The sequence below is a fragment of the Cicer arietinum genome, chromosome 1 (assembly GCF_000331145.2).
Source record: "Cicer arietinum cultivar CDC Frontier isolate Library 1 chromosome 1, Cicar.CDCFrontier_v2.0, whole genome shotgun sequence".
NCBI lineage: Eukaryota > Viridiplantae > Streptophyta > Magnoliopsida > Fabales > Fabaceae > Cicer > Cicer arietinum.
In genome coordinates, this window is record NC_021160.2 from 39215642 (window position 1) to 39287730 (window position 72089).

At 31.0% G+C, this 72089-nt stretch overlaps 2 protein-coding genes across 5 annotated transcripts; both read right to left on the reverse strand.

Moving 5' to 3' along the window:
• Positions 1 to 2325: 2325 nt before the first annotated feature.
• Positions 2326 to 6409, reverse strand: LOC101499310 (serine/threonine-protein kinase RHS3). 3 transcript variants are annotated; one of them, XM_073368069.1, is made up of 4 exons: positions 6072 to 6409; positions 5118 to 5192; positions 4050 to 4837; positions 2326 to 3306 (listed from the first exon to the last, which is right to left on the reverse strand). In XM_073368069.1, exons 2-4 carry the CDS (start codon positions 5133 to 5135, stop codon positions 2427 to 2429), a joined length of 1686 nt encoding a protein of 561 aa, XP_073224170.1. In that variant the 5' UTR covers positions 5136 to 5192; positions 6072 to 6409; the 3' UTR covers positions 2326 to 2426. The 3 variants fall into 3 exon arrangements, with proteins under 3 accessions (XP_073224170.1, XP_004488602.1, XP_073224168.1); XM_004488545.4 differs by having other exon boundaries at positions 5831 to 6409; XM_073368067.1 differs by lacking the exon at positions 6072 to 6409 and adding an exon at positions 5331 to 5776.
• Positions 6410 to 16209: 9800 nt separating this feature from the next.
• On the reverse strand, positions 16210 to 20235 carry LOC101499624 (mediator of RNA polymerase II transcription subunit 22a). Of its 2 annotated transcripts, none has more exons than XM_004488547.4 (4): positions 20076 to 20235; positions 18633 to 18807; positions 17444 to 17509; positions 16210 to 16898 (listed from the first exon to the last, which is right to left on the reverse strand). In XM_004488547.4, exons 2-4 carry the CDS (start codon positions 18777 to 18779, stop codon positions 16659 to 16661), a joined length of 453 nt encoding a protein of 150 aa, XP_004488604.1. In that variant the 5' UTR covers positions 18780 to 18807; positions 20076 to 20235; the 3' UTR covers positions 16210 to 16658. The 2 variants fall into 2 exon arrangements, with proteins under 2 accessions (XP_004488604.1, XP_027190373.1); XM_027334572.2 differs by lacking the exon at positions 20076 to 20235 and adding an exon at positions 19903 to 20057.
• Positions 20236 to 72089: the final 51854 nt, after the last annotated feature.

Below are 72089 nucleotides of genomic sequence, written 5' to 3' on the forward strand. Positions count from 1 at the left end.
AAATAATTTTATAAGTAATATTTTATGTATTATAAATATAGTTAACTTATAATATTACTTTATTAATTTGTAATAATTGAATATGATTAGAAAAATTAAAATGAGGGAAAATCATGTTTATCACATTCATCTAATTTAATTTTTAAAATATTTTGTAAAATTCGTATGATAACGTATTATATAGGATAGTTGTTTGACTCATTGTACTTTGATTAACAATTTGTTTTTCTAACATATAATGGTACTTGTATTTATTTGATGAAATAAAATGTAAAATACATACCAAAAAATAAGATATAAAAATTTAAAAATATGATTGACTATTTAATATTTTTTATTTTAAAAAAATGTTAATGTACTAATAATATAAATTATTACCATTGGTAAATGACTAATAATATTATAAAATAATTTATAAATTTATTATAAAATAACTTATAAAATAATTTGATAATAATATAAATTATAAATTATTATCAAATTGTAAAATAATTTATAAATTATAAATTTATTATAAATAATTTTAAAATAATTTTATAATTTATAAATTTATTATAAATTATTACCATTGGTAAATGACTAATAATATTATAAAATAATTTATAAATTTATTATAAAATAACTTATAAAATAATTTGATAATAATATAAATTATAAATTATTATCAAATTGTAAAATAATTTATAAATTATAAATTTATTATAAATAATTGTAAAATAATTTTATAATTTATAAATTTATTATAAATTATTACCATTGGTAAATGACTAATAATATTATAAAATAATTTATAAATTTATTATAAAATAACTTATAAAATAATTTGATAATAATATAAATTATAAATTATTATCAAATTGTAAAGTAATTTATAAATTATAAATTTATTATAAATAATTGTAAAATAATTTTATAATTTATAAATTTATTATAAATTATTACCATTGGTAAATGACTAATAATATTATAAAATAATTTATAAATTTATTATAAAATAACTTATAAAATAATTTGATAATAATATAAATTATAAATTATTATCAAATTGTAAAGTAATTTATAAATTATAAATTTATTATAAATAATTGTAAAATAATTTTATAATTTATAAATTTATTATAAATTATTACCATTGGTAAATGACTAATAATATTATAAAATAATTTATAAATTTATTATAAAATAACATATAAAATAATTTGATAATAATATAAATTATAAATTATTATCAAATTGTAAAATAATTTATAAATTATAAATTTATTATAAATAATTGTAAAATAATTTTATAATTTATAAATTTATGAAATAATATTATTATTGAGAGGAGGATTGAAGGAGATTAGACATTGAGAACATGATTGAGAGGGGAGAAAGGAGAAGAGGTCCACATCAGCTAAAAGCTGATGTGAGAAATATTTGTATAGGTGGATGAAATAAAATGAAGTGGGTGAGGTGACATTCGGGGTCTGTTTTAAATATATATAATAGATAAGTATATCTATAACATTTAACAAAAAAGAGAGACAAAATCAAACATTAAATATTGCAACAAGAAAATATTAATATTTCACTCATAAAGATGTATTATATTTAAATAAAAATGTATATTTACACTATTTAAAAATATTAAAATTACATATTTGAGTATAAAATTTATGTTAAATACTACCGGTCGCACCATGGTTCAACTCCGGTCGAATTTTTAAACCTTGAATCTCTTCATATATTAGTCAATGTCCGAATCAATTTTGATTACCTTGGTCCTATTTGAGTACTATGCCCATTTGACATGTTGCAGTGTGGTCTTTATGGTTTGATAAGGAATGAGATTGTTTTCAAGAATAGAAAGTTAATATTGAGTACTATGCCCATTACCAATATTGTTTATTAAATATTAGGGAAGAAAAAATTATTATTAATAATGGTAATATTAATGATCAATCTTACAACTGTCTCATATGAGATTTGAATTTTGACATTTGAAATTACAATTACTATGGGAAACTCTTACACTGAGGTGACACCTAAAGGACAAATGAGATTGTTGTACTGATTTTCTTCATATGCCACATGATCTTCATTAACTTTTTCATCCTTGTGTAATAGCTCATTTCTCTGTATTTCTGTTGGTTGATTAAAATTTGAATTTTTTCTTGTGAAAGAGTAAAGAGTATTGCTTATACTCATAAAATAACATTCATTTTGTGTGTCAAAAGTATATAACAAATATTCAGAAAAAAAAAAAGATACTGCTTAGAACAATATTAAAGACACTGAAAACATACTTTAGAAGGAAAATAATTTTTTGAATGAATTTACATGTATGTGTTAACAATGATCATTAGTTCTCTGATATGCCTTCAAGGAGGAAGTGACACTTTTGTACAATAAATTTTGCTAAAACAAGTATATGCATTTTTCTGCTAAAAATACTCAAAATCTACATAAGAATCAGTAGCATTTTTGCTTTTTGTATCACTAGCAGCAACATCTGCTATCTTCTTATCAACTGGTGGTGGTGCTGTCTCTTTTTTAGCATACTTTGAAAAGTCTATGACATCTGGTATATGTGGTGGTGATGCACTTCTAACTAGAGCCCAATTCACTCCTTCAAAAAATGGATGTTGTTTTATTTCGGTTGCACCTCTTTTATAAGCAATTCTCTTCTGAGGTTCTTTCACAAGCAATCCTCTAATAAGATCGCGCGCCACGGTACTAATTTGAGGACTATCTGGAAACCTCAGTGGCTGTCCAACAACATTGAAAAGTGTTGCTTTGTATCCTGCACCTTTAAAAGGTGTTGCTCCATGTAACAATTCATACAAGAAGATTCCAAAAGTCCACCAATCTACTGCACTACCATGTCCTTCTCCTTTGACTATTTCAGGAGCTAGATACTCATGTGTTCCTACAAATGACATTGATCTCACATTTGTTGGTTCTGCCATTAGTTCTGGAAGGCGGTTTCCGTTAACCAATAGGCCAAAGTCTGATTTTGCCTTTCGATTCTTCTTCGAAGGCAAAATGCGAGGGAAAAAGCTTGATGATGTCTGAGCAGTTCCAACTGCTTGGTCATCATTAAACACACCTCCAGAATCACTACCGTTTCCGCTGTTTCCTACATTTGTAGAGGATGACTTGACAAGTGTAGGACTGACGGAGCAGCGAAGCGATAAATCGAAATCCGAGAGCATGATATGTCCTTCGTCCCTAACTAAAAGATTCTCTGGCTTTAAGTCTCTGTATACAATGCCAAGCATGTGCAGGTACTCAAGAGCTAACAAAACCTCTGAAGCATAGAACCTATCACAACAGATTTGAATGTAAGATTCTTGATCTACAAACTGTGTTCATAAAGGTTAAATCAAATGGCTAACAGAAGTCATGCCAGTGGTGAAAGTTAAAAACAAAACAAAACAAAACAAATCATTTGTAAATGGAAAAAGTTCGAATGTATTCGAATCAATCAACTTAGTCTTTGAAATTGTCAAGTAAGACAATTTAGTTCTTGAAATTGATATAACTCTAAATTGATCCATGAAAATGAAATATTCAATCATATTAGTTTACTTGAGATCACATTTTTTGGATAAACCAAGGTATTATCTACATGGAACTACATAGACTAATCCCTCAAGGTAGCTAAATCTATTTAAGAGATTGACTTCTCCCAACATGTGTTTTTCTATATGCATCGGTTATGTATCGAACACCAAGCCATCTAGTTAAGGGACTCAAAAGAACTAAATTGACCGACTCAAAAACTAATGCAATTGAGGATATTCAATTTTATAGATAATTTTGCAAATTCGTTAATATTTTGGACCAGGTTGCGTAAAGCCTAATTTTAAGTACTAAATTGACTATTCACTTATATGAAGTTAATCACAGGTTGTTAAAATCAATTCAGTCATGCAATATGAGGACAAACTTAATAGATCATCATCAACTTATATGAAGTTACAGTGACTTCTAAATGTCTTGTGAAGTATATGCAGAAAAATGGAAGAACAGAAGAGAAAATGCAACAAACAGATTCAACTAACCTTGCAGCTTCTTCAGTGAAACACTTATTCGGCTGTTTCTGTCGAAGCGAATGAAGATCGCCACCACTACAGTACTCCATTACAAGACAGTAAAACTTATCAGTTTCAAAGTAAGAATACAAAGTAGGCAAAAAAGGGTGATCAAGAAGTCCAAGAATCTCCCTTTCTGTCTGTGATCTAAGAAGCTTGTTTCTACTTATAAGAGCAGCCTTATCCATTACTTTCATAGCAAAATGAGCATCAGTTCCTTTAAGTTCCACAAGGTACACACTTCCAATGTCTCCGTAACCGATACGCTTAAGAAGCCTAAAATGGCTTAGATTAAGAGGACCAGCTTTGGAAACCATGTTAATTGCATCCCACCTTACATCACCACCAGTATGTGGCCTAATGTGTGAACAACTTGTGCTCTCTAAACTGTCGCTGCGTGAGCTTGTTCCGCTTCCTGTGCCGTGATTGTTCGCCTTTGTATGAGTAGGCATACCCTTTGAAACTCCTGTTGGTAATCCTGGTGATGGAGTTGCAGGTTCAGAATTTGAAGGCATCCTTGTTCTTGGACTTTGTCTTGAAGTATTGTAATCAGAAATGTTTTTGTTTGGTGGATTTAGTTTCTGTGGTTTATTTTTTTTTGCAAATTTTTCTTCACTTGCTGAATCTTCCAATGTGCATGCATATTTTTCTTCTGGATTCACATTTTTTGGATGAGTTGGTGAATTGTTTCCTGAATTTGGATAACTGTGAACATTATGATGTCTCTCAAGAGGTTCTTCTGTTATTTTGTGATTCATCTGCATTTATGATGAAACAAAAGTTTTGATCAAATTTTCACAATCATGACATTTGCACCAGGACCAGGACGAGTCCAAGTACCAGAGTTCAAACTGCGGTGAAAGAGAAAATAGTAACATAACATTTTGCTGATAAAAAAATGAATAATTTGAAGAAACTCATTCCAAAAGAATTATTTATTATCATTTTTTTTTCCTTAAGAAAACATGAATTTATTGTGTTTGATTATGATAAGCAATTATGCATGTGTAGAGTGACTAACAATGATGAAACTCTTACCTCTGGTAAATCAGGCATTTTGACAGGCTTTGACACAATGAATGTGCAACACAATGACACTCCTTAAGACAATTTCTGGAAGAAAAAAAAAAATTGGTTATGATGAAGAGATGAATTGTTTGTGCAAAACAACATGAGAATGATGATTTCATGATTTTAGCATGATTCAAAAAGAATCATATATATTTATTATAAGAAGCTAAAATTACTAACATCTTGCTTTGTGTCTCTTAATGTGAAACAACAATTGTATCAATAAACTTATACAAAATGTAATTTAATTTCTTCTTGTGAAAAAATATGTACAAATTAATAGAGAAAATTAGGCCTTATTGTTGAACATGCATGATGCCATGATATAAAAGTCAAGAGCATAAAGAACCAAAAACTAAATTCATGGTTTCCACGTTATGGAATCTAATGTAGACAAAGTCAGAATTCAAGTATGGTTATTACAAATCAAATTTTTTTAAGCAAATATTTTGACATGTAAAAGTATAGAGAAAAAATATTAATTATGTTGTCACCTTAGGCTCTACCAATCATTTGCAACACAAAGAAATTTATTAATAAAAACAAAAATAAAGAAAACAAAAACATGGAGAGATACACCAAATCATTATTGGTATATATAAAAATGATATGTTAACAATTTATATATTAGATATATGTTGAAGATTGATGTGACAAGAAAATGTATACAGCAAACAAACCTGAAAGTTAGAAATTGCATTAATTAATCCTGATAACTCTTGAGGCTATGTAATGTAAGAGCTAATAACAATAATGCTTGAGGTGCATGGTGAATGAATATAACAAATTAAATTTCTTTTCAAGTAAAAAAAAGAGAGAGAAATTATGTATAGGATGAAAAAGAAAAAAAGGGTTGTTTGAATTAGGAAAGAAATGACATGTGGATATTGAAAATGAGCTGGTTGTTAATTGGAACACAACCTATCAACAAAAAAACACTGGAGAGATGATGATATCTTGTGTGAGAGGAAATTGTGGAACAAGAGGTAGAAGATAGCCCCATAACCACAATTAGGAAAATCAAAATATTTATATATAGAAAATTGTAAATAAAAACTATATGAAAATTAATTTGTTTTTATTAAGTATAGAGTGATTTACAGATTAGCATGATGGATAATTTTGAGAGTGAGAGAGAGAGAGAGAAAAGAGGAAATGGTCACAGATATGAAAAAAGAATGGATAGGCGTCATATTCTCTTTGAAATGGAAATGGAGGTTTAATTGTCTCCCTCTCATATCTGCCTACTCCTAATGTGTCCTTAAATTGACAACATCATGTTATGTTGTCACCACCATAGCTTAGACCTATATCATGTATACAAGTCATTATTTTTTATGTATTTTTTGTTTGCATTATAAGTTTAATTTATATGTACTTAGAAGTCTAATGATAAAATTTTATTAATTTAATATATAAATATAAGTTATGATGATATTTTAAAAAAATTTAGCTCCGTCAAAATTGATGTCATTTAATAAAACAATATAATTTTTTAATAGAAGACATTAACTTGACATATTTCAATCACATGCTAAATGAATAAGTTGTCATTTTTTATTTTTAGTTCATTTCGATGTTTAGGATTCATTTTATATTATATTTTTTAGTCTAAATATTTCAATGACATACCAAACAATTAAGTTTGGTCCTCTTTTTTTTAGTTCACTGCAATGTTTAGGGTTCATTTTATACTAATTTTATTTTTGAGTCTAAATATTTTGTTGCATTTATCAATGTTTTTTTTTTCTTCCGGTGTACGTAGTTATTGTGAGTGAAAAATGGATTTGAAATATTCTCTATTTTTGAACAATATATTTTATAAGGAAATTAAAACTTAATTTAGTGTGTTCATTCGCACTTTGCAATGTGATAATGTTCATGAATATTTGTCTATCAATAAATTTTATGGTTTCTAACAACGTTCTTTACCAAACATCTTGTGCTCATACATTTCAACAAAATGGTATAACCGAATTGACACCTTATTGAAACCACTTGTACTTTTCTTATTCACGGTAATGTACCATCTTATTTGGGGGAATGTTATCATGACAACGTGTTATCTCATAAATCTCATGTCTTCATCTCTCCTTGATAAAAAAGTTTCTCACCAAGTCCTCTTTCTTCACACCCTTCTTCACTCACTTTCTCCTCGTGTCTTTTGGTCCACATATTTTATTCATATTCTCACTTCTGGTCTTGACAAACTTTCGGTTCAATCACTAAAATGTGTCTTTCTTGATTACCATCAATCCCAAAAAATTATTGTTGTTGTTCTTCTACTCTTTGACGATATCTCATATAAGCTCATATCACATTTTTTGAGCATGTCACGTACTACGAGTAGTTTCTTGACCCTATATTTGTAGTTATTTCTATGGACCCACCAAAATATGTTTCACCAGCTCATTTACCACTAGAGCCTATTACATATACCCCCTTGAGACACTTCTAGTGACCCCTCTCGTTGTCCCACTTGGACTCTCCTACTGTATAACTTCTTTAGACATATTGCTTTCGGCACCCACCATCTAATGTACATGTCTCGACTTCTATTCATGATACTGAGGCCATTCTAGACGTTCCTTCGATGTCACCTCATTTATCGGATCCGACCTTTGATCTTCCCATTGCTATTCTTAAAGGTATACATCTTACTCGTAACTTATCCCCTCATTACATTGTTTTGAGTTATCATTGTCTTTCTTCTTTGGATTACACTTTCTTGTCTCCCTTTTCTTTAGTTTCTATTCCTAAATCTCTAGCGAAACATTATTCCATCCAAAGTGGAGCCAAGTAATGATTGACTAGATGTGTGCACTTCAAAACAATGATACTTGAGAAATCTTCCTTTATCCTTTGGGAATTCTTTAGTAGATGGCCATGAGCTTTATACGGTGAAAGTTGGTTCTCATTGTAAGGTTGACAATTTTAATGTTGGTTTGGTGGTAAGTTGTTATGCTCAATATTTTTTCTCAATTACAGTGATATTTTCTCATTTGTTGCTAAGATGGCCTTTGTCATACTCCTCTTTATTGCAATCATTCATCCTTAGCCTATGCACCAACTTGACTTTAATTTTTTGCATAGTGATCTTAAAGAGAAACCACGTGGATTGCAGCATGGAGGGGGGAGTCCTCTAACATAATTCTAAATAGTCTCCTTAAGCTTGGTTTGATAGACTCATCACAATTGTACAACAACCTGGTATGACTCAAAGCGAAACCAATCATTCTATATTTTATTTCCACTCAGTCCAAGGGTTCATTTACTTGATTGTCTACATATATGATATTGTCATCTATGGTAGTGATTAGCATGACATACTTCAGTTTATACAACAACTATCTCATCAGTTTCAGACTAAAGATTTTTTGCAAGCTTCGTTAGTTCTTGGGTATTGAGGTAGCCCAATCCAATGATGACTTAGTAAAGAGGTATGCGATGGATATCCTTAAAGAGACAAATTTATTGAGTGTCAAGCCAGTTGATACTCCTATTGATCCAAATGTCAAAGTTCTACATAATAAATGGTAGTCACTTTCAAATTTAGGGAGATATAGAAGATTGAGTGGTAAATTAAATTACCTTACAATCATCCATCCAAATATTTCATTTGCATTTAGTGTGGTAAACCAATTCTTAAGCTCTCCTTGTCGAGAACATTAGAATGTTGATATCTTGAGATACATTAATGCTTTAGGAAAATGTCTAATTCATGAGAACACATGATACACTCAAATATTTGGTTATTTAAATGTCAATTAAGCAAGTTGCCAAGCTCGCATATTGATAGTTGATCCACTTTTGTTGTGTACTTGTTGGAGGAAATTTAATATCATGGAATTGTAAGAAACATGGTGTAGTTGCAAAATCCACTATTGAAGCTGAATTAAGGATCATGACATTAGTGACTTGTGAGTTATTTGGTTGAAACATTTACTCAAATAGTCAATTTGAAGAGGCAACATAAATGACATTAATTTGTGATAATCAATTTTTCACAATGACCAAACATATTGAGATAGATTGTCACTTTGCAAAAGAAAAGATTGAATCAAGCAAAATCACTACTAATTTTGTTAATTCAAATGATCAATTGACAAATGTCTTCACTAAATCCTTGAGAGGTCTTCAAATCAATTATATTTGTAACAAGCTGGATGCATATGATCTATCACTACAAGAAAAGAAGGAATTTGTGAGGGCCAAAAGCCCTCACAAAGGGCAAATAGCAGCCACAAATAAGCTGGTCACAAACTTTTGTGAGGGCTTTTGCAGCCACAAAGTTTGTAAAACACGTTGCCATTTGTGAGGGCCTTTGCAACCACAAAAGGCTGCCTTTGTGAGGGCCTTTGCAGCCACAAAAACTTGCATTTGTTAGGGCACATGCCGCCACAAAGGACAGACTGATTTTAAAAAATTCAGCCTTTGTGAGGGCCTAGGCTGCCACAAAATCCCTCCTTTGTGAGGGTTTAGGCCGCCACAAAGTACCATCCAGATTAAAAAATAAATATTTTGTGAGGGCTTAGGCCGCCACAAAATATTACGTATATTAAAAAATTAATTTTTCAAATTTAACATTAATATTGTATTATAATATTATATATAATAAATTAATATAAATATAAATTTAAAATTTAAATTAAAATTATAATTAAATTTAAATTTAAATTAAATTTAAAATATAATATCATTATAAATTAAATTTAATATATAATAAACTAATCTGAATATAATTAAAAATTAAATTTAAAATAAAATATTTAAATTATAATTATAATTAAAGATGAATTTAAATTACAAATAAAACAAAATTTAAATTAAAATTAAATTAAAATAAAATTAAAATTAAAATAAAAATAAAAATAAAATTAAAATTAAAATTAAAATTAAATATTAAAATTAAAATAAATATTATATATAAAAATATAATATTAATAATAATTAAAGTAATTACCACAAAATCAAATAAAACATGCATTCCAAAATTAACAAATAATGTCTTACAAACCCAAAATTTATAAATAATGTCTTACAAACCCAAAATTAAACACACAATAATTAACTAAGACAACATAATTAATATGTGTTCATACAACCCAAAAATAAATTATGAAATTATTCAAATGACATCAATCCTCATAATAATTCCTCTGATCAGCTCCACTCCCACCATCATTATTTCCTGCAATGTTACCCGACGAAAGAAGTCCCTCAAAAGTATTATTAATTTGTGTTGGAGGAGACATCATAGTTTGAAATTGAATTTCATCTTCAATGGCACCACCACTAGTCGAAGGAGGAGCCCTAGCTGATTGAGGTTGATTTAAATCTAGTCTGATCAACCCAGCTGTTGGCATAGTTGGTCGGTATGCAGTTTGATGATCTGGTTGAGGTTGAGGAAGTTGATGTGAAGAGGACAACACATACTGATAATTATGAAAATATTGTTGTTGCTGAAACATTGGTGGCTACTGCTGTTGCTGGAAGACAGAGTTCGGAGGATCCTGGTGTTGCTGTTGGAAATTTAGAGGCGGTTGCTGCTGCTGGGAGTATTGAGAGTAATTTTGTAGCTGCTGGAATAGTGGTTGTTGATGCAAGTATTGAGGCCGAGGCAGGAACTGCTGATGAAACACATGAGGAAATGAAAATTGTTGTTGTTGAAATTGCTGTTGCTGTTGAAACTGCTGCTGCTCTTGAAACTTTTGTTTTCCATTCCTCATTCAATTTATCAATTGCGGCTTGTATCAGCTGTTGTGTCTTTTCTTCTTGCTCACTTTCCCATTGCTTCTTTAACTGGTCAAGATTATATATCGACGGACGATGAGATCGATCCGTACTAGCATAAGAAGAAGACGTCTCAGTCTGAATATAGCCAGTTGGACCTTTCACAAAGGCTGATGATAAACTACCAGCACCCAGCACTGAAACTTTTGTTTCCACTCCTCATTCAATTTATCAATTGCGGCTTGTATCAGCTGTTGTGTCTTTTCTTCTTGCTCACTTGCCCATTGCTTCTTTAACTGGTCAAGATCATTATCTATCGACGGACGATGAGATCGATCCGTACTAGCATAAGAAGAAGACGTCTCAGTCTGAATATAGCCAGTTGGACCTTTCACAAAGGCTGATGATAAACTACCAGCACCCAGCACACGCCCTTTGTACTTGCCACCACTGATGTGCATAAAACTTGCGGTCTCATATTGTTTCCGCAACACTGGACCAGCTCGCAGAGCAGGAGGAAGAGTAGCTTGATGATCATCCCATTCTTTCATGATTTGCTGAAGTTGTTCCTATATTAAAAATAAAAAAATAAAAAATAAAAATAGTTAATAATTAATATATAATAATTTATAGATCTAATTAATATATAATAATTACCTAAATTATTTTTGATAATTCATCAGTATACTCATTTGTTTCAGGATTAACATGAAGATAGCGATGTATCTCAGCCTGAGTGACCTCCCTTCCAAGTTGCTTTTCCTAAAATATTAAATTAATGTCAAGTTTATAAGTTGGTGAAATGTGATGATTAATTGAATATAAATTAATAGATATATATTATAAATAATAATAAATTACCATATAATATTTAATTTCTCCAGCAGACATGGAACCTCCCTTATGAGTACTGGTACCCCTCTCAGATGCTCTATTAGTCTTTGCTTTTTCTCTCTTCTGTTTGTAAGCATCTGTGTTCCATTTCCTCCACAAAGCAGTCCAAACATTTTCACCAATCCAATTAGGCCGTTTTTCCTCCCCCTTATTACGTGCGTAAGCCAACATAGATGAGAGACGCTTTGAAAAGCGATGGTCAAATGAAGCCAAAACTGCGGCATCACACTCTCTTTTCCAAGTACATTTAGTTTGTTGTTTGTTTAAATTTAAAAAAATATTAAAAATATAATTAGTAATTCAATAAATTAATCAAATGTATATATAATTAGTAATTAAATATATTAATCTAATGACTTACTTTGAAACAATGTAAAAATTGATCAACTTCGCTAAATTGAAGTGTCTTATCCTCTTTTATCTCACCCAAGACAACCATGGTTTTTTATATTTCTCTTGTATAGCTTCAGCAATTGCCTTTGCAGATGATTTAAAAGGAAAATATCTTCAAAGTTTATATGCAAATTAAATATAAAATAAATTAATAAAATTAATAATGTAACATTGCAATAATAATGAAATATTTAATCAATCATAGTTTACATACCCATCTCCTTCTGGAATAATGACAATGCGGTTGTAGCAATCAACACATCCGGGATCTATTATTTCGTCTAAGGTATAAGGCTCTACTGGGACTCCGGATATAGAGGAATAACTCCACCACTAGTACCAATGGTCGGCATCAGCATGAGAGATGGGTCATTAGCAACACGTGGTTTAGCAACTTTTTTCTTACCACGTGATGTTTTGGATATTCCTCGTATTGCCATCATTCCTGTTCCTCCTGATCCATCCGAACCTCCTGATCCTCCTACTCCCGACACTAAAGCCATGTCTATATATATATATATATATATATATATATATATATATATATATAATGCGTAATTAATTAATTGTCTTCGTCTTCGTCGTCGTCGTCATTTGATGAGTGAATTAAGTCATTGCCTTCATCATTCTCTAATTCATCTATTTCTTGTTCATCAACTTCTTCTCCAATGTGTGACTCATGACAAAGTTGACTAATAGTCTCATATCCAATCACATGATCCAAATTTGACATTTCATCCATTTGAAATGCAACTTCTTCATGTTGACCTGCTTCAACTTCTTCTATGCCACTCGTTGGTCTTGTTTTGATTGCAACACACCAACCTTGTTTGCTTCTGACAGTTGATGTATAAGGAACATAATACACTTGTCTTACATTATGGGTCAGTGCAAATGGATCAAACTGTGGATATTTTTTGCTCATACGAGTGTCTACAGTATTGGATATCAAATTTATTTTAGTTCCTCTGCTAGATGTATCAAACCACTTACAGTAAAACAACACCATTTTTTATCGCATAATCTAGGAACGTGTAGTCAATTTCGTAAATATGCTCAATTATGCCATAGAAATCTTCTACTACACCACTATCAGAGACACTTTTCATACAAACTCCACTATTAATTGTTTCTTTTCCTTCAGTCCAAGATTTAGTGTGAAATTTGTATCCATTGACGTAATAGGTGTGCCATTCTTTGAAACTTCTACTCGGGCCCATAGATAAGTGCCTTAAGTGGATGTTGATAGGAGTTTGTTCTTCGAGATGCACTTGTTGTTGAAACCATAATGGGAAATTTGAATGTATATCATCAGATGATTGTCCCGTAGTTAAAAATGACCTGATCGATGACCATATATATGGTGAATATCAATTTAATCATATAATTAAATATAATTAATAAGAAGAGGAATTTGAAACGTACTAAATGTATGGTTTAACTTCAGTGCAGTTAATCAAAACGTGAACATGTGCCGCATTAAATACTTTGTCGTTTGGCTAGAAAATCTGAAAATCCCTACCAGCATGATGACCAGACAAGCAAAAAACTGTTAAAGCATGTGGATGACGTATAACACTATCAGTAGCGTTTCTTTCGTTAACTGGTAACAATGTTTTGTTGTTGAAATAATAAGAACAAAAGTGTGTTGTTTCACGGTGTAGGTAAGATGAACAAATTGAGCCCTCAACTCTAGCTTTGTTTTTCACCGACCGTTTTGAATACCCATGAAACCTATAATATACAAAGAGATGTACAATAAGCTCCATGTATATATAAGTTGAAGTATATATTGAAAATCAAGTATATGTATATATATATCACCTTTCAAATGGATACATCCATCTATACTGAACTGGTCCACCAAGCCTAGCTTCACTTGCAAGATGCACTGAGAGATGCTCCATGGAATCAAAAAACCCAGGAGGAAATACTTTCTCCAACTTACATAGAATGATCGGAATGTCATTTTCCATCTTGATGAGATCTTTATCAATGAGTGTTGAAGAACACAAATTCTTGAAATATTGACTCACTTCAATAAGTGGGTTCAATACATGTGTCGGTAAAGCACTAAAGGCAATAGGAAGTAAACACTCTAAAAATATATGACAATCATGACTTTTCATCCGATGCATCCTCCCATTTTCCACATCAGCACATCTTGCCAAATTAGAACAATAACCGTCAGGCGTCTTCAGCTCTTTCCGTTTTGTTCCACCAACAACAAACACACACACACACACACACACACACACACACACTAACTTGATGCCGAGTAGCGTCTGACTTGAAGCTTTTACTTACGGAGCTTACAAGTCTTCGAAGTAATTAACAACCACTGTAAAAAAAAAAATTCAATAATATTAATTACTTAAATCAAATCAAAAAATAAAATTAAAAAACTACATATATAATATAATATAAACTTACCAAAATTGAATCAAACTTGATGAATATTTTTTGTAGAGAGAATAGTTAGAGGGAGGTTTTAGAGAGAAGTTAGAAGTGAAAAAATGAAAGAGGAGTGGAGTAATATATATAGGATATGCTTGATCCTTTGTGGCGGCCAAAGCAGCCACAATGACCAACGGATATTAGACATTTGTGGCAGCCTGGGCGGCCAGAACTGCCAACGGTACTATTGTTGTTTGTGGCGGCCTTTGCTGCCACAAAATTTAACGGTCTTAACCTTTGTGGCGGCCTGGGCGGCCAGAAATTCCAACGTCAATTTTTGTCCTTTGTGGCGACCTTTGTAGCCATAAACAGTAACGTTCACTTGCTTTTGTGGCGGCCTATGCAGCCACAAATGGACATGTCACTTCAGTCTTTTGTGGCGGTCTTGCCCCTCACAAAATTTATATTTTGTGGCTGAAAAAGCCCTCACAAAATTCTTAAAAATTTAACTAGATTTTGTGGCTGCCTAAGCCCTCACAAAATCACAACGTTGTGATTTTGTGAGGGCTTAGGCAACCACAAAATCCAGTTAAATGTTTAAGAATTTGTGAGGGCTTTTTCAGCCACAAATAAAGACCAATTTCAATTTTTGTATTTGTGAGAGCTTTTTCGGTCACTAATTTGTGAGGGTTTTATTCGGCCACAAAATATTGTTTTTCTTGTAGTGTATATGCTTCAGTTTAAGGGGGAATGTTGAAATATATTATGATCTATGTATTTATCATCATATCATATAGGGATAACATCTCTTATATTTATTTTTGTATTTATTGCCTTAAACCTATATAAATATAAAATCAATTTTATTGTGTAGTTTAAACACACGGTTTTAATTTATGTCTCTCATTTAATAATATACCAAAGATGATTTTTTAGGACTTAGATAAATTCTTAAAATCATTTGGTTCTCTTTGTAATAATCTTAAAAATAAATAATATATTGGTTATATGTATTCCCTTCTCTTTACAAACACACTTAAATAAAATTGAAAATTTCTCTCTTTTTGGCTCTCCTCCCTCTTTCCAAAGTCTTCATCTCCCCTACCCTCCACTCCTAAATGGACCAACCGGTAATGGGTCTAACCATGGTCTTGTGCCGATCAATATCATGGTTTCAATATCATTAACAAATCTCTATAAAAGATAAATGAGTAAAGACCAAAGGAGAAAATACACAAGAATTTCTCCAAACTACTTACGTTTTTGTTAGTTTTATTCCTTGGTTACAGCAAATAGTAAGCAAGCACTGCTTTAGAGGGCGTTACATTAACAATACAGGTATCCTATAATTGCATTCTCATGAGAGGCAACTCTCTAAACATTATGTATGGTTAATGCATAGATCCTTGGAAAGTTTTAAAACACTTGAAATTCCCCATTTCACTATATTGTCAATTCCAAAACCCAACAAGAGAGTAATATTAGACAACAAAAACCACACCTGATGCCAAGCAACAATAGTGTCTCCAACAGTAGATAGTGTCGCAGAAATGGTTGAAGAATTAAGGTGGCAGTAACAATGACATTGGAACATTAATTGACAACAAAACTACCAAATGACAAAGATGAAGACAAAATGAGATGACGGAGAAAAATCACACGTTAAATGATTGCGTGCTTCTCATTTAATTCTACATTCTTCCATATGGCACAACTACGTCTAATATTCCATGCATTTATAATATGCAAGGCTATGTTGCTTTCTATTTTCTCTATAATGGGATAACAATTCCTAATAATGAGTTAAGTCATAACCATTCCTAATAAAAGAGATAAAGAAGTCCAAACAACAAAATTGTAGATCCATAAAAGGGTCAATCTCATTGCAGATCTATTGTAGACAACCTTGTCTTAAATTTGCAAGAGATTGATTCCATTATTCCACAACTTAGAACCTACAACCTCCTAGTCATACAACCCTAACCGTTGTGCCAAGACTCACTTTCGGAAAAACAATACAGTCTATTTTTATACTAAAGATATCATACATTAAGTGACAGGTGAAAGCAAAGCATTGATGTGGATTCTCAACTACGGATCCATATTTTGATTAGTCTTCTGTGCAGAAGATGAATAATGGGATTCAAGTTCTTTCAGGCTAGCTGCAGCGTCCTCTCCAATCCTAGATAATGTGCGGTCCGATTTTTCTGCCAGTTGGTTAAACTCAACCTTTCTTTGTTCTACATGGTCATTAAGGGAAGCAAATCCTGAGAATATTGCAGTCTGCTTCAGCTCCGACACCAATTTAAGTAGAGAATCAGCTCCTTGAACCTGTGTGTATATCAAAATATGAGCAAAAAGAAAATTAACTCAATAACCCTAAGAGTCTATTTGGTTTGACGGAAAGAAAAACAGGAGTTATTTTAATAGAAAGCATGGGGGAATCTTTTGGTAGCTGTGGTATTAGTGTTAAGTATCCACAAACTTTGCTGATGATTAATCTCCATCAGAGAACCTGGCTTACCACTTTTAGTGCAGTTGCCCCTCCAAATTACAATTTTCAGTCCACAAGACTTGAACTCAAGACCTTGGTTAAGGAGTTCGAGTCCAATTCCACTCAGACAAACGTGATGTGGAGGGCAGGATTTTAACTATACATTCTATGTTGTTGGAGAGGGGCAGGAGGAGAAGAGAGGGAAATGAACTCTTCCTGTTTTGTTTGGTTCACAGGGGGAGGAAAGGAATTATAAATTTATAATGGAGGAATACGACAAATAAAACCCACAGTAACACTGAGAACTTTGATGCATAAAAAACATAATGTCTGTGCAAGATACTAGCAGAGAAGCATAAGAATAACAGAGCTGTATTCTTACCATCCTAGCAGCACGCATCTCCATCATAAAAGCTTCCTGTGAATTTCTAACAGGAGGATCATTTACCTGCAAAAGTGTGCAAGCTTGTATGAAGTTAAGAAGTAACAACCGAACATTATGCACAAACAACATTATGCACAAACATTTAGCATGTCAGGAAATCCAAACAATTATTCGTGTTTGACAAGAAGAAAGAGCTAGTCAATTAGCAGAGACTACATATATCATTTTCTTGGAGTTTCTGAAACTAAGGACAGGATGTTAATATGTTATAACCAAAAAGTTAAAGATATGCATGTTTATATATGTTGAATCCCTGAACAAAATATAAGAGATGATGACAAACAACTCTTGACTCTTTTCCATTGATACACTCAGGGCAATTTATGTATCACAAAGTTGACAATGTTGATGAAACAAACACTATTTTCTTTTTCCAAGATAATGCCAACTCAATGATTAAATCCGACATTTTCATTCTCAAAAGTAAATAGACCATGTTTATCTTAATCTTTAAACTCCATCCCAACCTTCTACTATATTGTGTAAGCCAGCGGGAAACATCTCAAAATGTTAAATTGTAGCATATCTTTAATACAGATGGCATCTACCAAGTTATTTTCAGATAGATTATTATTGCATGGATTACTCTTCAACATGATGTTTTTTGTTGTGTCTTTAGCTGCTTCTTTTCATTGTTTCAGCCTCAATGGATAAGAGAAAAGTGAACAAACAAATTTTATTTGCTGTTTTCAGCATAATTAATTCTATAAGACAAATCATTAGGCAAGATGCAAATGTGCACTGTTCAAAAAAACATCATTGGGTTTGGGTTAAAAACAAAATTCCCAAATCCAATAGCTGACACTGCAATGAAATTTCAGAATAGTTGGATATCATCAACACCAGTAGGCAGGATCCAATTCCACAGTACATGGATCAGCACTTATGATTTATCAAATCAGTAAAATCCATATGGTATCAAGATGGGAATCAAAATTGTACTAAGAAAAACGAAAAATTCCATATTAAATAAATTCTGGAAGAATTATATACCAATAATCATATGTGCTTCTACTTGAAGACACAATTAAAATGGCAATTACAGAAAATGAAAATAGCAAAAATAATTGAAAGATGGAATTCTTAGTAGGAGATAATTGAAAGGACAGTGAAGATATATACATACCCTGGCCACATTGACGAGGTGGCTAAAATTGTCGACAATGTTAGCAATATCACCATCCACTCGCTGCAATAACGTCTTCTGCTTCTGGGCTGCAGCTGCCGCTGCTGCCGCGGTCGGCCCACCACCACCTGGTCCACCTTTGTTCATTCTCTCCTTCTTTCCTTGTGACGAAACTCTGAAGAACAAGAAAGAGAGACACTCACTGACTCAGCTCCTAGCACAATTAGGGTGAGTATTTATATGATAAAAAGAAATGTCTTGCTTAGAGGTAGAGCTATCAATGTTGCAAGCCCACTATTCTTGACCCCAAAACACATGCTGGAGGGCTAAGGTGGCCCATAGGCCCATTTTTCCAATTTTTTTTCTTCAAACTTTTACAGTCCACACGGAACTAGGGATTTGGAATGCATGTCCTGTATGCAACTTGCAATCGTAAAATATGATAAAATGCTATCAAATTTCAAATTCTAGGATTCATATTGTATGAACAACACTTCCCAATATTCTTCAAAACTTAAAAAAAATCAACCAATTAGGCTTGTTATTCTGCATAAACAAGAAAATGCTCAAAATGTATACATAAAAATGGATACCTTCAAAGCTGAGTGTTCACAATGAAACTCAAAACCAATCAAATAACAAGCCAAGTGATCTTGGTTCTGCTGACAGTTTAAAATCTACTTGCAATATGCAAAAATAAAATATAGAAACTTATCATCATTTGGTTACCTCAACAACCAAAAAAACCCTTTATTTTCTTATCCTAAATATGTCAACAAGTATCACTTAAGAAGCTCAATTATAAACAGAATTGAAGTTAGACACAATTGAACATCACACATCTTCACCAAATCTTCTAATCGACTAAGCCCCTTAATTCTTACTTTCAAAATTGAGCAATTAACACTTCAAGAGATACATATGCTCGTCAATGAAGGTAACATCCACAATCAATTAAGAAAAACAAAACTACAAGAAAAGGATGCTTAACAGCTTTAATGCTATAATACCCCACATGCTCTCTCATATATAAAGGTAAATTCTAAACACTCAACAAGCATAGAAGCTCATTACAAACTTCAACAATCTAAATCATAAAATAGTGACCCAAAATAAAAATACAACAAACCCAAAAACCATAACCCAAAACTATCTTGATTTTTGACCAAATATATCTAATAAAAGTCCCACCATTCTAACTAACAAAATGGGAGTTAATAAAGCAAAATTTAAGATATATTGGTGATCTAACAGAAAGTTAAAACAATACCATTTATAATAAAATGGGTGGTATAAGATAAATTTACAATCCAATAATGAGCCTCGTTGAGGCATTTCGACAAACACCTTGTAAGGGACTATGTTATTGCACCCATCAAATGAAATCAGAGAAAAAAAATAAAAAATTGAAAGTGAATGGGTTTGTGGGTTAGATAGGTTTACCAGTGACAAAGTGATGAAGCCTTCACAGGTGAAACGGCAGTAGCTTCTACTCGTTTCTACAGGTTGTGGTGTGGGTGTGTTTGGTTTGAGTGATTTAGAAGGGAACGAAATAGTGAAGAGAAAGAAAAGGAGAAATAGAGACGAAAGAATAAAATTGCTGGGTCCCACACGTTTATCATATGTGCTAAGAAAGTCAGAAAAGAACAGAAAAAAGCGACTATTTTTGTGGGTTTTTAGTTAAGGTTTAAATATAGTTTTTTTTTTCTTTCCAAAAAGTGTACCCACATTTTTTTTTGTTATTCATTCTTTGATGTATGATATTGAAAAGTATCATTTTTAATTTTTGTTTTAGTTTATATATATTTAATAAAAAAATATGGGTTTAGTTTATGCAATTATATTGTTTTTTAATTTTAGTTTTTGTAAGTATTTTTTGTTTGATTTCAATCCTTGTAAAATTATAAATTGACGTTTTTAGTCTTTGGCGTCATATGTCACCTAATAAAATCATGTCACGTGGTCACATAAGCTAACAACAAGAACTAAAAACAACAATTTCTAAATTTGTAGGGATTCGAACTTGACAAAAAAAATTATGAAGACTAAAACAAGTTGAAAATCTTCTAGTGAGATCTAGATTCGTATTTCACCTTATTTTGAGACAGTTGAGTTGATTCACCCAAAACTTGACTATTTTGATAGAAAACTCATTTTCAATTACATCACATGTAACTCTTGGATTAGTTAGATGAACAACACTTGTAATATAATGAAAGTGTATGATGCAATCATTCATATCATGATCCTATGTATTTCATATTATTTGGTACATTGAGAACCAAGATAAATTGAAATTCATATTGGTCAAGTGTTGACGGTTTACTTAGTTCAATAAGAGTTGTTGAATGGCTATAGTCACAAATGGAAGACTATGTTAATGGTCTATATAATAAAGGACTTGAAACCTACTTAAAGTGAGTAGCACATCGAAAAATAATTTAAAGCTATGCATTCTTGCATTTAAGATGGCAAAAAGGATTACAAAAGAAAATGTTACTTCGAATGTGGTTTGATCAAATATTGGAAGAAGAATTGTCTCATATACTAGAAATAGTGTAAGTTGAATAAAAAAAAGTTAAACTTTTTCTTTAAAATTTTATCATAGAAGTAAACTTCTTCTATAAAATGTGTATAAGATTCAATATATAAATGAGTAGAATGTGATTAAAGTCAAAATTCAATCTACATATTTGATATACAACAATTGGTTCTACATAAATATAGGGATCTTTGATTTTGACTTTTGGGCTTATTTGAACCTTAATAAGTGTTATTATTTTGAAAATCTTGTTATAAACATCACTTCCATTTCTTGAGATGATAAGAATTGATGTTTTGTTGTAATAAAAGGATACTTGTTATTTCATTTATTCAATTGATGTTTTCAATGTTAGAAATCTTGAAAAACACAAATCATGTGTCGTTGATCTCAAGTTTCCCATTTATGACATACAGGACAATAAGTTCAAATCTAGTTATTTGATTTTTATATACCTTGACATTATATTTTAGGTCATATAAGTCAGAAACGTATTTTAAGTGCCATGAAAATGAACCATTGGACTCATTCATTTGGAAATTGTTTGATGTTTATGATAATTACTTATCAGAAATGACGACTAAGCTTTGATCATCAGTCATGATAAAAAAGTTGGTGATCTTTTGGCATGATACATTTGAAGGTGATTAAACACGAGAAAGGGGGTTGAATTGTGTTTATCTAAATTCAATTGTTTTATGAATTCTTAGACTAATTTTGGTTCTGGTGACTTAACTCTTTTAAAGGATCAAAGGCAACAACAAAATAAGTAATGCATAAGCAAAATATAACACACTAGAGATCTACAAATTATTAGAGGCAAACTAAAGCCATTACTGAGTTGGGTTACAAGAGATTGAAACTGGTTCAGTTTTGCTTCTACTAAACATATTTGATACAATGATTTTTTCACACTACGACACTTAAAATATTTTTCTTTGAAAGAGTGCTTTGCTAGAACTTAATACACTTTGAAAGAAAATGTTTTAAAAACCTCATAGGATAGTGTCTATAATTATGTTAAGTATGAAAAATACTTTATAAAGAAATTCTTGCAAATGACATAGGCAGAAGCTAACAAGCCTTTTATTATCTAAGGTGTTAGCATAAACAATAAACGAGGTATTGCTTGCCTGATATTGGTTAAATAAATGTCACAATAAAAGAACTTGTCCTATGCAAAAAAAACCATGGAAAAACAAGATGTTAGAACTAAGATGGTTTTGAAGAGTAATGTATGACTAGTTTTGTTGATAACAAAAGGAAATTTATAAGAAAAATTTAATGTACTAATATTCTAAATTAAGTGTGTAGAAAAATAGAACAAATCAGAGGAAACGAAACTATGAGAGGAAACATAATGATCAGAGGAAATGCGCCCTAATGCGTGTGCAGTCAGTTGTCTCTGATGCGCTCACTCCAACGTTAACTCTGAAATGCTCAATCTAATAAATCAACTTTGACTTTTATATGCAACATGATTCTGATAAAGTTGCCTTTGCCTTTGAAAGTAATTCAACACATGTAGATTATTGATTATGCCTTCGATATTTTGACTCCATCTCTCATATTCAAACATTATAAACTAACTATGATTTTCATCCTTCTGACAAAATTCAATGCCTATAACAAAAGTCAACTCCTTTAACAGAAATTCAATGCCTATGACAAAAGTCAACGACTTTAAAAGATGCATTAGTTATGAAAAGACTTGAAAAATTCTTGAAAATGTGCCACTCTGTTACCTATTGATTGCACCGAATGAAATATATGGCTAAGTATTTTTTTAGTTGGGAGAAACGACTTACAAACAGACATCACCATTGACAACGGTGATAATTTTCAAATATGCAGAAACAATCATAATTGAAACACACTTCATCACACCAGTTCAAAACATCAATTTAGATGTGAGCAAAATTGAATCAAGGCAATGTTTCAATTTAATATTGAAGCAAGATAGATGTTCCATGATGGAATTTATAACAAGAATATTCTTTGGTTCAGGCAACATATAAATCTGCATTGAGCAAATCTTACAACAATTTTCATCAAACTACTTTGCAACAAATTGAGAAAATTTTCAACAACAAAGTTTGGACAGAGTTGACAACAACATTGACAAACTTCGAACAAAGTATGGACTTGGAATTTTGAATAACATTGATACAAACAATTGACCCTAATTTGAACATCATACACATTGATCAACATCAAATACTTAGAACAAATTCAAACATAATTATTGTTCGAATATTGAGCACATGTACAAACACATATTCATCTAAGTGTTAGATAATGTTAGACACATACATATCCTCTCATTTAGAGTCAAACATATACAAAATAAACTCTTATAATTTGGCCCCTTAATGGCTGTTGTTTTTGCTTTAACATGTTGCAGCAGCATCCAAAAGGTTGAGTAGACTTAACTGGGTGAGGTTAAGTGATTTTTGAAGATGAAAACACGAGACTGACGTTGAATTGTATTTGTATAAGTTGCATTATTTTTAATTATTTATTCAAGAATTGGTTAAGGTTTGGTGATTTTAACTAAAATAGAGGCAGTAGCAATTAAGCATAAGTAATTAGAGGCAACAATGAAGAAAATAGTGTAAGTAAAGTGACACAAGTTGATTTACCCTAGTTCACCACCAACTTGGTAGCTACATCTAGTCCCTTCACTTATAAGGATTTACCCACTAATTCGAATCCTTGAATTACACAACATCTTACCCTACAAGTCAGTCATCTCAAAGCAACCTAATGATGTAGCTAAATATCACTAGAAAGGGGGTTGAATAGGGATTTTGCTGTTTAAAAATAATTTTCTCGTGTTTTAAAAACTATCCTCTTAGAGAGCATGCAAACTCGAGGTTGGTCATTTAAACCTTTAAATAAGAGCTGAACAAAAGGAAGAGAAAATGTAAAGATTGACACACAACTTTTATACTGGTTCACCCAATGAAGGCTACGTTCAGTCCTCACACACTTATGAGATTTCACTAATATTCAAACTGGTCAACCTCTCACAGAGGATGCTTACACTTTGTGTATTCTTTAGCCTCACCAAGCTTACAATCAAGTTTCAACTATTTCCAAGTGTAACTCATGTGGAAATTATAGAGAGTGATATGAATGTGATTGTTTCTCTTTTCTTAAACACTTTCTAAAAAGATATTTCAAAGATCTAATGTAGGATTATAGAAAGTATAAAGAGGGGATGGATATTGTTCTTGATAGCTTTGAGATACTTGATCTTTTTATGCAATGTTGTTGTGTGTATGATAATGAAGAGCTCTTTGCCTTTTATAGAGACTTTGAGATGATATTTTTAAGTGGAAAAAGCTTTATGACCATTGGGGACTTCAATAAAAAAGTCCAAGGTCTTTCCTGATATTTACAAAATTGCCATCCAGCTTTCCTTTGACTAATGCAATCTATCCTCATGCACGAGGTTCAGTATACCTAGGAACTTGGACATGTGCAGTCCTTTTCTTTGTCCTTTCTTTAAGGCATGTAAGACCACATGTGACGTCCTTTTCTTTTTTCTTTTTTTAAGACATGTAAAAGCTTCACGTGATATCCTTTTCTCTTTCCTTTCTTTAAGACATGTGAAGGCTTCTATTTTTGGCTTGCTTGGTGTTGCCTTTACGAAGATTGACTCTATATTGTTTTCAATCATACAAGAATGATCTATAGGTCTGGTTTTAGCCTTTGCACATGATATGATGGTTTGCTTTCCAAGGTGTTGGGTTGCTTTCCAAGATATTGACCATAGACCCATCCTAGTATAATCCTTCCTCGTACTTTTCTTCTGCCATCTTACTTCTTTATTTCAAAAGCTTTATTTATTCATTCTTTAATACTGTTTTGCCTTTACTTAATGAATAAAATAATTTGTTTCATCAAAGATGAGTATTCTGCAGATTTGAAGAATCATCCTCTTACGAGGTCATCCTCTCGAATTCCAATCCTCCATATTTGAATCAGATTTTTCTCCTTTTTGTCTTAATGATTAATAACCTGTTTTCATATATGAATACACTCAAAAGCACATATTAGTCATTAACCATAACCATAATATTTTAAATAATTTTGTTATCATTAAAACCATTTGAGAGAGATGACGTCTCAACAATCTCCCCTTTTTTGATGATGACAAAATTCTTTAGATTATGATTTTTGTAATATGTGAGGAAGAAATAATTAAACTCCCCCTCAATTGTACATGTAATAATTTTGAAAAAATTTCCTTTTAACATTCAATTAAAAGAATTTTTTTGAAATTATGGAATATTGAGGTAAATAGAACTTTCATTAATACTAAGACATAATTGATGAAATAAGTTCCAGAAACTTAAACAATAATATCAAAAGGTTCAGAAGTTCCAACATAATATCAAAAAGTTAACAAAAGCATACGACCAACATATGACAAAAAGTTTCACATAATCTGACTCCCGCTGAATTAAGTCAGCAACAAAAAGTAGTAAAATTAAAGTAGAGTCATTCAGCGAAATATGAATCTTCAGATGATGATGATGATGAAGAGTTTGGGACATAGGATGACTGGGCCGAAAGCACAGAAGGAGGATCATCAGCAGCAACAGAAAGAACCAAATGTTTGGTGACCAATTCAAGAATGAGGCCAAACTGAGATTTCTTTTGATCCTTCCTAATGGTCGTTAGTAGCTTCAATTTCTTGTTGTTTAGATTCCCTGCTGATTTCTTGTTGGGCTTTGATTCATCACTCACACTTTTGTTGTGCGAGCTCCCAGCCTTATCTTTTGAAGAATTATCAAATTGTGTAGCCAAGAGGGAATTAAAAGAGCTAAAATGGGCTAGAATTAAATGGTGCATTTTTTTGGAGAAAGAGGAGAAGAGTTCAAACTTACTTGAGTTGGAAATGAGGATATTTCAGCAGGCATGTTCTCAGGAGGGCTCTTTGAAGAAGGGTGGTCATAAGATATGTTCAGATCAAAGAATAGGTCTTCACCATCCTTTGTACGTGGTAGAGGATTGTCTTCAAATGCATCCTCAACTGAAGGAGCGAAAATATGTGTTGAGGGAGTTTTATTGAGTTTTGGAGATTGAGGAAAAGTGGAGTCAACCGAGTCAAATGAATGAGTGGGAGTGCAAGCAGTAGGAAGAGATGGTGGAGAAGCAGTAACTTGAGGAGGTGGATCCTTGATAGGTTCAGATTGTGGATTTGGAGATGGAGAACAAGAAGTCTTCTTTTTCTTTGAAGCTGTTTGTGAGGTAGATGATGAGTTTTTGGGGGTTCTTGAAGTTGGGGTTTGTTCAGGAAGATCAATTCTCATTTGTTTGACATTTTTCATAGAGAATGAATTGTTAAATTGAACATATTGTTCATCAGCAAGAGGAACTTTAAAAAACTTAAAAACTTTGGTTAGGATCATCCCGTAGGGAGCTGATCGGCCTAAGACAACATTAAATGATATTTCCCAAATGGAGAGGTGTTCCAGTCATTAAATGATGGATAAGCAGAATATCAAGCTCGATTACCTTTTCAAAACTCCCAGCCCTTGGCACTATAGAATGAATACATATGTTGTGAAAGATACGACATAAAGGGAGAAGGTTTGAAGCCAAAAGAGGTTTATGGGGATTTATCAAAATATTTTGGATGACAGATGATCGAGTGATCTTACATAAAGTGATGGGATTTACTTCCAAGTGAACTCCTTTGAGTATGAAGCTAAAACCAGATGTTCCTTTAGAACCATTACAAGCATATAGAAAGCTTTCACGAGGCGTGGGTATTGAGGTTCATTTATCTGAAGGAAAGAAGTCCATCCTAGCTGATCAAAAACTTCTTCAACATTGAAACCACCTCATTTCAAGTGATCAAGTTCAATGAGTTTTCCATTGCCTACAGATTTATTTTGCCATTTGGAAATATAATTTGTCTACAAATCTGGAGAATCAATTAGAGGAACAGTAGAAGCTGTTTTGGATGAAGATTAACGTGATTTTTTGGAAGGAGGTTGACTCTTTTTAGTTGATTGATTTTTAGACCTTTTTGGAGTGGAATTTTCAGATGATGATTTAGGGATGGATGCCGCAGAAGTGATTTCCTCTGAATCATCTGAGTCAACTACATGGATAGTGTTGTCTTAAGGAACCTTTTTCTTTGAAGAGACAACCCCAGACAAAATTCTAGAGGATCTTCTAATCGGTGTAGAGGCAATGGTGTTTGAAGAGGAAAGGTTTTTGGATTTTGGAGTAAGAGGTTGAGAAGGTGCACGAGGAGGAGAGGCATCAATGTGATATACTCCTTGATCATTAGAATAAGTGCTTGAATAATTGTGAAAATTCTTTTCTGGATCAAGAGAAGAGATTTTACGCTTGGCCGTATGTTTAATGCGTGCCATTTGTGACTAGAAGATGAACAGGAAAAATGTTTGAGAAGAAGGTAGGTTTTTGAAATTGATAGAAGAGTAAAATGATTAAGTCGTGGAGAAGAGAGAGAAAAAAAATAAAGGAGAAGAAGGAGAGCCATTTGATGAGGCGTAATGATGATGACTAGGGTAGGTTATGGGAATCATGATAAATGTCATTTAATGCAGTTTGCGCATTAAATGTGAGATGGGAAGTATGGGAGGCGTGCCACCAGGCGGACCAATGGGAAACGTGAGACATGGGCATGCCTTATCTGACGTGACTAGAGGGAGTTTCACAAATGAAGACGTTGAGTTTACAGTTGGTTTACTTATCCTCTGATTCTTAGGCTTTATTCAAGTGATCAGATTTGATATTGCCTTAAGAATACTTTGACTAAAAATAAAAATTAAAAATAAAGAATAAAAAATAAAAATAAAAATAAAATAGAGATAAACAGAAATAAAACATTTAAAAAACATTGGAAATATTTATGATGGAGAGTTCTTCTAAGATATATTTGAACCGATCCTCCTGGAGAGGTTTGGTAAAAATATCAGCTAATTAATTTTCAATATCAACGAAAATTAATTCTATATCCCCTTTTTGAACATGATATCTTATAAAATGATGTTTAATTTCAATATGCTTAGATCTTGAATGTTGTATGAGATTTTTAGAAAGATTAATGGCACTTGTATTATCACAGAGGATGAGAATTTTTGCGTACCTTAGAGAGTAATCTTCTAGTTGATTCTTTATCCACAGTAATTGTGAGCAGCATTGTGCAACTGATACATATTCAGCCTCTCTAGTTGATAGAGCAATGGTACATTGTTTTTTGCATGGCCAACTTATTAGAGATTTACCAAGAAATTGGCAAGCTCCACTTGTGCTCTTCCTTTCAAATTCGTCTCCCGCATAGTCAGCATCACAATAAGCTGTGAGGTCAAGATATGAACATTTCTTGTACCAAATTCCCAGATTGATCGTGCCTACAAGATATCTAAAAATCCTTTTTACTGCAGTAAGATGAGATTCTTTAGGAGATGATTGAAATCTTGCACAAAGACCGACTGCAAAAACTATGTCCGGTCTACTAGCTGTTAAATACAGCAAGGATCCAATCATCCCTCTATACTCTTTTTCAGATATTGGAGTTCCTTCATTGTCCTTGAGTAGTACGGAGGATGGGTGCATAGGAGTTCCCATACTCTTGGCAGAACTCATATTTTATTTGTTAAGTAAATCCTTGGTGTATTTTTCTTGAGAGATGAAGATGCCAGTTTCCAGTTGTTTGATTTGCAAACACAGAAAGACTTATAGTTCTCCCATCATACTCATCTCAAACTCACTTTGCATGAGGTTAGAGAATTCTTCACACATGATTTCATTAGTGGACCCAAATATTATGTCATCAACATATATTTGTACAATTAACATATCATCTTTAAGAGTTTTCTTAAAAAGTGTAGTATCGATTTGTCCTCTTACAAATCTATTTTCTTTTAGAAAAGAACATAACCTCTCATACCAAGTTCGAGGAGCTTCCTTTAATCCATACAGAGCTTTTGAGAGTTTGAACACATGATTTGGCTTCTTTTCATCTTCAAACCCAGGAGGTTGGTGAACATATACCTCCTAATTTAAGAACCCATTCAAAAAGGCACTTTTGACATCCATTTGGAATAATTTGATACCTTTATGAATAGCATAAGCTAATAGGATTCTTATTGCTTCAAGTCTTGCTACGGGTGCAAAGGTTTCATCATAATCAATTCCTTCTTGTTGGTTGTAACCTTATGCCACTAGTCTTGCTTTATTTCTAATGACTTCTCCATCCTCATTCAGTTTGTTTCTGAATATCCATTTAGTTCCAATGATGGATTTTTCCAGAGGACGGGGCACAAGATTGCACACTTTGTTTCTTTCAAACTATGAAAGCTCCTCCATCATAGCTTCAACCCATGATTTGTCACCAATTGCTTGATCAATTGTTTTGGGTTCAACTTGAGATATCATGGCCATGTTGATAGTATTTTCCCTTAGAGAATTTCTGGTTCTAACACCATCGACAGTATTTCCAATGATTAGATCAGGAGGATGATGCGTGACAGTTTTCCATCCTCTTGGAGGTTGTTGAGAGGTTGGATCAGAATCATCCTCTTCATTTGGACTGGGTGCTTGAGAGGATGAATGTTCATCTTCTTCATATTTATCCATATTTTCTAGACACAACTCATCAAATTCATCAAAAGAAACATGCATGGATTCCTTCACAGTTTGAGTCCTAAGATTATATATTCTAATAACCTTTAGACGTTGTGGAGTATCCTAGAAAATTTATCAGATTTTGGGTCAAATTTTCCCAAATTTTCTTTATTATTTAGAATGTAGCATTTACATCCAAATATATGAAAATATGAAATATTTGGTTTTTGGCCCTTCTATAGTTCATATGGAGTTTTGTTTAAAATTTTTCTAATAGATGCATGATTTGAAATATAACAAGCAGTGTTAATAGCTTCGGCCGAAAAATATTTTTCATTGTTAGCCATTTATTGTAAAGCTCTATTTTTCCTTTCAACAACACCATTTTGTTGGGGTGTTCTTGGACAAGAAAAATTGTGAGAAATACCATTTTCTTCACAAAGATTTTTAAAGGATTCATTTTCGAATTCACCTCCATGGTCACTTCTCACCGAGACAATTTTTGAATCTTTTTCATTTTGAATCTTTCTACAAAAATGGTGGAAAGCCTCAAAATCTTCATCTTTGTGTTTTAAAAATAAAACCCATGTAAAACGAGAGAGATCATCAACAATAACAAAACAATATCTTTTTCCACTAAGACTTGGAGTTTTGATAGGACCAAAGAGGTCAATGTGAATAAGTTCAAGAGGATGATTTGTTGAAACAATATTTTTTGAGTGAAAGATACTTTTAACTTGTTTTCCTTTAACACAAGCTTCACAAACTTTGTCTTTCTCAAAATTAATTTTTGAAAGACCTTTAACTAATTCTAACTTTGATAAATTAGAAATAGTTTTTAAGCTTGTATGACCAACTCTTTTGTGTCAAATCCATTTATCTTTATCAATGGATACAAAATAAGATTCAGTAGGTAAATCATCTAGATATAGTTCATATAATTTTTTTTTTCTGAAACGAGAAAAGAAAACTCTACCCCAGGATGAATGTTTAACCTCGCATAGAGTAGGCTTAAAAATAACTTCAAATTCACTATCACATAATTGACTAATGCTTAGTAAGTTATGTTTTAAACCATCCACAAACTAAACATTTTCAATTTTGGCAGAATCATTTTTACCAATAATACATGTACCTTTTATTTGAGCTTTATCATTTTTTCCAAACGTGACCGATCCTCCATCTTTTATCTCCAAGGAAATAAAGTAGTTCTTATCCCCTGTCATATGCCTTGAGCAGCCACTGTCCAAGTACCAAGGCTTTCTTTTGTTGATCAGAGGATGATCTTGTGTTAGAGTTTAAAAGTAACTTAGGTACCCATATAGCATTGGATCCTTGTTGGTTAGTTTTTCCTATTGTGAGGATTTTCTTCTTGTGATAACAAATAGAATCATGGTGCCCATGTTTACCACATAATGAACATATTTTCTTTATGTTGTTAGCTTTATTCTTAGCATGACAGTCTTTGAAAGTTGCCCAAGTTTTTTTGCAAAAAGTGCATTTTGGCTTATCTCTTGTTTTTTAGGCAAGAAAACGTTTTCATACAATTTTTGTTTTTGAGAACTTTTAAAACCAATACCAGCTTTGTCAAAGATTCCTGATTGAGATCCCATTATCTTTTGAAATGTTTCAGTAGATTTAACAAAGTTGGTAATGTCATTTTTTAGTTCTTCAACCTCTACTTTTAAAATTTCTTTTTCTGTGTCCTCTTCTGGAGGATGAATTCTGACATTCTTTTTATTTAAAACTATTTGTTGCTCAAATAGTTTCTCATGAGACAATTGCAAATCTAGAATGATTTTTTTTTTTTCATATTTTTCATTCTTAGCTTGAAGTTCCTCATTGAGTTTCTTTATTTCATAAAGTTGATTTTTGAGGAAACCACATTTATGAGATAAAGTGTTTGAGTCATTTAAAAGATTTTCAAATTCAATTTCTAACTGTTCACAAGAAGGACATAGTTATGAAATGCTTACTTTTTCAGTTTCTAATTTTGCCATGAGACAGAGGTTGGCCTCTTCTTCCTTTTCTTGCTCAAATGATGACTCGTCACTGTTATCCCACGTAATCATAATGGATTTGTTTTTGTGATCTTGCCATAAGACATAAGTTGGCTTCTTCATCCTTTTCTTGCTCAGAGGATGACTCATCACTGTCATCCCAAGTAATCATCATGGATTTGTTTTTGTATGGAAATCTTCTTGAGTTCCTTTTGTTGAGAGGACTCTCAGTTTTATAGTGTCTCATCTTGTTGCATCCAAAACAAGTTATCTGACTTTTGTTAGTTTTTTCTTTTTGAGGAGATCTTCTATCTTGTCCTCTTCGATTTATCATCATCTTCCTCAGATAGAGGATACTCTGAGCTATCCTTTTTCATGACATCATCAGTCTTCTTAGAGGATGAACTTTCTCTTTGACTTGTTTTTAGGGCAATCATTTTTCCTTTTCTGCTTGGTTTGTCAGCCAACAATAATGGTTCATGAGCTCTTAGAGTTCCAACTAAATCTTCCAATTTCATGTTGGACAAGTCTCTTGGTTCTGTAATGGCAGTCACCATTGGCCTCCATTCCTTTGGTAAACTCCTTAGGATTTTTCTTATCCTTTCTTGAACAGAGTATACCTTTCCAAAAGATCTCAAGTTGTTTAATATGATTGTTAACCTTGAGAACATTTCATCAATGGTTTCCTCCTCCTTCATTTTGAATAGTTCGAAATCTCTTACTCCCATGTCAATTCTTGCTTCTTTTACGTGACTTGATCCTTCATGATGGATCATTATAGTGTCCCAAAGTTCCTTAGCATTTTTGCACTCTTCGACTCTATCATACTCTTCCCTGCTCAAAGCACATGTTAGAAATAAATGAGCTTTAGAGTTTAGGAGTACCTTTGCATTTTCATCTGCCGTCCATTGTGCTTGAGGTTTCTCATCAGAGGTTGCATCTATGTTGTTGGTTCTGATGACGTGATCCCCATTTTGAACTACAGACCACATGTTGTTGTCTTGTGATATGAGAAATAGTCTCATCTTACCTTTCCAGTGGTAGTAAAATGTGCCATCAAAATAGGGAGGTCGACTGGATGATCCTCCTTAAGGAATATACTTAGCTTTTGACATTTTTCCTTTTTGGATATTTTTCTCTTACACTGTTAGATGTAGTTTTCTAGAGAACAATGCTCTAATGTCAATTGATGTAGCTAAATATCACTAGAAGGGGGGTTGAATAGGGATTTTGCTGTTTAAAAATAATTTTCTCGTGTTTTAAAAACTATCCTCTCAGAGAGGATGCAAACTCGAAGATGGTTATTTAAACCTTTAAATAAGAGCTGAGCAAAAGGAAGAGAAAATGTAAAGAATGACACACATAACTTTTATACTGGTTCACCCAATGAAGGTTACGTCCAGTCCTCACATACTTGTGAGATTTCACTAATGTTCAAACTGATCAACCTCTAATAGAGGATGATTACACTTTGTGTATTCTTTAGCCTCACCAAGCTTACAATCAAGTTTCAACTATTTCCAAGTGTAACTCACGTGGAAATTACAAAGTGATATAAATGTGATTTTTCTCTTTTCTTAAAAACTTTCTAAAAATATATTTCAAAGATCTAATGTAGGATTATAGAAAGTATAAAGAGAGGATGGATATTGGTCTTGATATCTTTGAGATACTTGATCTTTTTATGCAATGTGGTTGTGTGTATGATAATGAAGAGCTCCCTGCCTTTTATAGAGACTTTGAGATGATATTTTCAAGTGGCAAAAGCTTTATGACCGTTGGGGACTTTAATAAAAAAGTCCAAGGTCTATCCTTTGACTAATGCAATCTATCCTCCTGCCTGAGGTTCAGTATACCTAGGAACTTGGACATGTGATGTCCTTTTCTTTTTCCTTTCTTCAAGGCATGTAAGACCGCATGTGATGTCCTTTTCTTTTTCCTTTCTTTAAGACATGTAAAAGCTTCACGTGACGTCCTTTTCTGTTTCCTTTCTTTAAGACATGTGAATGCTTCTATTTTTGGCTTGCTTGGTGTTGCCTTTCTGAAGATTGACTCTATATTGTTTTCAATCATACAAGAATGATCTATAGGTCTGGTTTTAGCCTTTGCACATGATATGATGGGTTGCTTTCCAAGGTGTTGGGTTGCTTTCCAAGATATTGACCATAGATCCATCCTAGTATAATCCTTCCTCGTACTTATCTTCTGCCATCTTACTTCTTTATTTCAAAAGCTTTATTTATTCATTCTTTAATACTATTTTGCCTTTACTTAATGAATAAAACAACTTGTTTAAGCGAGGATGAGTATTCTGCAGATTTGAAGAATCATCCTTTTACGAGGTCATCCTCTCGAATTTCAATCCTCCAGATTTGAATCAGATTTTTCTCCTTTTTGTCTTAATGATTAATAACCTATTTTCTTATATGAATACACTCAAAAGCACAGATTAGTCATTAACCACAATCATAATCTTTTAAATAATTTTGTTATCATTAAAACCATTTGAGAGAGATTTTGTCTCAACACCTAACACCTACAAACTTTTTGAGGAAAACAAACACATTGACCCTACAAGTCAAATTTTCTCCATACAACCTAAAAACCACATATTGTTGAAGACAACTACACCTTGACCCTACAAGTCAAGTCTTCTCAACACAAAATGAAAACCACAAATTACTTGAGGAACACTAAAGCCACTATCAGGGTGGATTATACAAGTTTGGAACATATTGTGTTTTGCTTCAACTAAGCAAATTGTTACAATTGATTTCTCACACTAAAACAGTTATAAATTATTTCTTTGAGCAAGTATTTCTTTATTACTTAAACATTTGAACTTTGAATACTTAGAAAATTTGAGCTCTCAAAAGATTTTCTGAATTGTATGGATTTATGAGTTTATGAGTTCATGTTTTTTTCTTCAGCCTTGAGTATCTATTTATAGAATAGATTAAGGATTCACTTTTGTCCTTGTAAAGTCTAGATTATATATTTCTTGTGAACAAATTCTAAATGTATCATATGAACAAATTATGAGTGTATTTTCTTATGAATAATTATGAGTGTTTCTTCTTGTGAATAATTTTGAGTATATATTCTTGGGAATAATTATGAGTGTATCTTCCTTCGAACAAATTTTGAGCATATCTTCTTGTGAGAAAGTTTTGTGCATATCTTCTTGTGAATAAATTCTAAGCATATCTTCTTGTGAATAAATTCTAAGCATATCTTCTTGTGAACAAGTTTTGATCATATCTTTTTTCACCTTTGTCAAAGATTTCCTTCAATTATAATTCTAAATCAGTGTTTAATTTCATATGGTGCTCAAAAGTCTATTCATGTGAATCATCCTTCACACTCTTGATTGATTGGATTGGAAATGGATTTGGACTTGTTCTTGAATATTCATAAATTATGATTTGGCTAAATCTTTTCCTAAAAATGAATTATGTCAATCAGAGTCGTAGAATTTCCATTAGAGCTATTGAGCTTCTTGTTGGGTTAAGATGTTGTGTTTCTTGGATAATAAAGTCAGAGGAAGAATTGGATGACTTAGAATTAGCAGCTTTGGGAAAATTACATTGTTGAAACATCATAGGCAGTGCAACATTAGAGGTTGCACATGAGAGGCAACATTTTGAATGTGTTGCATCTTTCGATTCGTGGAGTATGAGCTACAAATGCATAGCTTGAATAATCTCTTTAAAGTTAATGATAGCTTGATATAAACTCTTCTGAGGCATACTGAGTTTGTGCACATCAGAGGTACACAAGGGATTCAAAGACATGTTTCAAAGGCAACCTTTAGACCCAATTTCAGAGCTAGTCTTTATATCCAATTATCATATGCAGTCTTCAGACCCAAACTTCAAAGTCAAACATTAGAAGAAATCTTCACAACCTTTAGAGACACGTTGCTTTCAAAGTCATTTGTTCGAAGGCACACATATGCTTTTGTGTTCTTTTGATCTCATCTTCTAGTCACTTCGTCTAGTGGCTTCCTCTGACTTTCTTGTTCTAATTGATGCACACGTAATGAAGCCATTAGTCCAAAAAAATTGGTCGCATAAAATAAATTTGTTAACATGAACATCAAAAGAGGAAAACTAACTTGGTTTCAACAGCTTTTGTAATTCAGGTTGAATTATTGGATGAAATCCTTTAAGTGAAGGTATTAGAAATAGCCAATCAAGTTAGTGGTGAATCAATATAAAATTCTTTTTGTGTTATTCTTCTTCAATTTGCTTTTATTTTTTGAATTTCTTTGATCACCAAGTCACAATTAAATTTCAAAAACAATTTTAACAAACCATCACACAATTCAAACCTCCCATGTTTCTGGTGTTATTGAAACTTCACAAGACACCTTTCAGAACTAACAGACTAGAACCAGACCAAATTTCGGTACCTAAGAATAAGCGATATTGGTTATGATGTTGTCTTCAATCGAAATTCATGTAAGGCAATAAGTGAAACAAATGGATCCATATTATTTACTGATCAAAGGGTAAAAAATTTAGAAAATAAACTTATTTGATTTGAAAAAAAAGAAATAAAGTGTTTCATGTTTGTGAATGAAGAAAACCTAATTTGGCATAATTGGGACATGGTAACATGAGATTAATCTCAAAGTTGAAAAGACTTAATCTAGACAGAGAGTTTCCAAATCTAAAATACGAATCATATGTTCTTTGTGAAGCATGTCAAAAAAGGAAATATATAAAATCATATTTTTCATCAAAAAATGTTGTTTCCACTTCTAGACAACTTGAACTTTTACGTCTTGATTTATTTGGTCTTATAAGAACAACTTATATTTGTGTTAAAAAAAAAAGTATGCACTTGTTATTGTTGATGACTATTCCAGATAGACATGGGTAAAGTTCCTAAATCACAAGGATGAGTCACATAAAGTTTTCACTATCTTTTGCAAACAAATGCAAAATAGAAAATTTATTTGTATTGCAATAATTCGTAGTAATCATGACGGTGAATTTGAAAATAAGTCTTTTGAAACTTCTGTGAAGTGAGTGGAATTTGACATATTTTTCTTATCCTAGAACACCTTCACAAAATGGTGTTGTAGAAAGAAAAAAAAAAGACTTCTATAGGAAATGGCAGGTACCATGATTCAAGAAATGAATGTTGCCAAACACTTTTGGCCAGAAGTAGTGAATATTGCATGTTATATTTAGAATAAAATCCAGATTAGACATATTCTTAATATGACTCCTTATGAACTATGGAAAGGAATAAAACTCAAGATTTCATATTTTCATCAATTTGGTTGCATATGCTATAATTTTGAATACCATAGAGTAGGATACTCTAAAGTGCGCCTTTTTGGGATGCTCTAAGAGATCTAAATCCTATGAAGTATACAATAAAGAGACACTAATTGTTGAGGAATCAATTCATGTCAAGTTTGATGACAAAAAACTTGACCATACAAAGTCAAAGCTAGATGTAGATTTTGCAAATTTACAGATATCAGAGGAACTTAAAATATTAAAAGAAACAACAAAATCATATTTTAATGAAATAGAAGATGTACTTGACAATTCAAGGACAAGCAATAATAAACCATCTACAAGTTAATGATATCCTAAACTTTGATTGAAATACAGATCTTCACATCCAAACTCTCTTATCATTGGAAATGTAAATGATCCTCTAAAGGCCATGCATCCATTTAAAGAAATGTCTATGTTTGGATTGTTGTCTAAAATTGAACCTGCATAAAATAAGTTAAATCCAACAAATTCAAAAGAATTGAAATAATTCAGAAGAAATTATGTATGGAATCTTGTACCCAAGACAAAAGAAAATAAGTCAATTGTGAAGATGCAAACACGAGAAGGGGGGTTGAATTGTGTTTTCTAAAGTTGATAAATTTTTGCTATTTTGATGAAGGTTGGTTAATTTTTATGAATTACTTAGATAAGACGCAATCGGATTCAAAAGCAGCAAACAACGAAAATATAAATAATTTGACACATAACTTTATCCTGGTTCACCACTTACTTGGCTACATCCACTCCTTTCATTCATAAGGCTTTAATCCACTAATTCAAATACCTTGAATTACAAAACACCTGACTCTCCAAGGCAGTCTTCCCAAACATCCTGACAACCCCAGATTTTTGAGGAACTAATCACCTTGGCCCTACAAGCCAAGTCTTCTCCAAACAACCTGACAACCCCAGATTGAAGAAGTAACTAAACCACTATCAGGTTGGATATAAAAGATTGGTACTTGAGTAGTTGCTTCTAACAAAGCTGATAATAAAAATAACTCTCAAACTCTAAAAAAAGAACACTCAGAAAATATTTCAAACTTGAACAAGTGTTTCTCTCTTTGAACTCTAAGATGAAATGAGAACTTTGAACTTGAGTTCTTTTACTCTTCTCTACTTTTTGATGCTTTTCTCCTTCAGCATTGAGTGTCTATTTATAGTGAAAATTTTGGTTTCAATTTAGTCATTGTTTAATTCTGAATTGTATCTTGTTCAGATTGAATTTGTAAATTCTTCAAATTGATTCTATTTCTATTTTGTGTAGATTGAATTTGTAAATTCTTCAAATAAATTGTTCTTCAATTTATGATCAAATCTTTTTCAAATCTTCATTAAATGTTGATAAAATATTCTTCAAATCTTCATTAAATATTGATCAAATATTCTTCAAATCTTCTTCGAATCTTGACCACATCTTCTTTTCAACTTGGTCAAAGATTTTCTTCAATTATAAATATGCATAAAATCTTATTTTAGACTTTCATCAATTATAAATTTGAATCAAATCTTATGTTAGATTTTCTTCAATTATAAATTTGAATCAAATCTTATTTTAGATTTTCTTCAATTACATGAATCTTCTTTCATACTCTTTTGAGTAAAATATATTGTTTTCATAAAATACTTTTGTTAACATCAAAACTCTAAATGTAAAACAAACTTGGTTTCAACAAATTGAAACCAAGTGGATTTTTAGAAACAAATTGAATGAGAAATGTGAAGTGATTAGAAACATGGCTAGACTTGTAGCTCAAGGATACAGTCAGCAGGAATGTATTGATTACACATAAATTTTTTCCCTTGTGGCGAAGTTATAAGTAATCAGAATCGTACTTTCTTTTGCAGTATCTAACAAAAACCTTTTATATCAAATGCATGTGAAAAATGTGTTCCTAAATAGTTATATAATTGAAGAAGTGTATCTCAAACAACTTATTATCTTTGAAGATAATGAGTTTCTAGACTATGTTTTCAAATTGAAGAAATCTTTATATTGTTTGAAAGAGGATCCAAGAGCTTGGTATGACAGGCAAAGAAGATTTTTATTAAAAAATGATTTCGAAAGAGGTTAGGTTGGCACTACTTTAATTAGAAAATCATATAAGAATAACCTTCTTATTGTCCAAATATATATTGATGATATAATTTTTTAGTTCTACTAACGACAAACTCTATTAAGAATTTTCTAAGTTAATGCATAATAAATTTGAGATGAGCATGATGGGAGAGTTAAAATTCTTTCTTGGAATCCAAATTCATCAAAGTCCATATGGTGTATTCATTGATCAGACTAAGTATACAGGAGAACTTCTTAAGAAGATTTTAAATCGATAAGTGTAAGACTGTGTCTACACCTATGCATCCAACATGCTCTCATGATAAGGATGTGTTAGGTAAAAAGGTAGATTGTAAGGTATACAAAGGGATGATTGGCTCTTTTTTTTACTTAACTTCTCATAGACCTGATATTCTGTTTAGTGTGTGTGCGCGCTCCAAATTTCAATCTTATCCTAATGAATCACATTTAACAGCTGTTAAGAGGAACTTTAGATATTTGAAAGGTACTACTAATATTTGTATGTGTTATAAGTCATCCTATGAGTACATGTTGATAAGATTTTGTGATGCTGACTACGCTGGAGATAAGCTAGAAAGGAAAAGCACCAATGCAAACTATACATTCCTTGATGAGAATCTAATAAACACTTAAATATATATGTTCTATCTCTGTTGAAATTAAATTTGTTTTTTGCCTTTGGTCAATCAAAGTTCAATTGATATTAATACCATACTTATCAAATATAGAAAAGTATGTGAAATTTGTCCCTAAAAAGGAAGAAAAGTATGTGAAACAAGTATTATCAAGTTTGAAAGCAATATTCAAATTGTTAGTCAAATATGATATTATTTCTAATAACTTATTTACTGTTTTATAATTCAATGTATTAACTTCCATAGTTAATTTAAATAGCCGATACCATGGGTTTCTTGTCAATCATGCAAAATAGAATGGCAATCCGTATCAATTTTCTCATTTTTGCCTTTGCAATTATGTCTATTGCTTCTGTCATTGTTGAAGGTAACAAATATCTAATATTTATAATTTTTTTAATGCAAAAAAATCTCTAGTATAATAACTAATATTACCAATTTGCGTTATATCAATTTATTAAAACATCGGGTAGCCAAAGCTTTAAATAACAATTAAATATAAAAATATATCAATTAATATAACAATTAAATATAAAAATATATCAATTGAAACAATGTAATGAATATATGATAGCAAGCCAAAGCTAAAGTAAGAACACTCCTGATCTTATCCTCGCAATCGCAAAGCTTTTAAACTCCTAAGATTTTTCTGTTTGTTTTGAAGTATTTTAATTTATAACTATTTTTATTAATATATGTGTATTTTTTATTTATAATTACTGCTTTTCACTTCTCTATTTTCTATGTGCATTTTGACCATGATGTGTTTTAATTTTATTACGTTTTTGTCTGATGACAAAGGAAAAAAAACAATATTGAAAACAATATTAACAAAGGGACATAAGATAAATGAGAAAATTTGTAACTAGTATACCAACATGACATGAAAACAATCATTAAGTTGCATTCATGTTCATACCCATTGTTTTTAACATTATTTACTTTGGCATCACGAAACTTTACTCAAATATATCTAAACATGAATTAAAGGCGAACTTCTGGAATTATTTATATATTTAGTTTAAAAAATTATTCATTAGTATATTAATTTGACATTATAAATGATTGAGAGATTGTTGAAATCAAGTTGGTTTGAAGAACAAAAGTCCATAATCTTGATTTTGATAATAACAAATTATATAAGAGAATAATTTATTTTTCGTTAAAAAAAGAGAACGATTTTTTTTCCTGGCGTTTACGGTAAGTACGTAGATCCTTTGAAATTATCATCGGGTCTCAAATGATGAGTTTTCTCTAAGCTGAAGATAATTTTTCAATTGAATTTTCTTACAGTAACACCATAAAATTTATAATAAATTATATTTTAATTAAATTGGATTTTTAAAGAATTAATTTGGTGTTAAAATTATTTTAGAATATATATTGATAAATTTTGTAATTAATTTTCTTTAAATGTATTTGTTGTGGGGTGATAACTTTATACATATTTAATTTAACGAGTAATATAAAATATAAATATTATATTTTATTATTTTATTTATTTTCTAAAATAATAGTATTTTAGTATGAATATATTAGAGGATAGTATTTTAGATGATTTTATATGTATATGTGCATTTATAATTGTTAAGATACTTTCTTTTCCATTGAACTAAATGATAAACATGCACAAAATTATATTTTAACTACTAACTACTTCTTATTTTAATTAATTATTTCATAAATGATTATTTTCAATATGTTGTAAATATTTTAGAGTATCCATATTTACTATAGAAATGTTAAAATATGTTCTTAGTGTTTGAATGATTTAAATGCATATATCACTAAGTATAGTAGTAGTTTTTAATGATGGTTTTAGTTATTATTGATATATTTTTAAAAGATTAATTATTTTAAATAATCTATTTTTTAAAATATTAAATTTAAAATATTAATAATATTGTGCTTAATTTTAGTTATATATGTGCTTGTCATGATGTGCCTATTTTATATACATTTAATTGATTTTGTGGCTAACATAAAATACTGATGTCATATGTATTTATTTTATCATTTTAACAATTTTGAAAATATGATAATATTTTAATTTTATATTTAAAAAATAATATTGTAATGGTAAATAAATAAATAAAAATAAGTGTGTAATTAGTTGTATTTTGTTTTTCTTTTTTAAATAGAGTCAAAAAGTAAAATGGGTTTGAGTTAGGACATTAGTGCAGAGAATTATGTTAACACAAAGGTGCACCTAAGGGGAAGGGGAGGTGGGGTGAATTAGGAGTTAAGAAATTTTATGGTTTTTAGAGACTTAGTGAATTATTTTTCTGATTAAGATTAGTGTCTAGAAAAATGTAAATGACATAAAAATAAATAACATAGTGATTTATTCTGGTTCCCCTTACAACCAAAGGTACATCTAGTCCTCTTGCACACCACAAGAGATTTTCCACTATTGTTAGAATAAGTACAAGTTTAACTCTAAGACTTTTGTTACAAACTTCTAACAATCTGCCTAAGATAGCACACCGATATCCTAGTTCACAACACTTGAAGAAAATACACCATTTTTCTCAATTTACACAATAACTTGAATGGTTTTACAACAATGATTTTGACTGAAATCAAGAGGGTATAACAATTGAGTACAATGATAACACTACAATATAATTTTAAGTACAACATAGAACTTTTCTCAATGATATGACAATGTAAAGTATGTTTTTGAAATATGAAAGTAAGACTTTGAATAAATCAAAATATTTCAAAAAATTTGTTCTAACTTGTTCTAAGATTCTTGTAAAGATTGTTAAGTTAAATATGAAACTAAGAAGTATTTATACTTCTTAGACATCACTTCAGATCAGTGGCATCGTTCCTAGAGGTTTAATGAACATGTGCAATGATCCAGGTTGAATCTGAAATGAAAAATTGCATTGTTTCGCAGTTGTATTCGACTACAACCTAAGTGTAGTCGAATACACCTCTATAACGTTTAATTTTATTTCAAATTTTTATTCTTGTAATCGAATACAAATCCTTGTAGTCAACTATAGATGTCTAAATTTTGCCACTGACTTGATTTTGTATTCAGCTATAACCTGTTGTAGTCGAATACACAAGTGTAGTTTTAGCCACTAACTTGGTATTTGTATTCGGCTACAACATCCTATAGTCGAATACAGATATGCAGTTTTAGCTACTGACTTGGTATTTGTATTCGGCTACAACATCATGTAGTCGAATACATATGACTTAGGTTTGTATTCGGCTACAATATGTTGTAGTCGAATACAATCTTGTCTTTTGTCAAAAAAAACTTGATTTTCAAACATTGTTCATGTAGTTTGACACTTTGAAATTTCTTTTGATGTATATGCTAAAATATAAGGTTCTCATGTGCATTTGAAATATAACAATATTAGATTGCATCATGTACCTTAAATTATAAGTCTTCTAGCATATTGCAATAGTTGACTTGATTGTTGACTTCATTTTGAGCTTGCAACTTGATCACTTTCCTTGGTCTTTGTCTTCATAAAAAACATAAATATTTTACATTCTTCCCCTTTTTGATGATGAAAAAACTTTGTTGTTGTTGAAACTTCAAAGCGTTGATGGTTTTGATTTTTCTCCCCTTTAATGCATACTTACTAGCCCTTTGATCTTGAGTTCATGCCATTATATTTTGAAAGTTTGAAAACCTACAAATTCTTTATCAACAACATCATACAATTTTCTAGCATAAAGTACATAATTTGAAGCTCAAATTCAGTCATTTGTGAATAATTTCCTACCTTCGGAACCAGAATGTAACTAAGGAAATAATGTTGCAGCCTGTTTTCAATGGTCAAATTGCCAACACCATACCGTTGCCTAGCAAATTCAGAACCAACTTGTGCCCATTTTCTTTATATGTTGTTTTTGTCAAAACGGCACAATGATACATAAGCATCATATTTTGTCACATTTCCCCATTCACACAGATTTTCAAGCCTAAGTTTCTAACCTTCAAATGGTAACTGCTAAATTTCTCCCATTGTTCAAGTTTCTAACTCGATATATTTGCCATTCACTTGAGAGACCAACTTAAACCCTTCCTTCTTAGGGTTGCAGTAAAATACCCTAACTAAATCAGCATAGATTGGGCCACTATAACTAATGAATGCCTCCAAATGCTATTCCCCAAGTATCTCAGGAAATTTAAAAGCTGAGAAGAAATCAAGTGTACCTTTTTTGGAGTTATTAGCTTTTTATCCGAGTAGTAAGTACGTAAGCGGTCAATTTATTCCGGTGAGTGAAGTAATCTTGACAAATCGACAACATTTTCATTCTTAGCTCTCCTTTTTGAAGGACCCATTGAAGCATGCTTGGTTCGGGAACCTCGTTTTTGTGCATCCATGGTAAAGGTTGAAGAAGATGAAGTTTTCAGATTATGAGGAAAAATATGGGGATTTGAGGTTTTGATTTTGAGTTGGAAGTAATCTTAGATGAAATTGATGTTAGGGGATAAATTAGGATAGTGTTGATCTTGCTGCTCAATACTGACTTCATTCTTTTGAATTGCTTGATCAACTTGATTGTCTTTGTTTATATCATCACTTATAAAATCATCATCATCATAAGAGACATTTTTATCCTCTTTCAAGGGGTTACATTCATTAAATGATACATGCATAGATTCTTCTACTAATAAAGTTCTTTTATTAAAAATTCTAAAAGCTTTATTAGATAAGGAATAACCATTAAAGATACCTTCATCGGCTTTCTCATCGAACTTTCCAAAATTTTCCTTACCATTATTCAACACAAAGCATTTACACCCAACTATGTGAAAGTAAGAGATGTTCGGCTTTCTACCTTTATAGAGTTCATATGGAGTCTTCTTTAGGATTTGTCTAATTATTACTCGGTTGGATACATAACAAGTTGTACTTACAGCATATGCCCAAAAGTATTTTGATAAACTTGAGTCACTTAGCATAGTCTTTGCAAGTTTTACCAATGATCTATTATTTCTCTCAACAACTCCATTTTGTTGAGGTGTTCTTGGTGCAAAAAAGTTATGGAAGCTACAATTTTCTTCACAATACTCTACAAAAGAAGCATTTTGAAATTCTCCTCTGTGATCCCTTCTTATTGATACAATTTTGGTTGTTTGTTCATTTTGGACTAGTTTGGCATAATTCTTAAATGCTTTAAAAGCTTCATTTTTATTTTCCAAAAATAAGGTCCAAGTGAACCTTGAGAAATCATCAACAATTACTAGTCCATATGAAAGAGATGGGGCTGCACCAACCTTTCCAATGCTCAAAATTTTACCATTATTTGTATCTCCATAGATCACATAGCATTTTGATTCAAGAGTTAGAGCTGAAAATTTTGTTTTGTCACCGGTCATGTGTTTTGAACACCCTTTATCCAATTACCACATATTAGAGATACTTTGTATGCACTCCTCTTCTACTTCGTCAGATTGGTGTGATGTCATCAAAGCAACATCTGCACATTCGTTATTTTCTGAATTTCAAGATGAACTGACTTCATTGTCCTCCCATGCTATATAGGCCTTTTTGAATTCTTTCTTCTTGTGAGCACTTTTCTTGACAATATTTGGACACTCCGCTTTTATTTGTCTTTTCTTGCCACACTCAAAACAAATGAAGTTTTGATTTATAGTGGAGACATCCTTCTTCCTGAAATTTTTCTTTTTCTTAAAAGTTTTATCGTTTTGAAGGAACTTACCAAATTTCTGTACTAGGAAGGTGATGTTCTCATCTCCATCTGAATTCTCATCATCGATTTGCTCTTTTGTCTCTGCTTTTAAGGCAATGTTCTTTGGCTTCTTTTCTTGAATTTCATTCTTTTCTAGCCTTCCAAGTTCAATTTCATGTTCTTGAAGTTTTCCAAAAAGTGTAGAAAAATACATCTTTGATAGGCTTTCTTCTCAGGAATTGTTGTTACTTTAGGTTGCCAAGCCCTTGTTAATGATCTTAGAACTTTAAGGTTCAATTCATCAGTAGTGAAGATCTTGCCAAGCATTGCAAGTGGTTGGTCAGATGAGAAAATCTTTTCTACAAGTACAAAATAAATTATTTGGGCTGCATTCGAAATAGTTCATATTCTTGAGATAATGTAGTAAGTTTATAACGTTTTACCTCAACAGTTCCCAGATTTCAAGAGTATCGCAGATTTCTTCGGCAGTTTTGCAATGAGACACATGAAAGAATTCATCTATTCCAAGTTCCTTCATGAGTTACTTTAAGAGTATCCCATATCTCCTTGTGCCTCAAGATATGTCTGCATGCGTATCTTCCAAAAGTCATAGTATTCCCCAATGAAGCAAGGTGGTTTGTTGCTACTACCACCATCTCTAAAAACTGGTTGTGCGAAAGCCATGAATAAGGATCACAGAGCAAATTTCCAGAACCTGCTCTGATACCAATTGTTAACATAGAGGTGCACCTAAGAAAAGGAGGGTGGTGAATTAGGTGTTTAGAAATTTTTGGGTTTTTAGAGACTTGATGGATTGTTTTCTGATTAGGATTAGTGTATGGAAAAATGTAAATGGCAGAAAAATAAGAACACAATGATTTATCCTGATTCCTCTTACAACCAATGGTACATCTAGTCCTCTTGCACACCACAAGAGTTTTTCCACTATTGTTAGAATAAGTACAAGTCTAACTCTAAGATTTTTGTTACAAACTTCTAACAATCTGCCTAAGATAACACACCACTATCCTAGTTCACAACACTTGAAGAAAGTACAACACTTTTCTAAATTTACACAATAACTTGAATGGGTTTACAACAATGATTTTGAGTGAAATCAAGAGGGCATAACAGTTGAGTACAATGATAAGAATCTAATATAATTTCAAGTACAACAGAGAACCTTTCTCAATGATATGATAATGTAAAGTATGTACTTGAAATATGAAAGTAAGACTTTGAATAAATCAAAATATTTTAGAAAGTTTGTTCAAAGTTGTTCTAAGATTCTTGGAAAGATTGTTAAGATAAATATGAAACTAAGAAGTATTTATACTCCTTAGACTTCACTTCAGATCAGTGGCAATCGTTCATAGAGGTTTGATGAACATGTGCAATGATCCAAGTTGAATCTGAAATAAAAAATTGCATTGTTTTGCAGTTGTATTCGACTACAGCCTAAGTGTAGTCGAATACACCTCTGCAACGTTAATTTTTATTACAAAATTTTAACCTTGTATTCGAATACAAATCCTTGTAGTCGAATACAGATGGCTTAATTTTGCCACTTACTTGATTTTGTATTCGGCTACAAGTTACTGTAGTCGAATACAAAAGTGTAGTTTTAGCTAGTGACTTGGTATTTTATTCGGCTACTAAATCCTGTAGTCGAATACAAATATGCAGTTTTTGCTACAGACTTGGTATTTGTATTCGACTACAACACCCTGTAGTCGAATACAAATATGCAATTTTTGCTACTGACTTGATATTTGTATTCGGCTAAAACATCATATAGTTGAATACATAAATGCAGTTTTTGCTACTGACTTGAGTTTGTATTCGGCTACAATATGATGTAGTCGAATACAACCTTGTCTTTTGCCATAAAACTTGATTCTCAAATATTGTTCATGCACTTTGACAGTTAGAAAATTATTTTGATCTATATGCTAAAATATAAGGTTCTCATGTGCATTTGAAATATAAAAATGTTAGATTGCATCATGTACCTTAAATTATAAGTCTACTAGAATATTGACAATAGTTGACTTGATTGTTGACTTCTCTTTGAGCTTGCAACTTGATCACTTTCCTTGGTCTTTGTCTTCATCAAATACATAAGTATTTTACTTAATATAATAAGAGAGAGAGGGATTAGAGCTACAGTAAAAAGAAAATAAATGTTGAAGCTAAACGCCCCAAGCAAACAGGACGAGAAGCAAATGGGAGCAGCTATTAGAGAATTAGGGATGAGAATAGGGTAGGCCATCTGTCAGAGGCCTATGGCCTGACCTAACATGGTTTGTTTAATAAAAATGGTAGACTCAATTTATTTTTAAAGCCTATTTATTTAAATAAGCCATACTCAGACTTATATATATTTTATTATTTATTAATGTTATTTTTTTATTATTATTTATTAATAATATTATTTCCTATTTTAAATTCTATCAATTAGGCAATCACTCAGTAGTTGTTCCATATTTGGTCGTCGTTCCATATTCTCCCCGTTCTTTTTTCTCCTATTCTTTTCAAGTTGAATCGTTCATATTATTATATAATTATTATACTATGTAAGATTTCAATATTTACTACTTCAAAATCTTATATATATTTTTCTTTTATCTTTGTATTCCTTTAATAAAATTAGCCTTTGTAAAATCTCTTAAAAATCTTCTAGAAACTCCATTGAAGTTGTTCTAATTATAGATTTTATAAATAAATAAAAAATCTTAAATCAAAACAGTATATGCGAATTTTACAAAAAATAGGGAAAAAATTCATAAAATAGGTGTAGTCCTTTTAGAAGTGTTTTAAAGTTGATAATAATATTAATTATATTATTACTAAATATGTTCGAGTTTGTTTGAGAGGATTTGTTTGAGAAGTATTAATGAGTACGTTTGTTTCAAGAAAAAATCTATTCATTGAAACCAAAAATCATTTTTTATACTTTAAAAGGTGTTTGATATGTACATTGGTATTGGTATGTGGGGAGTATCATGTGGTATGGGTAGAGCATCATGTAAATTGGTATGGATAGAGCATGTAGCTTGATATGTGTATAAGGACTAATTATGGATTCATTTCATTTTTTTTTTGTTTTCTTGGAAGGTTGTTGCAATGAAGACTTGTTAGTTATTATTTTATTAGACTTGATTGGAAAAAAAAAACCTATGATAGGCCATAGACCATGTTTGGGCCTTGAAAATTAATTGTAGGTCAGACTTAGGCCTTTCGAAACCTGACTTATCCCCACCCCTTAACAGAATAGACAAAATAGAGTTGATGTCTGCCACTATTTTAAAAATAAATTAAAAATTGTACAAATTTTAATATATATTTTCCTTCATTTAGTTAGTTAATTTAACACATTTTTCAGATTTTTAGTCTTCTCAATCTTTCTATAAAGCCCTCCACTTCCCTGTTTATGATATTTACTATTTTGCTTCGTTTTTGCTCATCGTAAGTTTGATTTGTGCAAAACCAATGTTAAAACTATCATATGTCCAATGGCTACAATATCCACCGATTATTTTATAGCTTGGGGTGAGTTTCCTTGATTCAATTTCAAAACTTACCTTTAAGATTGTGTTCTCATATTTTATTTTTGAATTTTACCCGTATAATATAAAATTGGATCAATGGGAAGACAATGAGTCAATGAAATGAAGGCTTTTCTCTTGTAGATTCAGATTAGTGTGTGAAAGTATCGAAATAAGGTAATGGGTGAAATGGCGTTTAAATTCATGAGTATATTACAATGTGAGATGAATGGGAAAACGTATTTCCCAATGATTTATTCGAGGCTTACTACATACAGTTGTAGTCATTTAAGAGATAAAATATGTGTTCAAATTTAGGAATTGTGATTTTAAAATGTGGAATAGAAACGATTATCAGGTGTTGATTGATTTAATTTTCGTTGAATGTGTAGTATTTGATATCATTGTGATATTAGACGTTGAATGAATTATGTGTCTATGTTTGACTTGATGAATTTAATTATGATATGTGATGATTAAACATGGATGCATTCTATGATATAAATTTATGTGATGTGATGATAAAACTTAAATTTATTATGTAATATGAGTTTATGTGCCAATGATGCTATATTGAAGATTTGACGTTATGAATTTGTGATGAGTCTATAGATGTCACACCATAGATGATGAAATAACAGTAATTCCAACTCAAACTAAAGATGGGGCTTTGGGTGGAGTATACTAGGCCAACAAGGGGATGATTTAGATGTTTGGGATGTTTGTCGTGGAGATTATTTTAACGTGGAGATTATTATGTTCGACTTCAAAGTTGGAATGATACCAAAATGTGAAAGAGTTGAGTCTAAGCTCATGGATAGCATTGCATTGTCTTGTGATTGTTCTATTGTGATTAATGTGTATTGAATGTGATAATAGTTTTTCCTAGACCATCTGCGGTTATAATGAGATATTGATTTCGCTTGAAAGATTTTGACGTTATAATGTGATGTTATTTCCTTGAATATTTTGATATACCATGATGTTTTTAGATACAGTTCTATTATGATTATTTGCGTGTTCTTCTTATTTATACTATACTATCAACTTGATTTTAAAACCCACCCACTTCGTTGTGTGTGTTTGATTGGTTTGATCTTGCCTTTGCGAAATATCAATTATTACAGGTTAGTGAGTCTTGAAGTTGAAGTTTGGGAGAAGCTCCACAATGATATGTAATACCAAGAATGTTATTTATAAGTTGTATTTTACTTATTTAATTAGGAACAATTTTTTTGTATGTAAATGTTGTTAGTACTAGTAAGTTTTTGAAATTAAATTAAGAAATTATAGTTAAATCAACTTTATTGAGATTGTACTATTTTATTTGGAAATTAAGTTTAATTTTTTTTTTATATATTTACCTTAAGAAATGTGATATCTTATATTACTTGTAAATTTTTGTTTTCTTTGAAACAACTTTCATTTATCTACTGCTAATTTTTACAAAAATATAGTATAATTTTTTGTATATATTACTTTGAAGATTAGGGTGTCATACTAACTCTAAGGTAGCACTACTTTTGTTTACATGTCTTCGGTGAAAAATATTTGATCGTTTGATACATCATTTTTCTAATATCAAACTCCTTTTGGTAGAACAATACCACTAGTTCAAACTTCATGATCAATTATATATACTAAAAGAATCAACATGATATAGTAATAATCTAGAATCTCATATTCGTTTGGAATATTCTAGAAGAATCTAAATTCTCTAAGAAATGACTATAAGATATGTCAATGTAAGTACAAGTTCGAAGAAATTTTGAAAGTTCTAACAGATGTCAATGTAAGTATAGGGTCGTAAAAATTATGCACAAATTCTATATGTTGTATAAACATCGCTTAAAATTAGATTTGCTAAAATCCTACACCGATATAATTCTAAGGATACCATAAATATGTCTCTCTTTATTGCAACAATAGAGAAGAATATTGCAAAATTTTATCGAACAATTACTTTGCAAAAATCCAAGATGAAGAATTCTGATTGAGCCAAATGAACATTGAATTTCAAATCCTTCCGATAGAAAGCTTTTCATTTGTAATTTAATCTTAAATTCCCTATCCTCTTTTGAAACGAGTAGCCACGTTGTATTTCACAAATTTTTTGATTTTGTAATATGGACGGATGGTTATTGTTGTTCTCAAGAGTTAGACTATACTAAATTAGAACTTGGGGAAAATTAGACTAAAAAGTTTGATTGTACTAAGCTAGAACCTTCAGTAAAATTGTTCTCAAGAGTTTGACTATACTAATCTAGTATCTTGATAAGATTAGAGTAAAGTCAGTTGTAAAGAAATATACTATAATGGAAAAGATAATTCAAATTGATTTATTGGAAAATTCTCTAGGTTGAAAGTACTCGACGTAACGACTAGTTGGACGGTAAACCAACTTGGTACATACATCCAGTCCCTTCACTTAGAAGGATTTAACCACTAATTCAAATCATTGAATCACACAACACCTGACCCTACAAGTCAGACATCTCAAAACAACCTAACACCTATAGACTTTTTGAGGAAAAAAAAAACATTACAAGTCAATTTTTCTCCACACAACCTGACAACGACATATTGTTGAAGGCAACTACACCTTGACCCTACAAGTCAAGTCTTCTGAACACAACCTGAAAACCAAAAATTGCTTGAGGAACACTAAAACCACTACCGAGATGGATTACACAAGTTTGGAACAAATTGTGTTTTACTTCTACTAAGGAAATTGTTACAATTGATTTCTCACACTAAAACACTTAAAAATTATTTCTTTTAGCAACTGCTTCTTTATAACTTAAACGTTTGAACTTTGAATACTTAGGAAATTTGAGCTCTAAACGTTTTTCTGAATTGTATGGATTTCTAAGTTTATGAGTTCTTGTTTTTTTCTTCAGCCTTGAGTATCTATTTGTAAAATAGATTAGGGATTCACTTTTGTCCTTGTAAAATCTGGATCATATATTTCTTGTGAACAAATTCTAAATGTATCTTCTTATGAATAAATTATGAGTGCATCTTCTTGTGAATAATTATGAGTGTTTCATCTTGTGAATATTTTTGAGTGTATATTCTTGCGAATACTTGTGAGTGTATCTTCCCTTGAACAAATTTTGAGCATATCTTATTGGGAGCAAATTTTGAGCATATCTTCTTGTGAATAAATTCTAAGCATATCTTCTTGTGAACAAGTTATGATCATATCTTCTTTTTACCTTGGTCACAGATCTCCTTCAATTATAATTATGAATCAGTGTCTAATTTCATATGGTATTCGAAAGATTTCCTTCACCAGACACCTTTCATAACTAACAAACAAAGACCAAACTAAATTTCGGTACCTAAGAATAAAATAATCTATCTTGCAGATATCCTTAGCAATAAAGTTGAAACACTAGTCAATTAAATTTCGATTAAGCGATAGTGGTTATGATGTTGTCTTCAATTGAAATTCATGTAAGGCTATAAGTGAAACAAATAGATTCATACTATTTACTGATCAAATGGAACAAAATTAGGAAATAAACTTATCTCATTTGGAAAAAAAAAGAAATAAAGTCTTTCATGTTTGTGAATGAAGAACAACTAATTTGGCATAATTGTGACATGCTATTGTGAGACTAATCTCGATGTTGAAAAGACTTAATCTAGATAGAGACTTGTCGTAACACCCTGATTTTTAACAGCACAGGTGTATTTTTTTTTAAACCAATTTAAATTTATAAATCCACGAAATATCTTTGGACAAAATATTAAGTTGTAACGCAAACGACAAAAGTCATAAGTAATTACATCATAATTACCAACAACCTAAAATAGTTTTTGGGATTAAAATTCAAATTATTCAAACAGAAAAATACACCAGAGCTATGAGACACACCAAAACAAAAGTCAAACTAACCGTTTAAGTTATAGGTACAGTCTTCCCAAAATAAAATAATTACAACAAAAAAATGAAGATATCTAGTTCCTATACAACCAAACTAATCTGATCATACTACTAAAACTATAATAATCAGGTGATCTCCATGCGCCCAACAAGTTCCTCCTAACACAACATCGGTCAGGTATGTCTAACTACGTTCCCGTCGCCAAGGAACTAATCGGTAGGGCGACCTCAGTTGTCATCTAAGGGCGAATCCCAAATTCCTCAATAATTGTAAAGGGTCACCAACCGAAATTAACAAATATCACTTAGCATTTAAATTTTAAATGCACAAAATAACATTTCCTCTTAGCGTACTCCTTGAAAGGCTTTTCATATGTCAAAAATGCATAAACCAAGTCGAAATTGAAGTTTTTAACAAAACTGCACGGTCGTATTCGAATATAGCACTATCGTAGCCGAATACAACTGAGAAAAATGCAGATTTTCAGTTCTAAAATAGCTCTGAATCAATTAACACTTCACACATTCATAATACCAATTATGAACACATAAGTCACAGCAAATTAATCTCCACAAATTCACCCCTCAATCACACATCAAACATTCATAACATCATTTATGAACACATAATTAGATTGAAACTTAATAAACTCAAATTCTCACCTCAAAGCAATTACGACACAATAACAAACAACAACCAAATATGTATATACAATCATCATAGTATAACAAACATGACTCGCGTACCAAGCACCCTAATGCAATGTGTATATGCCAATGTGCATGATTCCAGAATTTCCAACAAAAACCCTTCTCTAATTGTATTGCCAATCACAAGTCTTAGTACTAATTACCGAGGTGCAGTTTCTCACAGGCTAGCACGATTTACTAGAGTGTAGTCTATCACAGGCCTTACACATCAGTTAAATCCAAATAAGGATAAGATGGACCAACTATCACATGGAACCACCTCGTGGCCCATCACGGTAACCACTTAACTTCGTGGCCCATCACGGTCACCACTTAACTTCGTGGCCCATCACGGTCACCACTTAACTTCGTGGCCCATCACGGTCACCACTTAACACTGTGACCCATCACAGTCACCACTTAACACTGTGACCCATCGCGGTCACCATTAACACTGTGGCCCATCACGGTCACAACAAGCTATGAAATGCATGAGCATACTCTGACTCTTTTCACCACAATCATTAAGTAAATGCAGCTATTAAAAGATTCCCCATTTTTAATACTCATTTAACACTAACAATTTTTTAAACTTATCACAGAGTATACTCAAAACATATTTTCCTCAATAAAATTCATAACACACATGTTATCAATTATGAATACATAATCACATCAAAACTTAAATCACCGCAACAACATTAATATATCAAAGTTCTCCCCACCGCTAACTCGTCGCCATCGATTTCTTTTCGAGACTCAAAGAGCTAACTACATAAACATAAATATTTATAACAATTTGTTCACAACTAAAATTTATCCAACCACAAAAAATTCCCTAAATTATATCTTTTTCATACACCAAACTTTTAAAACCAAATAATCTACATTATTTAGTTAAAACTAAATAAAACAAATATTGTCCAAATCACACTCACACACACTCGACTATTAAAACACCAAAATTTGGAATTAAATACCCTAAACTTTTTCTTATTAAACTCAGTCCAAGAGTAATTAAAGAGTAATATTTTAAACTCTAACCATTTTAATTTCAATCTAACTTTTTGCTCAAACTCTTTAACTTAGTTAAAATTTGAACTTTTTCACAACTTTAACAACTCTAAATTTTTTTTTGTAAAATTTCAACTTTAGTTCAAACTCATTTATTTAAAAATAACTCATTATGTAACTCAAACACATCAAATATAATCAATTCAAACTCCACAACTCCAGAGAAAGAAGATAAAGAGGAGGGTGGCGTGAAAACAAGGAACTTGTACTGATTTTCTTCTTTCTTTTAATAATAATAATAATAATAATAATAATAATAATAATAATAATAATAATAATAATAATTTTAACAAATATCTAGATATTTTATAAAAATCATCATTAAACCCGTCGCATCACATCACTTCTCAAACCACTTTTCAAAAAACTATCTCCTCCCGCCACAATTCAAATGGAAGATAATTTTTTTTTTCTTCTGAAAAACACTGCATCTTAAAAAAAAATTATTCGCCAAAAGATTCTCTGTAAATAAATAAAATTATTCATCGACAAATAATTTTAATCGGGTCTCCAAGAATATATTTTTGGCATTTAACTCACAAAATATCCAAAACTGGGATAAAATCCTAAGAAATTCACACAAAATACCCTAAAATTGCTTAATTTAGGATTTAAAAATGAAAGGTCTTACATTACTACCATATGAAAAGAAATTTCGTCCTCGAAACTTAAAGTACGAGTAACAACCACACTAGGTTTGCACTCCAACTCGACATACAAGTTACAACTTGTTTCACCAGGCCTACTCGAATAAAGTGTTGCATACCCCTTTTCATAGGTTGCTTAATAACTCTATACATTACCATTGCCGATAAGACTCCCCCATTTCATTCAACATGATTTTGTCTACTATCAACAAGAGATTAAGGATGATCAGTTCCTCAATTTGTCAATAAGTAGCCAACAACCATGATGGTGGCTTAGACTATCTTAACCGAACTGTAATAGCGCTCTTTGCGACTTGCACTTATGGTTATTCTAATGCACAAGCGGTCAAACAATCTTCTCAACGTCTATTGAGTTTCCCTTATTTTCCTATAACTTTGATCCTATCGACGAAGTACAATCGCTCATAGCTATGTCAAATAGCCTCATATACATCCATTTGATACGAAACGTCCATTTGGTACTAAACCGAAACACTGAGTATGACACCAACACACTGAGCACCAAACAATCATTACTACCGAGAACTCCTGAATGTCTTCATTATCCACAAATCCTCGAGTTTTCTTTAGCCGCACAACTACACCAAACCGTAGTATTTTTATCAATATGTTTTTCTAATTATAACTCTAATAATTACATCCCCGCATCTGCTTGGGGATTCTAGCTTCCTCAAATGTTTTCGATAATATGCCAAAACCATACTACTAATGACACACAAACTTCCTTCCAGTTTAGTACCTCATTTCAAGAGTCACATCTCCAACAAAAATCCAACTTGAATTTCATTCACTGATTAAGACCTACATTTGTCTCATGTCTAACACCTCAAATTCATGCTTCACTAGTCAATTTCTTACATACTTCGCAATTCTGCACAAACTCGAAAATAATTTTCCTACATTTACTGCCAACATTTATTCTGATACTTCTCAATTTCGCTGCGTCCTTTATTTGCAGCTTGATGATTATCTTTTCATTATGACATGTCAAACACATTGTATTCACTCCATCAATTTTCTATTTATACAAACCTTAAATTTCTACCTCGAACCTTGATACATCTTCATTTTAGTGATTTCAATAAATCAAGCCTTACTAGTTCCTACCAAACTTTTCTATTTCATGCTTAATTCTTCCCTACCAAACAAACATTTAACTCTGTTGATTGACAAACACAATAGCAACCCTTATGACATGTACTTAAGTAGTGCCTTTGTATCATTGGCATAACTTTATAATAACAATGTCTGAATTACATGTGAGATAATTCCTTTCGTGAATCTTTAATTGACATAACCTACATCTCTATGTGCTGCTCCAACAAGTTTTCTTGGCACATTTTCCAAAATTTGGTTTACTCGCTAGATTCTTATTCCTTCTCAACCTTCACCGAGATGCAAACTGAAAGAATCAAACAATCAAACATCCTAAAGAACTATTTCTCAAATGTTCCCAATAAGCATTTCCTATGGAATAATTAGCTATAAACCCCATCCTCATAATTTTGTAGTAAAATATCTCAGAGACCCACATATTTTTCATCGTCCATCTAGTCACTGAAACACTCATTTTAAATCTTAACGCTTGACTTCCAAGGCCAACATCTAAACCATAAATCATTTGTTACATTTCTTCTTTTTCACTTTTTATCATTAAATAAAATTCTAAAATCTGATCCTCAAAATCTCCAAATACGCATCACACTGTCTAATTTCATCCATTTCATCTTAAGATACAATACAAGGCCTTATTCATCATTGACTCTAATCGACTTAGTAATCTCACTAATTAAAAACTCTTCTAATCGTAACACAACATTTTTAGTAGATCTTCAAACACTCTCATCCATAACCTGAATTATTTATCCCTTGCCTACCTCAACTACCTCAATTATACAAGTTTAAGGCGTCACTTGGTCCTCCATCCAACCTTGTGGATTTTAAATCATCGACTTAAATATCAAACATCTTAGGGTCCCAAATCAAATCTCAAATAATCCCTCCGACTTGTCAAAATATTCACACTCTCCTAGAAATTACCATCCTTTAATAGACAGTCAAAACTTACATTGCTACAATCTCTAAGTATTTTCGTACTCTATACTTCCAATGCCACTTAATAGTAACATGCGGTTCAATACATCAAGGCTTAACTTCTTGTGTTTATCCAGACTTCGCCCAAAATTCACACTTACGCGTCTATAGTTTCATCTAAAATCACTATCCATACTTACCATCTCCTAATCCAGAGAGAGATTTGTCACTTATCGAAGAAATATATATTCTCACTCCTATAATCGTCATGAGATTCATACTTAACAATCTGAGTCGCGAATCTAGTTTAACTCGAATGCTCGACTTTACCCCTCAAGGTATTGTCTATTCCTCAAAGTGTAATTTATCTAACCAAGGTAGTATTTACCCCTAACGTGCAACGCCCCTTAACTTCAATACAAGTCTCTTTCGTTGGCACCTAATTCCATGGTGTTCACACCTCTTTGACAGTTATCAAACTTCATCGCGTCTCATCCTAAAATCTACCAGACGAACATCTAATACTCTTCTTAAAAAGCTATCCACTTAGATCATTACATAAATCGCCTATTAGTATAACTTTAATCCATCTGTACCCATCATCTTCGAGTTACCATCAACAACATAGCTTTTGTGTCCTTGGAACCACTTCATAAATCCCATGTCGTCATGATTCACCTCAACCCTGCTTGACAATTAATCATTTCGAAGATCTTTTCCATTTTTTGAATCCACTGATCTGCTTTTTCTGGGCTCTCCTCACCCTTGAACTTTGGAGGATTGTAACGGCAAAAATCTTCCAATCCCCTTGACTCAGCAGCACGAATCTCTCTTTTCCACTTCTCTAGATCCCGCAGAGTCTTTGTAGCAGTCTGTGCAACAACAGAACCAACCATGTTATTCATAGCTTCATCCATTTGATCATCCCCATTGACGTTGACTCTTGCAGCGTCATCCTTTCTTGGAGGCAGTGTTTCCTCAAAACCAACATCAAGAAGAAATCTTAACACCCCTTAGAATAATTCCAAAAATAACTTTTGACTACATCAATACATAACAACTACACCAGACCTGACAACTCAGACAACTTAACCAGACACATGATCAGATAACAACTCCCAACCAACATGTTGTCCTACAATCTAAACCAAAGCTCTGATAACAAATTGTAACACCCCGATTTTAAAAAACGCGGGTGTATTTTCTTTTAAACCAATTTAAATTCATAAATCAATAAAATACCTTTGGATAAAATATTAAGTTGTAACGCAAACGAAAAAAGTCATAAGTAATGACATCATAACTACCAACAACCTAAAATAGTTTTTGGGATTAAAATCTAAAGTATTTAAAGAGAAAATACACCGGGGCTATTAGACCTATCAGACATAGCTCATACCCATGAGGTATTCTCGACAATCACCTATACAAAAGTACTACCCCAAGAATCTCTATCTTCCCCCACCGTCACATAAAAAAATGGAACATGGGCCCTCCAAAATAAAAGTCAAATTGACAGTATAAGTTATAGGTACAGTCTTCCCAAAATAAAATAATTACAACCGTAAAAGGAAGACATGTAGTCCCTATACAACCAAACTAATATGATCATACTACTTAAACTATAATAACCCGACGATCTCCGCACTCCCCGCAAGTTCCTCCTAACACAACATCGGTCAGGTATGTCTAACTATGTTCTCCACGCCAGGGTACTAGTCAGTAGGGTGACCTCGATTCTCATATGAAGGCAAAGCCCAAATTCCACAATAACTAATATCACTTAGCATTTAAATTTTAAATGCTCAAAATAATCTTTCATCTTACGATACTCCTTGAAAGGGTTTTCATATGTCAAAAATGCATAAACAAAGTCAAAAATGAAGTTTTTAGCAAAACTGCATTGTCGTAGCCAAATACAATTGAGAAAAATGCAGATTTTCAGTTCTAAAATGGCTCTGAGTCAATTAAAACTTCACACATTCGTAATACCAATTATGAACACATAAGTCACACCAAATTAATCTCCACATATTCACACCTCAATCACACATCAAACATTCATAACATCATTATGAACACATAATTACATCGAAACTTAATCAACCCAAATTCACACCTCAAAGCAATTACGGTACCATAACAAACAACAACCGAGTATGTATAAACAATCATCATAGTATAACAAACACGACTCGCGTGTTAATCCCCCTAATGCAATGTGTATATGCCTATGTGCATATTTCGGAATTTCCAACAAAAACTCTCCTCTAATTGTACCGCCTATCACATACCTTAGTACTAATTACCGAGGTGTAGTCTCTCACAGGCTAGCACGATTTACTAGAGTATAGCCTACCACATGCCTTACAATCAGTTAAATCCTAGTAAGGATAAGATGGACCAACTATCACATGAAACCACCACGTGGCCCATCACGGTCACCACTTAACTTTGTGGCCTATCATGGTCACCACTTAACATTGTGGCCCATCGCGGTCACCACTGACATTGTGGCCCATCACGGTCACCACAAGCTATGAAATGCATGAGCATACTCTAACTCTCTTCACCACAATCATTAAGTAAATGCAGCTATTAAAATATTCCTCATTTTTAATACTCATTTAACACTAAAGATTTTTTAAACTTATCACATAGTATACTCAAAACATATTTTCCTCAATAAAATTCATAACACACATATTATCAGTTATGAATACATAATCACATCAAAACTTAATCTTCACAACAACATTAATATATCAGAGTTCTCCTCACCGCTAACTCGGTGCCAACGGTCTCGATTCCTTTTCTAAACTCAAGGAGCTAACTACATAAACATAAATATTTATAACAATTTGTTCACAACTAAAATTTATCCAACCACAATAAAATTTCCAAAATTATATCTTTTTCATACACCAAACTTTTAAAACCAAATAATCTATATTATTTAGTTAAAACTAAATAAAATAAATATTGTCCAAATCACACATACACACACTCGACTATTAAAGCACCGAAATTTGGAGTTAGTAAAATACTCTAAATTTTTTCTTTTTAAACTCAGTCGAAGAGTAATTAAAGAGTAATATTTTAAACTCTAATCATTTTAATTTCAATCTAATTTTTTGCTCAAACTCTTTAACTTAGTTAAAGTTTGAACTTTTTCACAACGCTAAATTTTTTTTGTAAAATTTCAACTTCAGTTCAAATTCATTTATTTAAAAATAACTCATTACGTAACTCAAACACATCAAATTTTATCAATTCAAACTCCACAATACACATATAGCACCTCAATTAAATTTCAACAATTCAAACATATATCACCCAATTTCAAAACCCCACATTTTCACACATGAACCACCAAATTCCATCTCCACAAACACACATAAATCACATTAAATTCATTTTTCACAATTTCATACACAAACCTCACAAATTTCCACCTCCGCAAATATACATATAGAGTCATATATGCATCTAAAAGTTTGGAAGGAGTCTTTACCTTAACTATTGCTTTAACAATCGTTTACGGCACCACGATTAATTTCGGTAAAACTTTCACTCGCGTCGTCGCTTCAAAAACTAGCTCACTAGCACCGTAGCGTGGCAAGAAGCAATTTTCCCTTCTGTCACTTCTCGAAATGAAGCTTAGGCGTTGAAGAAAAATGGAGGTTTGTTTTTGAGTTATTTTGAAAAAAACACTAACACTTGTGTTTGTTTTCTTGAAAAAGAGAAGGAGGGTGGCGTGAAGAAAAGAAACGTGTACTGATTTTCTTCTTTCTTTAATATATATATATATAATAATAATAATTTTAACAAATATCTAAATATCTAGATATTTTATAAAAACCATCATTACACCTGTCGCATCACTTCTCAAACCACTTTTCAAACTACTTTTCAAAAAACTATCTTCTATCGCCACAATTCAAATGGAAGATGAATTTTTTTTTTTTTCTGAAAAATGTTGCATCTTAAAAAAATCTTCGCCAAAAGGTTCTCCTTAAATAAATAAAATGATTCATCAACAAATAATTTTAATTTGTTCACCAAAAATATATTATTGACATTTAACTCACAAAATATCAAAAACTGTGCTAAAAGCCTAAGAAATTCACATAAAATACCGTAAAATGGCTTAATTTAGGATTTAAAAAAGAAGGGTCTTACACTTGCCAAATCTAAAATAAGAATCATATGTTCTTTGTGAGGCATGTTTGAAAGGGAAATAGACAAAGTCATATTTTTCATCAAAAAATGTTGTTTTCACTTCTAGACAACTTGGACTTTTATGTCTTGCTTTATTTGGTCTTATAAGAACAAGTGCAAAATAGAAAAGTTCCTTGTATTGCAACAATTCGTAGTGATCATGACGGTGAATTTGAAAACAAGCCATTTGAAAACTTATGTCAAGTGAGTGGAATTTTACATATTTTTCTTCTCTTAGAATACCTCAACAAAATGGTGTTGTAGAAAGAAAAAAAAAACTTATATAGGAAATGGTTGGTACCATGATTCATGAAATGAATGTTGCCAAAGACTTTTGGTCAGAAGTAGTGAATAATGCTTGTTATACTGAATAAAACTTTGATTAGACATATTCTTAATAAGACTCCTTATGAAATATAGAAATGAATAAAACTCAAAGTTTCATATTTTTATCAATTTGGTTGCATATGCTATATTTTGAATACCAAAGAGAATCTTAGCAAGTTTGAGATACTCTAAAGTGCGCCTTTTTGAGATACTCTAAGAGGTCTAAATCCTATGAAGTATACAATAAAGAGACACTAATTGTTGAGGAATCAATTCATGTCAAGTTTGATATCAAAAAGCTTGACCATAAAAAGTCAAAGCTAGATGTAGATTTTGCAAATTTACATATATCATAGGAACTAAAAATATTAAAAGAATCAACAAAATCATCTTCTAATAAATCAGAAGATGTACTTGATAATTCAAGTATTAGCAATAATAAACCATCTACAATTTAATGTCATCCTAAACTTTGATTGAAATACAGATCTTCACATCCAAACTCTCTTATCGTAGGAAATGTAAATGATCCTCTGAAGACCAAGTTTACATTTAAAGAAATATTTATGTTTGGACCGTTGTCTAAAATTGAACCCGCATAAAAAGAAGTTAAATTCAACAAATTCAAAAGAATTGAAATAATTCAAAAGAAATTATGTATGGAATCTTGTACCCAAGCCAAAAGAAAATAAGTCAATTGGAAAAAAGTGGATTTTTAGAAACAAATTGAATGAGAAGGTGAAGTGATTAAAAACAGGGCTAGACTTGTAGCTCAAGGATATAGTCAACAGGAAGGTATTGATTATACCCATAAATTTTTACCATTGTGGCAAGATTATAAGTAATCAGAACCTTACTTTCTTTTGCAGTTTCTAGCAAAAACCTTTTATATCAAATAAATGTGAAAAATGTATTCCTAAATGGTTATATAAATGAAGAAGTGTATCTCAAACAACTTCATAGCTTTAAAGATAATTAGTTTCCAGATTATGTTTTCTATAATAACAACTATCACTCTAGTATAATGAAAATCAAAAAAATATAATACTTTAATCTTAGACCAATGTTAACTTTTTAACAAAAAATTTAATATAACTTTATAAAAGTATTTAAAATTTTCTAAGTTGCAATATATATATAATAATTTTTAAAGATCATTTAAAATTTTACAATAAACATAAATTATCTTAGAAACATATTTTTGAAACAACCATAAATTTCTTTAAGGTAAATTAATATATAATAGTTTATAACCATAGAGAAATGATTTTTTTTATAAATATCTCTGAAAGACTTTAAATGCCATTTAAATAATTCAAAAGTGAGCTAATACAAAATTATAAAATAAATAATTTAAAATAACTAATCATTATATTTTGACCAACTTATTAGTTTTGTAAAAAAAAAAAAAAACGTTTTGAAATACCATACTTATCAAATATGGAAAAGTAAGTGAAATTTGTACCCAAAAAAGGAAGAAAAGTATGTGAACGCAATATTCAAATTTCAGTCAAATATGATCTTATTTCTAATAACTTATTTACTATTTTATAATTCAATGTATTAACTTGAAAATAATTCAATGTATTAACTTCCATAGTTAATTTAAATAGCCGATACCATGGGTTTCTTGTCAATCATGCAAAATAGAATGGCAATCCGTATCAATTATCTCATTTTTGCCTTTGCAATTATGTCTATTGCTTCTGTCATTGTTGAAGGTAACAAATATCCAATATTTTTAATTTTTTTAATGCAAAAAAATTGTCTAGTATAATAACTAACATTACCAATTTGCGTTATATTGATTGTAGGAGGAGTAGTTGATTTGGCAGACGGCGGAAATTGTTTTCTCGTGCAAACATGTCCATCAAATGATGCATGCTCCAAATTTTGTATAGACCAAAGGGGCTTCCCTAAAGGTGGTCAATGTTTAGGCACAACAATATGTTGTTGCACACCATAAGTTATTACTTGTACTTTTTCAATCACTTTGTAAAAGTATATGTACGACAATAAGTTGAAACATCAATATAGTATTTCAATTCAAGATAATAATATTGCTATTATATTCTTTATTATTCATGAAAATTTATAATTCATTATAGCTTTTATGAATTTAATATTAATGTAATAATGACATGAAGGACGTTGGACATAATTTTACGAGGGGTCAAATATAAAAGAAAAAATAGACTTGTAAACGATCCATTATACTTATGAGTCTTGTTTTTATGATTTTCATTTTTGATAAAACTCTTTTTGTAATTGTTGTAGAGATTAGAAAAGTCAAAATATATTGAATAAATTTATCAATCAAGTAAATTTTTTAATTGTCCTGTTTCTACTCATTTTTAACAAATAATGAGATAATTAAATATTATAACATCAATTTTAAAAATAATTAAATATAAAAATATCAATTTATCAAAAAATGGGTAGCCAAAGCTGCCCATGTTATGCCTCACCCATCGCCCCTTGGATTGTTGTTCGAAACAATGTAATGAATATGTGATAGCAAGCCAAAGCTAAAGTAAGAACACTCCTGATCTTATCCTCGCAAAGCTTTTAAACTCCTAGGATTTTTCTGTTTGTTTTAAAGTATTTTAATTTATAAATATTTTTATTAATATATGTGTATTTTTTATTTATAATTAGTGTTTTTCACTACTCTATTTTCTATGTGCATTTTGACCATGATGTGTTTTGATTTTTTTGCTTTTTTGTCTTATGACAAAGGAGGGAAACAATATTAAAAGTAATAGTAACAATTAAAGAGAAATAAGTTAAATGAGAAAAGTTGTAACTAGTATGCCAACATGACATGAAAACAATCATTAAATTGTATTCATGTTCATACTCGTTGTTTTTAACATTATTTACTCTGGCATCATGAAACTTCACTCAAATATATCTAAACATGAAATAAAAGGGTTAAAGGGAGCCTTTGGAATTATTTATATATTTTGTTTAAAAATTTATTCATAAGCATATGAATTTAACATTATCAAAGAGCTAGGGAGAAATTGTTGAAATCAAGTTGGTTTAAAGAACAATAGTCAATATGGTAGCGACACTGTGTTTATTTTGAAAATTATAGTAGTGTAAATTATACTTAGTTTGAGACTTGTGGTAGTTATGATGTGTATTTTGAAAACACTATTGATATAAAACTTCACTTTTTTTTGACAATGATGTTTTAATATTCTTTCAATTTATTTTAAAAATATTTTTTTAAAATAATACAACAACCAAAAAAATCAAAAATAGAGTGAAAATAATTTTTTCATTACCCACACAAATTCTATGAGTAAATGATAATTTATCCACGGACATGTCATGGATAAAATTTTAAATATCAAATAGAAAATTAGTAAAAGTTTTCTCGTATTAATTGTCTGTGAGTAAGGTTACTTGGGACTTTGCCATCAGTAACAATCTATGTGTTTTTACCCACGCAAAATCTATAAGTAACTTTCCACAGAGACTCGGTGAGTCATACTACCCACGGAAGTAAATGTATCCCACTGATTTTCCGTCGGTAAATATTTTCCTACGAGCGAAATAGCTACGAATCCATGTCCATGAATAATCCGTGAGTAATTTTACGTTACCTACGGACGTTCCGTGGATAAAGATCAAATCTGCCCTAAATAACAATAGTTTTTCTTGTGGTGAACCTTGATTTTGGTGATAATAAAATATATAAGAGAATAATTTATTTTTCGTCAAAAAAAGAGAAATATTTATTTACTTACATTTATGGTAAGTACGTAGATCCTCTAGTGATCTTTTAAAATTATCATCGGAGCACAAATGATGAGTTTTCTCTAAGGTGAAGACAATTATTCAATTGAATCATCTGACCATGACACCCCAAAATTTATAATCAACTATTTTTTTTATCAAATAGGATTTTTGAAGAATTAATTTGGTGTTAAAATTATTTTAGAATATATATTGATAAATTTTGTAATTAATTTTCTTTGTATGTGTTTGTTGTGGTGTAATAATTTTATACGTATTTGATTTAATTAATAATATAAATTATAAAATATTATACTTAACTATTTTATTTATTTTTCTAAAAATAATAATATTTTAGTGTGAGTATATTAGAGGATAATATTTTAGGTTATTTTATATATATATGTGCATTTATAATTATTAAGATACTTTCTTTTGTATTGAACTAAATGATAATCATGTACAAACTTATATTTTAATTACTTCTAACTACTTCTTGTTTGAATTAATTATTTTATAAATAATTATTTTAAATATGTTATAAATATTTTAAAGTATCTATATTTACTATAGAAGTGTTAAAATATGCTCTTAATGTTAGAATGATTTAAAATGCACATATCACTAAGTATAGTAATAGTTTTGAATGAGGGTTTTGGTTATTATTGATATATTTTTAAAAGAGTAATTATTTTAATTAATTTATTTTGTAAAATATTTTTTTTTTAAATATTAATAATATTGTGCTTAATTTTATTTATATATGTACTTGTCATGATGTGTTATTTTATATATACTTAATTGATTTTGCAGCTAATATAAAATATTGATGTTATATGTATTTATTTTATTATTTTAATTATTTTAAAATATGAAAACATTTAATTTTTATATTTTAAAAAATAATATTGTAATGGTAAATAAATAAATTAAAATAAATGTGTAATTGGTTGTATTTTATTTATAAAAAATAAAATCAAAAAATAAAATGGGGTTGAGTGTTGAGTAAGGCCATGAGTGACCAGAATTATGAGGGAAGAAAATTAATATAATAAGAGAGAGAGAAGGAGTAGAGCCACAGTAAAAATAAATAAAAGTTGAAGCTAAGTGCACTTAGCAAACGGGAGGAGAAGCCAACGGGAGCAGCTAGAAGAGAATAGACAAATCCCGGTTGATGTCCGACCACTATTTATTTATTTATATTTTTGTCCAAATTTTAATATATTTTTTCGTCCATTTAGTTTGTTAACTAATTAACACATTTTTTAGATTTTTAGTCATCTCAATCTTTCTATAAAGTCCTCAACTTCTCTGTTTATAATATTTGCTATTTTGCTTCGTTTTTGCTCATCGTAAATTTGATTTGCACAAAACCAACGCTAAAACGATAATGTAAACAATGACTATAATATCCACTGATTATTTTCTGGTTTGGGGTAAGTTTTCTTGACTCAATTTCAAAATTGACTTTTTAGATTGTGTTCTCATTTTATTTTTTTTTAAGTTTACCCATATAATATCAAATTGGATCGATGGGAGGACGAGGAGTCAATGGAATAGAGGCTTTTCTCTTGTGGACTCGGATTAGCATGTGAAAACATCAAAATAAGGTAAGAGATAAAAAAATGTTTGAATTAATGAGTATATTATAATGTGAGATGAATGGGAAACTGTATTTCCCAATGATTTATTCGAGACTTACTACATATGGTTGTACTCCTTTGAGAGATAAAATGTGTGTGAAAATTTAGGAATTGTGATTTTAAAATGAGGAATAGAAACGTTAATCTGGTGTTGGTTTATTTAATTTTCGTTAAATGTGTAGTATTTGATATTATTGTGATATTAGATGTTTGACATGATGAGTTTAATTATGAAATGTGATGATAAACCTTGGATGCATTCTATGATATCAATTTAAGTGATATGACAATAAAACTTAAATTCATTATGTAATATGAGTTTATGTGGCAGTGATGTTATATTGAAGATTTGATGTTATGAATTTGTGACGAGTCTATTGATGTCACGCCATAGTTGATGAAATTATAGTGATTCCAACTAAAACTAAAGATGGGACTTTTGGTGAAGTATCCTAGGCCAACAAGGGGAAGATTTAGATATTTGGGATGTTTGACGTGGAGATTATTTTGTCATTATATAGCTAGAGTCTGGTAAACCCAACAATGTTGGAGAAATAAAACTGAATGAGTATGATCGCAACGATCTACTATTGAACCATAAGGCATGATTGTAAGACTGTGTGGGTATTCTGGTGGATAATTCCTAGGTGACTTAGAGGTAGCTCTCTAAATGTCAGGAGCTACCATTCAACACATGTTTACCCTGATTGTCGTGTATATGTCTCTCGGGTTAAGTTGAGGGGATCTATGAAGACATGACCAATTTGAATTGTCTGTCTACTTACGTGGTGACATAGTATCAAGTTTTCTAACCAAGTACTTCAGAGTTGGAATGATACCAAAATATGAAAGTGTAGAGCCTAAACTCATGCATAACATTGCATTATTTGGTGATTGTTCTATTGTGCTTAATGTGTATTGAATGTGATAATAGTTTTTCCTAGATGATCTGCTGTTATAATGAGATATTGATTTCGCTTTAGTGATTTTGATGTTATAATGTGATGGTATTTCCTTGAATATTTTGATATACCATGATGTGTTAAGAAACAATTCTATTTTGATTATTTGCGTGTTCTTCTTACTTATATTATACTATCAACTTGATTTTGAAACTCACTCCTTTCGTTGTTTGTGTTTGATTGGTTTAACCATATGTTTGCAAAATCACAATTATTACACGTTAGTGAGTCTTGAAGTTGAAGTTTGGGAGAAGCTCCACAATGATATGTAATATCGGGAATGTGATTTATAAGTGTTGTATTTTACTTATTTAATTAGGAACAATTTTTTTGTATGTAAATGTTGTTAGTACTAGTAAGTTTTTGAAATTAAATTAAAAAATTATAGTTAAATCAACTTTATTAATATTACACTATTTTATTTGGGAATTAAGTTTAAACTTTTTTAAATGTACCTTAAGAAATGTGATATCCTATATTACTTGTAAAAGTTTTACCTTCTTTGAAACAACTTTCATTTATTTGCTGCGAATTTTTTTTAAAATATAGTATAATTTTTTGTTTATATTAGTTTGGAGTTTAAGGTATAATACTAACTTTGAAATAGCACTACTTTTGTTTACATGTCTTTGGTGAACAATCTTTGATACATCATTTTTTTTATACCAAATTCCTTCCGATGGATCAATACCTTTAGTTCAAACTTCATGATCAATTATATGTACTAAAAGAATCAGCATGATATATTAATCATCTAGAATCTCATATTCATCTAAAATATTCTAGAAGAATCTCAATTCTCTAAGAAATGATACTAACAAAAATAGATTAATTTTGAAATTTTTAATAGATGTCAATGTAAGTTCAGAGTCGTAAAAATTATTCACAAATCCTATATGTTGTGTAAACAATGGTTAAATTTGCTAAAATCCTAAAACGATATAATTCTAATATAAATATGGCTCTCTTCATTGCAACAACAGAAAAAAATATTGCAAATATTTATTGAACAATTACTCTGCAAAAATCCAAGATGAAGAACTCTGATTGAGTCAAATGAATATTGAATTTCAAATCCTTCCCATAAAAAGATTTTCATTTTTAATTTAAGCTTAAATTCCCTACCCTATTTTGAAAAGAGTTGACACATTGTATTTCACAAAAAATTTGATTTTGTAATATGGACGGATTGTGATTGTTGTTCTCAAGAGCTTGACTATACTAAACTAGAACCTTGAGAAAATTGGACTAAATAGTTTGATTGTACTAAGCTAGAACCTTGAGTAAAATTATTCTCAAGAGTTTGACTACACTAAGCTAGGATTTTGACAAGATTAGAGTAAAGTCAGTTGTAAAGAAATATACTATAATTGAAAAGATAATTCAAATTAATTTAGTAGAAAATTTCCTAGGTTGAAGGGACTAGACGTAAAGACTAGTTGGATGGTGAACCATAATAAACCATTATGTCTATCTTTTTTCTCTTACACCAACTTGGTAGCAACATCCAGTCCCTTCACTTAGAAGAATTTAATCACTAATTCAAATTATTGAATCACACAACACCTGATCCTATAAGTCAGTCATCTCAAAACAACCTAACAAAAAAATAAAAAAAATAGAGTGAAAATAATTTTTTCATTACCACGCAAATTCCATGAGAAAATGATAATTTACCTACGCACATGTCATAGATAAAATTTTAAATATCAAATTAAAATTAGTATAATTTCTCACGGATTGTCCATTAGTAAAGTTACTTGTGAATTTAATGTCGATAAGAATCTATGTTTTTACCCAAGGAAAATCTATGAGTAACTTTCCACGGAAACTCGGTGAGTCATACTATACATGGATATGCCTTAAGTAAATGTATCCCACTGTTTTTACTGTAGATAAATATTTTTCTACGAGCGAAATAGCTATGAACCTGTGTCCATGGATAATCGGTGAGTAACTTGACATTACCTACGGACATTATGTGGGTAAAGATAAAATATGTCGTAGGTAACAACAGTTTTTATTGTAGTGAATCTTGATTTTGGTGATAATAAAATATAAGAGAACAATTTATTTTTCATCAAAAAAATAGAGCTATTTATATACTTACGTTTATGGTAAGTATGTAGATGCTCTAGCAATCTTTTGAAATCATCATTGAGGCATAAATGATGAGTTTTCTCTAAGCTGAAGATAATTTGTCAAATGAGTCCTTTGACCATAACACCCTAAAATTTATAATCAACTATTTTTTTTAATTAAATAGGATTTTTGAAGAATTAATTTCGTGTTAAAATAATTTTAGAATATATATTAATAAATTTTGTAATTAATTTTCTTTATATGTGTTTGTTGTGGTGTAATAATTGTATACGTATTTAATTTAATGTGTAATATAATTCTGAATCAATGTCTAATTTCATATGGTATTCAAAAACTTTTTCATGTCAATCATCCTTCATATTCTTGATTTATTGGAGTGGAAATGGCGCTTGTTCTTGAATATTCATAAATTCTGATTTGGCTAAGTCATTCCTTAAAAATGAATTTTTTCAATCAAAGTCGTGGACTTTCCATCAGAGCCATTGACTTTTTTGTTGGGTTGAGATGTTGTGTTTCTGGGATAATAAAAGCCAGAGGTAGAGTTGGACGACTTAAAATTAGGGGTTTTGGGCAAATCACATTGTTGAATCATCGTAACCAGTGCAATATTAGAGTTTGCACATTAGAGGCAACATTATGAGTTTGTTGCAACTTTTGATTCGTGGAATATGAGCTTTGAATGCATAGCTTGAACAATCTCTTTAAAGCTAATGATAGCTTGATATAAACTCTTCATAAGCATACTGAAGTTGTGCACATAAGAGGTACGAAGGGGTTCAAAGGTATGCTTCAAATTCAGTCATAAAAGGTAGGCTTCATACCCAACCTTTAGACCCAATCTTCAAACCCATTTATCATATACAGTCTTCTAACCTAAACTTCAGAGCCAAACATTAGAGGCAATCATTACAACCTTTAGAGACACGTGAAGTAACAATGTCGATTTACAAGAAAGGGGGTTTAAAATGTAAATGCACCTTTTAAAAATTCCTATTAAAAACTTAAGAAAGTAACTCAAGATTGATATTGGTTGTGAAAACAGAAAACGGAGAATGTTCTTGGTTTTAACCAGAAAACTGAGAACGTTCTTGGTTAGATAAGATCAGTAATTTCGTTTAAGTTTTTAACCTGATAATCAATAAAACTGAAAGTAAATAGATAAGGGAAGAGACACCACACAACGATATATCCTGGTTCACCCAACTCGGGTTACGTTCAGTCTTCACAACCGTGAGATTTTCCACTAAGTGTTTAAAACAAATAACCTTCTTGATTTTACAGCACCTAGCACATATCGACCTTGATCTGTTTCAAACTCTATTTCTTTCCACCCTGAAAGCAAATTCAACACCTATCTATCTTGATAGGATTTGTTACAATCTAATCAAACTATAATTAAACCCTTATAGTTTGAGTTATTACAACAATGATGAGATTTTTTTGATAGAATCTGAGATATCTAAACTTTTGTTTGAGATTAGATTCTTTACATGGAATTCAGTAGTAATAACACAATATGGTGTATTGATTCAGAACTGCTTCTTCTTTGTGAAAATGAGAATTTCAAGTATGTGAATGTGATTGATTTGTGGGATTTTACATCACTTGAATTTCTTGCTTTAATCTTGGATATTGGTCTTCCTTTTATAGGCGCTTAGGAGCATTTAATAATGGTCAAAAGAGATATTGGTAGTGCTCTGTC

Coding starts and splice junctions, on each gene's coding strand:
- LOC101499624 (XM_004488547.4), bottom strand. CDS start 18,779: ATGAACAAAGGTGGACCAGGTGGTGGTGGGCCGACCGCGGCAGCAGCG. Junction 17,510..18,632: donor ACCTCGTCAATGTGGCCAGG/GTATGTATATAT, acceptor ACACTTTTGCAG/GTAAATGATCCTCCTGTTAG. Junction 16,899..17,443: donor AGATGCGTGCTGCTAGGATG/GTAAGAATACAG, acceptor ATATACACACAG/GTTCAAGGAGCTGATTCTCT.
- LOC101499310 (XM_073368069.1), bottom strand. Junction 3,307..4,049: donor TTCACTGAAGAAGCTGCAAG/GTTAGTTGAATC, acceptor CTGTTGTGATAG/GTTCTATGCTTCAGAGGTTT.